General features: G+C 35.5%; 5 protein-coding genes across 7 annotated transcripts; all 5 read right to left on the reverse strand.

Moving 5' to 3' along the window:
* Positions 1 to 5,476: 5,476 nt before the first annotated feature.
* Positions 5,477 to 10,138, reverse strand: LOC107789475 (sucrose synthase 6). Its single transcript, XM_016611295.2, has 15 exons — positions 9,701 to 10,138; positions 9,457 to 9,589; positions 9,209 to 9,363; positions 8,936 to 9,128; positions 8,730 to 8,848; positions 8,412 to 8,628; positions 8,227 to 8,322; positions 7,953 to 8,126; positions 7,748 to 7,864; positions 7,492 to 7,658; positions 7,181 to 7,405; positions 6,514 to 7,080; positions 6,286 to 6,424; positions 6,069 to 6,196; positions 5,477 to 5,790 (listed from the first exon to the last, which is right to left on the reverse strand). The coding sequence occupies exons 1-15, from the start codon at positions 9,775 to 9,777 to the stop codon at positions 5,643 to 5,645; spliced, it is 2,655 nt and encodes an 884-aa protein (XP_016466781.1). The 5' UTR covers positions 9,778 to 10,138; the 3' UTR covers positions 5,477 to 5,642.
* Positions 10,139 to 10,716: 578 nt separating this feature from the next.
* On the reverse strand, positions 10,717 to 18,044 carry LOC107789474 (protein argonaute 1B-like). Its single transcript, XM_016611294.2, has 22 exons — positions 17,881 to 18,044; positions 16,549 to 17,360; positions 16,231 to 16,439; positions 16,003 to 16,152; positions 15,745 to 15,878; positions 15,515 to 15,624; positions 15,224 to 15,330; positions 14,912 to 15,050; positions 14,715 to 14,831; positions 13,771 to 13,878; positions 13,540 to 13,611; positions 13,168 to 13,290; positions 12,919 to 13,084; positions 12,577 to 12,836; positions 12,357 to 12,499; positions 12,111 to 12,173; positions 11,980 to 12,043; positions 11,714 to 11,849; positions 11,559 to 11,632; positions 11,381 to 11,475; positions 11,259 to 11,290; positions 10,717 to 11,122 (listed from the first exon to the last, which is right to left on the reverse strand). The coding sequence occupies exons 2-22, from the start codon at positions 17,026 to 17,028 to the stop codon at positions 10,896 to 10,898; spliced, it is 3,009 nt and encodes a 1,002-aa protein (XP_016466780.1). The 5' UTR covers positions 17,029 to 17,360; positions 17,881 to 18,044; the 3' UTR covers positions 10,717 to 10,895.
* A 15,209-nt stretch (positions 18,045 to 33,253) lies between these two features.
* Positions 33,254 to 36,044, reverse strand: LOC107789469 (transcription factor MYB54-like). 3 transcript variants are annotated; one of them, XM_016611288.2, is made up of 4 exons: positions 35,807 to 36,044; positions 35,292 to 35,556; positions 34,104 to 34,553; positions 33,254 to 33,689 (listed from the first exon to the last, which is right to left on the reverse strand). In XM_016611288.2, the coding sequence occupies exons 2-4, from the start codon at positions 35,404 to 35,406 to the stop codon at positions 33,499 to 33,501; spliced, it is 756 nt and encodes a 251-aa protein (XP_016466774.1). In that variant the 5' UTR covers positions 35,407 to 35,556; positions 35,807 to 36,044; the 3' UTR covers positions 33,254 to 33,498. The 3 variants fall into 3 exon arrangements, with proteins under 3 accessions (XP_016466774.1, XP_075107921.1, XP_075107920.1); XM_075251820.1 differs by having other exon boundaries at positions 35,292 to 35,578; XM_075251819.1 differs by lacking the exon at positions 35,807 to 36,044 and having other exon boundaries at positions 35,292 to 35,788.
* Positions 36,045 to 41,042: 4,998 nt separating this feature from the next.
* Positions 41,043 to 46,693, reverse strand: LOC107789473 (DNA polymerase epsilon subunit B). The gene is made up of 13 exons (XM_016611293.2): positions 46,353 to 46,693; positions 46,079 to 46,259; positions 44,652 to 44,805; positions 44,403 to 44,534; positions 43,809 to 43,886; positions 43,266 to 43,370; positions 43,082 to 43,162; positions 42,846 to 42,976; positions 42,659 to 42,753; positions 42,472 to 42,571; positions 42,085 to 42,199; positions 41,886 to 41,996; positions 41,043 to 41,471 (listed from the first exon to the last, which is right to left on the reverse strand). Exons 1-13 carry the CDS (start codon positions 46,516 to 46,518, stop codon positions 41,331 to 41,333), a joined length of 1,590 nt encoding a protein of 529 aa, XP_016466779.1. The 5' UTR covers positions 46,519 to 46,693; the 3' UTR covers positions 41,043 to 41,330.
* A 7,450-nt stretch (positions 46,694 to 54,143) lies between these two features.
* On the reverse strand, positions 54,144 to 57,606 carry LOC107789472 (glutamate decarboxylase). Its single transcript, XM_016611292.2, has 5 exons — positions 57,236 to 57,606; positions 56,226 to 56,426; positions 55,409 to 55,877; positions 55,228 to 55,280; positions 54,144 to 54,859 (listed from the first exon to the last, which is right to left on the reverse strand). Exons 1-5 carry the CDS (start codon positions 57,527 to 57,529, stop codon positions 54,368 to 54,370), a joined length of 1,509 nt encoding a protein of 502 aa, XP_016466778.1. The 5' UTR covers positions 57,530 to 57,606; the 3' UTR covers positions 54,144 to 54,367.
* Between the last annotated feature and the right edge of the window lie 14,261 nt (positions 57,607 to 71,867).

Consider the following 71,867-nt stretch of genomic DNA (forward strand, 5'->3'; position numbering starts at 1 on the left):
AGATGTTGATCTTGCAGGTGATAAGGAAGACAGAAAAAGCACCAGCGGAACATGTCAATTACTTGAAAAGGCACTGATATCTTGGAATAGTAAAAGGCAAGGATCAGTTGCACTATCCACAACTGAGGCTGAGTATATCGCCATTGGACAATGTTGTACACAATTACTATGGATGTCTCATCAATTGGGTGACTATGAACTATTCTTTAAACCCATTCCAATTTTCTGTGATAACTCTAGCGCTATATGTCTCTCAAAAAATCTTGTGCATCACTCTAGGGCAAAGCATATAGACATCAAGCATCATTTCATTAGAGATCATGTTCTTAAGGGAAATATAGAATTATCTTTTGTTGGAACTACTGATCAATTAGCAGATATTTTTACTAAACCTTTACTTGAAGACATATTTTGCTTTTTAAGAGAATTACTTAGTATTATTTCCATTGATCATTAATATTAGGACCTATGTGATAGTTTTATGTTTTGTATGCCTAATGTTTAAACTTTGTCTTTTCATAGTCATTAATAGCGCCTCCGAATTCCCTCTCTTTTCCTCTTTTTTCACATCAGTTACAGCGTTCAAGAAAGGAAAATCAATCATCATGCCTGTTCAACTGACATCATTTCCTTTCCTGTACCCAATCGTAATAAACCCCTTCTTTTAATCTCTGAAACCCTCTTCCAATCTCCATCGTTCCCATCGCCTAGAAACCCTCTCCGAAACTCTCTTCAACCAGTTTCTTCCATGGCTAAACACTCTAAAAATACCTCAGCCTCCACCAGGAAAAGTACTCGCTCCAGAGCATAACCTTCTTCCCAGCCTCCAGAACAAGTAGACCTAGGGTCCGACCACTCGGAAGGCTTAGCCTCATCTCAGAAAGAACTCTCAGATCATTCTCATCCTCTAGGAGAAAAAGCCCTACAAAAAAGACCTTTGGAAGAACTATTGAATCCTTTTCTCCAAAGAAATCGAAAATAGATCTCTCAAGTTCTTTAGAGTCTGACCTAAATTTCTGGGATTCTCCAAACAGGGATTTTTTTATTTCTCTGAAAGACAAGCCAATCGCTCATGGCAGAGTAGTCGACCTTGATGACATGGAAGCCCTAAACTGTAAGGTAAAAGATCTATTTGTTTATCAAGGCTGGTCAAAATTCTTTTTTGTTCCCCCTCCTAAAGTCTATGAACCCCTAGTAAGAATGTTTTATGCCAATCTTCGCTCTAGTAAGTTTGACAAGTTGGAATCCTTAGTGTTAGGAAAGTGCATCGTTCTTGATTGTGCCATGTTTGACTCAATTTTCCAGTGTAAGTAATCTAGTTTTTCCATGCTTTTCAAAAATTCTTGGCCTGATGATTTTGAAATCACCTTTGATCAAGCAAAACGTTGTATTGCTGAGTATTCATTTGAATCCCTCCCAAACCAGTCAGGTCCAAGTGATGTTAGCTTTGAAACTTGTGTTCTAGCCTATATTGTTGTAACTACTCTGCTCCCTCGTACTGGATCCTTCTCTATCTTCTCTCAAATAGATACCTTTCTTGTCTATTGCCTTGTGACCAAACTCAAGATCAAACTGTCCTCCTGGGTTATAACTTTTATGATTGAAAGTGTTGATGATCCCACCAGTCTGCCCTATGGCATGGCCATCACTCACATTCTAGAAGCTCATAATATCTCTATCTCTGAATATCCCTTCGTCTCTGTTTCAAAATCTTAAAATTCTAGAGTGTTTGCTAGTATGGGATATGTGTGTGTGAAGGGTTCCTGGGTTAAGAAACATGAAGGTGAGGTCAAGCATGTTCAACCTGATTCCAAGACCAAAGCCTTTGTTTCCCATCACAGTCTTAGTAATCCTGACCTTGATGAGAAACTGACTGTCATTGATAACTAGCTGATCACCATCAAAGATCTTCTTGCTGCCACTCAATCCACTGTTGGGGGACATTTATGCAATCTCCAAAGAGACAGGGTCTGATGTTTCAAAGATAAGGGTTGCAATTCTCACAGTTAGGGAAAACGCAGTCAAGGCATTCAAGGAAGTACACGACAGGCTTGAAGGAGTGGTTGTCTCAGCTAATGCTAGCTTTGATCAACTGAAGGAGGCAGTTTGCAACACTCTTACTTATTTCTTGCGACATTAGTGTGGAAGTTTCAGACAAATTTTTTTTGTTATGCTTTTTTGGACTGGATAACCAGTCATTGGATGATTTGTTTTTTAACTCTGCATGCACATCATGCTACAAATTCTGCTTTAGTATCTGGTGTATTGTTGTTTTTATCACCTCTTTGTTGATGTCAAAAAGGGGGAGAAGGCTATACATATATTCGTGCAGGTACATCCATTGCAGGGGGAGTCGACTATAGATACTACAGGAGAAATCGACTAAAAGAAGTAGTCCCAATGGCACCTATTGAGGGGGAATCAACTGCACTCATTGAGGGGGAGTAAAATACATGGAAGTTAACTGATGTTTACATATTTTATTTTTTTGTCATTATCAAAAAGGGAGAGATTGTTATGTTTTAGTTTTAATGATTAAAAAATAATATAATTGCTTTCGGTGTAGGGACTCAAGGAAATCAACCAAAATCGAAGTGCATAAAGAGAAGCAATCAAAGCTAAAGGAAGAAATCAATCAAAGATTGATTGAAGCATTCAAAAGGAAAAGAAGCACTGACGATCATGCGGGATAATCAATCCGAGATTGATTGAAGAGTTAAAAAGGAAAAGAAGCATTGAAGATCCGGCAAGATATCAATCAGTAGCTATTACTGGAAGGACCCAAAATTAAAGAGCAAATCTGGCGCTATCAAGACTTAAAAATGGAAAGCTGTCAAAGTCCACACATCAAGGAAGAGTAACGGGAATTAACCTTATTCTTGGAAAGAATCAATTTCTTTCCAAGAATCAAATCTCTTGGGTTGGCAAATCTCTTCAGTAACAGTCTCCTACAAAGTATTTTACGCAACCTTAAGTCTTAGAGAGACATACTTTGATCAAACCAATTACCCTCTCTTTGTTCTACTTCAAACAAATATTGTAGCTCTACTAGATCTGTTGTGTAACAAGTTAGAGAAAAGAGAGAGAAAAATATTGGTGAGGCATTGTATCAAGAAAAGACGAGTGACATAGAAACTGAGTTGTTGGTGTAAACTACACCATTCACTTTGTACTCAAGAAATTCGATCACTGAAAGAGAACTCCCTTGCAACCCAGGGGGACTGGACTAGGATTCACATTGAATCTGAACCAGTATAAAAACTCTTGTGTCTTTAATTCCTGCACTTTACTTCTACATTTTAATTCTACACTTCTTAATATCTCGTTATTACATCTAGTCGACTAATTAGAAACCAGTCAACTTATAATAATTAATTTTAAATGAAATGAGGTAGCATCCAAGTGAAAGGACATAAGGTGTCGCATTTTCGAACTGACCCTCTATATTTGTATTATGAGAATACTCTCTCCCGTCTAATTTAATTGATTTTTTGACCTTTTTTTATGGTCTATAATATTTGATTTTTCAGATATTAAGAAGGAATTAACTTCTTTTTCTAAAAGTTGTCATTGGAGCAAAGAGACTAGAGATATTTGTTATATTTTTAATGAGCAAATTAAGATTAATATGATTAATTTTATTATTAATTAATATTAACATACGAATTCATTAATATTTATTAAAATAACCAAAAAATCAGTAAAAGTTGTAGGGAGTATATCTCATACACGACACCCCACGTGCATTTAATTTTCTTCGACATGTCAGTACTCAGTAATACTTGTTGTCCTCATTATTGTTTTTGGATATCTTACAGTTGGATACGTGTTTTCTTTACCACTGTCGGTTTTCATTTTAAATAAGCGTAATAATTTAACTTTTTTCCAAATATGATAGTGTTTGAGTGGCTGCGAATTTTAAGAAAATAAAAAAGAAACATTGTTGACGTATCAATTTGATAATATATACTACTACAACATATAAAAGTACCTTTAAAATATTAGTATAATTTTAAACATGTCATGTCTTTCTTAATAAAAAGTGTCATTAAGATAATATGAAAATATCAAACTAAAAAGCTTTCAAAATTTATTTATTTTTGAAACCGACTAAAAAAATAATAATAATAATAATAAAATGGAGATGAAGAAGTAACTTCCTCTATTATGTGGGGGTGGGAATGTCTGGTTATACTAATTAGAGAAGGAGTGGTTGGATGTATAATGATACATCCCATGTTTTTTTTTGTTCATGAATAATTAGTAAAATTTGTTGGAGTATTAGTCCCCATGGCGGATCTAATCTATAGGTTATTTGCGTTTGAGCATTCGTTACTTTTAGAGCCAAACACTATTACTCTCTTCGTTCAAGTTTATTTGTCAATTGTACTAAAAATATATGTTCACTTTTACTTGTCCAGTTTAGAAAACCAATGAATAATTTACCATTTTATACCTATTTTACCTTTTCTTATTAAGTACTATTTATTTCCAATTCATTTTTCAATATATAATAAATAAGGGTGATATAGTAAAATTACCGTATTATTTATTATTTCTTAAAGGGTGTACAAAGCCAATAGTAGATAAAAAAAACTTAGACGGAAGGAGTACTTATATAAAAGAACTAATAATTCATATAAATACATTAACTGAGCACTCTATCTCAGTATAGCTATTTTCAGATTAAAAATAGTTGATCACCCACGATATGAAAATCCTGAATCCGTTTACTGTATTACCAAACCTTTAATCGCACTAAATTATGATTTTCTTTGGAAGAATTACTAATTCCATGTGGATCAACTACAAGAGAGAAAAGCGTGAATGAACTCATGAGTTTTATTCCTCGTCGACCTTCTCGTAGAGAGATTTTTCATTTATTTTTTGAATTCGATCTACTAGAGAAATTGATGTCATATTGGATTCATATGTTTGGTTTCTTTCCTTTATTCACTCGAAGGATTCATGTGATAGTGGTTTTTCACTAGAAAATTGATAGGTTTTCTGAAATTACGCAACAGAATTTAGTCTCACACTTTCATCTACATGTAAAGTGCATGCATAATATTTCTTCTTCTTTTTTTTTTCGTCACATGCAGAATCTTTTGGAATTTATGGTTTTTATCAGCTCATGGTAACTTCTCAAAATTATATATTGACCAACTTTGTAAGTTGCAATGGCCAGGAAAAAAAAACCCACAAAAAAGGAAAGGAAAAACCCTCTCACTTGATCCCCTTCTAATGTTGTTCAAAGTGTAAAGAGAGTTTAGTACTATCACGTCATATAAAAGATAATTACATGTAACCGTCGGTAAAAAAAATAGGATTAGTAACATAAAAATAAGGCATGTTAGCTGTTATGACGGGTTAAATACACCTGATTGTGTAAAATTATTTACACTATCAGTATATAAGTTAAACCCTAAACAAGTAGCCACTTAACCATCAGGAGTTAACTTGTCATAAAATGCAATTCAACCAAAACGCCTGGCAATTTTATTACTGTATGTAATTGGTCATCACTACAAGAATATTATTAACATTCAATTATTGAATGAGACATATGTTAGCATTTTGTCCCAGCTTTGATGATTTTCCTTTTATTTCAGTGTTCTTTCCTAACGTGTTAAGGTTCTGAATCATTCAACTAAACGGTACAATTTTACCAAAGCATAAACTATAACAGAAGCAGAAACACAAAGACAGAGCCAATGGCAAGCGTGTTGCGCGATCTCTGTTCTTGAGGTCTCAAGTTTCTTGTCTTCTTCTTTTTCCTGAGGTGCAATCCTGTTTTAAACCAAGAATCAAAATCATCACAAAAATAACTCCATTGTATTGAAATATATACACTCTAGGTGGAGAAGTAAAAAAGGCAGCCCGGTGCACTAAGCTCCTGTTATACGCGGGGTCCAGGGAAAGGCGGTCGGCCGGACCACAAGGGTCTATCGTACACAGTCTTACCCTGCATTTCTGCAAGAGGCTGTTTCCACGGCTCGTCTTCTGGTCACATGACAACCACTTTACCAGTCACTCTAGGTAGAGAAGTAATTAAGTTAAAAGCATGCCTTGGTAATGGCAGAACTTTAGCTACTGCCGCTGGAACTGGTAGTGGTAGTTTTGGTTCTTGGGATTGAATAGAGTCTGATGTTGCAAGTGGCAATGGCTCTTCATGTGGGATCGGCAGGTTATTGGCCTGTGAAATTACAAAAGTAGCATAGTCAATGTATATTTCTTGTTCATTTTGAGGATCTTAGTAAATTGTAATCAACATATATAACCTACCAATTTCCTGAAGAGAGGATTGTAAAACATCTCAAAGTATCTTTGCTTAGCCTGCTTTTGCCCCACATTGAATTGTCTCCAAAATCCATAGATTGATCCCATATTCAATAATTTGTTTGCATAAATCTTCCACGTATAACTGCATCGAAGCAGGATTTAGACCACGGAAAATATAATATGATAAGCATTTTTGCCTTCTTTTTTTAAAATTTGGAACTAGTTTTTTACCATTCTTCAATGCGCTTGAGACCTCCTCCACATATCTTGTTCCAATATTTAGAATCAACCTTACACTTCTCAAAGAAATCAGCTATTTTCTTGCTCGATTCATCCCCATTGTAAGGATCAATATGGAAGCCTGAAACCCCATCAACAATGATTTCTGCAGGTCCGCCTTGATTAGTAGCAAATGTAGGCAGTCCACAATTCATTGCTTCAATAACAGTTAGTCCAAAAGCTTCATATAAAGCCGGTTGGACGAAAGCTCCTTTAGTGTCAGCAATAGTTCGATATAGCTCACTGTTTTGATATTTATCAGTTTGAGCTGCTATCCATCTCATTTGTCCCTTGAGCTTGTATTTCTCAATCAATTCATGCATCTTCTTGATTTCAGCTGCTTCCTCCCGGTCTTTTGATTTTGATGGATCGAAGAATCCCCCAACGATAACGAGGTTAACCAAGTTCCGCAACTTCTTATTCTTCCCATACCACTCAGTCAAGCCTGACAAGTTCTTCACCGTATCAAATCTTGCCATTGAAAATATAATTGGTTTTTTACGGTCTGCAAGAAATCCACTGTTCCAATAAAAAATATCACTGATAAGTACCACATATCAAGTAAAAACAGAACATTTAAGCAATGGTTAGATTAGGAAAATGGGGCAATTAGACTTACATGTGCTCGTTGTTTTGCTCATTACTGTAAAGTAGTTCCTCAATAGCAGGACGAAACGCGCTGAATCGTTTCTGTTTCTCAGTGAAGGGGAAATAGGCAGACTGTTCAGCCCCAGGAGCAGCAATGTTGAACTTTGGATCAAATACATTGATGCCTGAAACAGCTCTATAAAGCCCCGGCATGGTAAATGCTGTGTGACTTTCATATTGTCCAGGCCTAGTTTCGCTGAAGGACGAGTAATAGCTTTTAGTGTTGGCCACAAGCAGTACATTCATTAAGTTGCCAAATATACTGAGAGAGTCAGTGCTAACCTTCCAGCGATTTCTTGATATGTGCTGGTAATGATAAAATCAGCAGCATTCATTGCCAATAAATCGGCAGTAAATTGGCAAGAAAAGTGGTACTTGGAATCAAACTGCTTCCACTTGACATCAGAATCTTCATACTTGGTTTTCTCTAATGCATGAGCAATGGTTCCCTAAAATGTTACAATCTCATAAGATTTCCGTTTAATTATCAAGAAAACAATGTAGAAAATCTGATCAGATAAATGATCAGCTGTAGAACCTGAGTAACTCCAAGTTTGTTGGCCAATAGAGATGCCACTAAATTTCCATCAGTGTAGTTCCCAATAATGAGGTCTGGTTTACCTTCCATGAGCTCAAGTATCTTAGCAGAAGCATCCTAATCACATACGTGACAAATGAGAATGATTAGCTCAAAAAACTGAATAAAGTGTATGAATAGGTGGTAATTTTGGTAGGAGACTTGCCTTGGCATAGTTCTCCAAGTAAGGATAGATATCAAACCGAGAAACCCATTGGCGAAGAACTCCTTTCTCTGTCCTGAATGGAATTCTCAGGATGTGAGAATGGGACGAGTTAAGTATAGGTTCCATCTCCTGATTGCATGTAGTCCCTCGAGCATCTGGAATGAGACGAGTGACCTGTACACATCAATGGAAGAAGGAAACAAATATCTCGATCATCTTAATCCCCTCTGAACAATTTCAAAACCTTGGCTACGCATATTTTTGCATAACTCACCACAAGAATCTTGGGCTTCACATTTAACCCTTGCTGCTTGATTCTTTGTAACATTTCCTCCTCTAAGGCTCTTACTTGATCCAGAATATAAACAACCTGTTAAATACAAATGTGATTTCAATAATGCAAGTGTCGCTAATAAGTAAATATGAGGCAAAAGGAGATAAATTGCTGTGTATGTAAACCTGGCCTCCAGTATCGGGCAAACCAAGGACATCTGCTTGGCCAAAGTAACCATGAATGGAGAAGATAACAATGTTGAATGTAGTAGGAAGCCTGCTGAAAAAGGACTCCATATTTATGGGATCTGGCGCTTGGATTATCTCGGAAAGCAGTCTCATTGTCTCTCTTACTCTTCCTGCATTGTGACCCCACCCTTTCTCAAAGCCCCATTCTTTGAGCCTAGTATTTTCATTATCAAGTCATAAACATAAACAACTTTTCAAAAGGCAACATATTCTTGGTATATTGCATATGATAACAGAAGCGTTTGAAAAGCTTACTTATGCTCAAAGTCTTTATAAGGTGTGTCTTTGGGAAAGGAAGATACAAAAACTTCAGCTACTATCAATGCTGCTTGAAGCTTAGAGACGCCATTCAGATTCTCATTGATCATTAGATTCTGCAAAGTGTCAATGTTTAAAAAGGATCTTTATAACATACATCATTATATAATTCCTTAAGAAAGGAAGGTAGTCCATTTCCATACCTCTCCTTGATGATTAAGAGCTAGTAAGTAATCAAGCAAAGGCTGGGCATCTTCTGCCTTTCCACCAAACTTTGAAGACAAAACTTTCGAGATGAAGTTTAGCCCATTTCCGACAGAAGAGGAAAGGGCTAACCGATGATTAGAGTAGTCAAAAGCACCAAAATCTACTTCGAGTGCATTTTCATCCTTTGCCCTGCTTGCACATTCAACCATCAAAACTAATCTTGAATATTAAAAAATTGTTTCTTTAAAATGATACAATCTTCCAGTTACCAATCTTCATCAAAGATCATCTCTTTGAATTTGAGATAGTCCCTGGCTGAAATAGCTTCCACAGAGAGAGTTTCAGCGTCAACTTTGACATAATCCCAGAAGCCAGGATTGTGCCTTACTGCAAAAGCAACATAAGGTGGGACAACAGCTGCCTCCTGAAAATTTCAAAGGAAATCGTTACGCCTTGCAATAACTCTTTTGCTTTTTTTTTTCTTCCTATTCAATTAAGTTGGTTAAATGGTGCTGACCTGTGTGGAACTCATAATTTTTCCAAGTGAACCCTCCAAAATCTTGGTTCTTTCTGCCTTGTCTTCAATAGTTTTTTCTATTTCTTCTGTTAAATGTTTCAGCTTCATCAACCTCCTTCCCATTGCAATGAACCTTTCACGTCCAATTTTGAAGTCAAAAAGAAAAAAAGTAGTTAGCATTATGCATTGAAATTTGACATAAATGGTAGAGGGAAAAAACAAAAAGAACAAGAAGGGTGTTCACCTAGCGAAGCATCTCTTCATATGATATCGGCTTTGTTTCAAAGCATCAGGCATGCTACCAGCAACAGTTGAGGCCATTGTAAATTTATAATTACAATGGGTTGAAACTTGCAGCGAGGACCCTTGGTGCTTGGTGACAAATGATGGTGCAATGCTTTATATAAGAAATGGTTGAATGAAAGGAGAAAGTAAGCACATGGAAAGAGAATTTAATGGCAGCCAATGAAGGAGTGTAGAAGCAAAGATAAAGACATTCCATGGTGCCTAGTTTGTGCTAAGGGGGCAACAAGGAAGAAGAAGAAAGATGGAGACAAAGTAAAGAATTCCCTTTTTGTGTACCATCAAATCTTGGTTTTGTGTTTTGCCATTCCCTCCAGACTTTTGAGTGCTGAGATTTATTCTTTTCTTCCTTAGTTTACCTACAAAACTTCAACTAACTGCTTTCACGCAGTGAATTGTGTATGCTATATATATCAAGTCCTACTAAAGGAAACAGTGCTGAAATTTAAATTTTTTAAATAAATCGTTAATCAGAGATGGCCGTTATTGTGTTGCAGTTAGGTTCGTCTCATTCTCCCTCTTCAGATATTAGATAAAACCATCAGAGAATTATCATGGAAAGAATAGATTCCTTTAAGCCAGAGAATGGCCAAAAACATCATCCAACTGATTTTCCGCCAGTGGTGAACATACTTAATTTCTGTAAGTTTACAACAATACTGAATCGGAAGTTGGTAGCATTGGTAACAGACACAAATCAGAGGACATAGCACGTCTGTAATGGCCTCACAGCACTTCTATTGGAAACATCTTAATGATATAGTATTCACTAATAGGAATTTGAAACAGCCAAGTGCTTTGATACATGCAAGATCCAAAATGGAACAATCCACTAAACAAGCACTGATGATTTCAACCTATTATACCATGGTGTTAGCACCTTGCAAAAAATTAGAACAAAAATTTAAAGATCCTCATGAGGAAGCTAGGAAGGAGAGCGCTTAAAACCACGTCACAAACGTTAAATAGTTTTCGGCATCAATAGTAAAAAATATTAGGGGAAGCCAAGCAGTTACATCTATGATTTATAGGAAAACACAAAACCAAACAGGCATGCTAAGCCATAATTAACAGAGTCCGGCTCCAAAGGATGCATGTCAGCTAAAGTCCAAAACTAAAGCTTGTTTGTTAAGACTCTAGCAATAGAACATAACCCTCTTCACATTATCCTTGAGCGCAGGAAGAGGTCTAACAGCAGCACCAACACCAGCACCTGGGGCTCGGGTGTTCCTTCCAGCAACCCCTGCACCACCCCCTCTGCCAGCAGCAGCCCCACTTGTTACTGAACCGCCGTCAGATGTCTCAGGCTCCATATAAAATCGAGCACGGAAAGCTGCCAAATGCGCATAATATGCAGGGGGAACTGCAAAAGCAAAAAAATTATGTTCAAAAACATACCATGATGAACAAGTTAATACTAAAATAAGTAAAGAGAAGGGAGTACTACAAAAGAACTGACTAAATAACAAACAAAGCCATAAACAAGTGTAGGGGCATACCGATGGAGACGGAACGTGTGCACCTTGCATATCTAAAAAGAGGAAGATTAAAGACCATCAGAATGACCAAGTACAGAAGGAAATTTCCAGAACAATCCTGATAAATTCAAAAGCGCACTCACGTATAGCAGAGGTTGTTGGTCAAAGACTGCAGCGCATCGGCTGTGAATTTGTTCTCGTCCCATAGAACATGGTAGTGAGCCGGACGGCTCGTACCCTACAGTATCACAACATTCATTAACATTACAATTCTGCCTCACTTTGACCACCATTATGGTTTACATTATAGCAATCATTCACCTGTATGCCAGCATGGCTACAAAGATAGAAATCAAACTCTGTCGGGTGGCATATCTTTGAATCCACAACAGTACCTGTACAGTTATGTTTTGAAAATAAGATTTTAGAATCACTTGTAAGATGTCCAAAGTACAAGAATTTAGATCCACACTTACCGGGTATAATGTTCCCGCTCCTGTCAACGGCATTTCTGTCACGGTGGTTATTGGCAAAAAGTCTTGTGTGATGTCGTTTCTGAACCACAACAAATGTAACTGGGGGCTGATAATTTGGCTCCAAAGACGCACATGCCTGAATTAGCTCAAGTCAGTTCAATACTTCTTAATAAATAAAAGTAGGAAAAGGAAATGAGCAGATTACACATAATCTATAATTAAGAATAAACAAGCAAGCATAAATAACAAAAAAGAAAGGAACATACTTTGCGGATCGCATCAAGTTCGAAAAGAAGCACTTGATAAAATTGTCCTTCACTGACGCCATCCCTGAAAGAGAGTATTTCATTTAAGAAAAAACGCATATTGCACTTGTAACAGCATTATTTCACCATACCTGTAGAAAATGATTCTCTGAGGCTTTTGTCCAGTAGCTCTTCGGAAGGATATAAGTAAGTCCCTGAATAATACATAGGAAAAGTTAGAATATCATAATAAGAAAAGTTCAATCCTCCATCAGAATCCAAAGGAAGAGACCAGCTGCTAAAAGCTTCCTATCAGAATCCAGAGAAACACTAACTGCTAAAAACTCAAGAAAGTACAGGAAGTACTAGAAGAAGAGGAAGCAATAAAGTTATCGTACTTAATCATGCCACCAGCCACTGTCCCCTTAACAGGATCTTGCCTAGTCGTGTACAGATCCTGAATAAGCTCTTGCCTATGGGCTTGAGCAGAAACTAGACCAGCATACTTTGTAATCTCAGGCCAATCTTGAGAAGCAACCACCTGCAAAGACAATTATTTCACACATTCAGAACCTCAAAGATAAAGATGTGGTCCACGAACTGAATAACAAAGTGTACCGCGGCAATGGATGGGCTAGAATCCTCCCCAGGGTGAGGGTGGGTGACATCCGCACCAAAAATGATGGTAGGCCGGTCGCTGACAAGGGGAATTCGCCTCGATATTGCATCAACAAGCACAGTGTTTCTCCCTCCCACCTTCACATTGATTTTCAGCGCTACATTGGCTAGATACTGTTTGCTCATCTTAAATACATGTTTTGTCAAACAGCACTGTGAGACAACTCCTAGTTCAGTCTCACAAATTCGCTTCAGATCACCTGGTCAAGAAATAAAAATATTAGCGACCACATATTCCAAACTTCTGCTAAAGAAGACAAGAAGTTTTATTTTCATTTATACCATAAAGAGATCCATTATTGTCTGGCAAGATGACAACTAGCAGATCAAGCTCTCTCCCATGCGGCTGCAACTTAGTCATAGCATCATGAAATCGAGTTTTCAAGGCTCTTTCGACCTGATCAGGGCGTGCACTCGAAGGTGGCAGAACAGGATTTGGATTGAAATTCTAAAAAGACAAGATAATAACGTCAATAGTGGGTTGAAAGACCAAAAATGACAAGAAAAGAAAACTGCAAACTGCTTATTTACCATGCCAGATATCTGGCACATTTGTGCAAGCTCAGAACAAAACCCATGAGCAACACTGTCTTGCACATTGCGAGAAAAGTTTATGCAGATCCAATTGTTAACTGTTCCTCCATTTACCATTTTCTGACAATAGTAAGAGATACAGTATTAGTCTTAGCTGAGCAAAGAACAACAGCCACACAGCAGTCTCACAAAAAAGCCAGGATGGTGTGTACTAGTGCACCTCCAATGTTTTCATTGAATCAAAATAATGAAAGGAAAATGCAACGCGGGCCTTCTACCAGTACACACCAGATAGTACGAATTAACTGGACATAAATAAAAAACAAACAGATGAGATGAAATTTAAACAGTGTCAACAGTACTAGTTACCTTATTCATCATATTCCATTGGCCAACTTGTGGCAGGCAGTCTTTTTCCCGACCGTTATCATGATATTTAAGCTGCAGAAATACATACTCATTACTGAAATCCTAACTAAAATAAACTCACTGCACAAATCAAAATTAAGCAAGAATGGTATACTCGGGTAGTAAGACAATACCCCCTCAACCATCAGAGGAATCATTTTTTTGATAAAGTTGTGAGGAGCCTTAACTTACCCGAGGTGGAGGCAAAATACGAGCCTCAACTTGTGCCAACTTGTCACTAATCTTAATACCAAACTCCTTGGCATATGGGTCATTAGCATAGGCGTTATGACGTACAGTCTGACATAGAAACGGAAATAAAATGGAAGTGAATAAGCAAATTATCACATCAAAAACAGTCATCTCATTGTAACTTTTGCTAATAAATATTGTGATGTATAGCACAGCAACCATGATATCTTTTCCAAGTCTCAACATGTCAAAAATGACTACCGTCTAGCCTTAAAAGAAATCTAGACAAAAAGGACTATCCAATGTCGGTGACCGTGGCAAATGCTTAGCCTTAAAGATCTCACATTATTTTCGAAATGTGTTAAAGATGGAATATGGACCATAACACGGGACTAAAACTAGCAAGCATTCACCAACATAGCCCGTGGCAAAGCAGGACAGACTCTCTCACCATAAAAGAATGAAAACAAAAGATCTTATTTACATTAATAATGTGCACAGGTGATGCAAATTTGTGAATCATCAAGTTTCTTACTTGTATCAAAATACCACTTCCAGCAAATTAAATTTCCAAACTAGATAACCACAGCCATGCAATTACAAATCACAAATATAAATAAGATTGCTCTCTCTCGCTCTCGCTCTCTCGCTCTCTCGCTCTCTCTCTTTTTTCAACCACAACCTTATCAAGTGAAACTCTGTGACCAACACATCACGCTGTGGCTCCTAATAATAGATAAATCTATATGAACAAAAAGTAATAACTGATATGAAGTGCAGCAACTTAGAAACAAAGTAACAGCACCAGTAACAATTAATTTAACGTTCATATGTCACTTTAAATCTACATTAAAAAATAAATCAACCGCCCAAGTAGCCAACTATGCCTTGATCGCAATGTATTCCAAATAAAGCATGTAAATAAATAAGGCAGAGCCCCAAACCTCAAGAATATCGCGCTCCCTCTCTTGGGGACGCTGACAGGTCACTTTCAGAAGTGCAGTGATCTGTCTCTCATTCAAGCGCTTTGAATACCTTTGTCCCTCCACAATCTTGCAGACCTGGACCAGATATATGTAAGCATAGAAAATTGATAAGATAAGCAGCGAAGACTAGTTTTCAGTGTGAAAGAGGCACTAACTTCCATTGGCAAGTAATTAGGTCTCTGCTGATTTCCAACTTGTAGACAAGGCCACTGGGTATGCTGAATTACAAACCCATATGTTTCTCGAAAATATTCAATTACAGATTTCACTGTACCATTTTCATCAACAGGGAAACTACCAAAAAACAAGGGGGAAACAAAAAGAAAGATCGAGGATCAGCACCAAGAAAGAATCAAGGAAGATATGACAGGAAACAGAAAGCCAGCATGTAGGAACACCACTATTTGCAGCTACACATGATATGACCTTATACAAAAGTTCTCTTATAACTAAATAAGCCTACATACGTTAACTCTCGTGTTGCTTGAGATGTTAAACCCGAAATGCGGTACTTCCTCCGCATATTTCCACGATGAGTAACCTCCACCTTCACCCCTCTCAGTGCTTTTTTGATCTGCAGCTCAAAAACCACCAATTACAGAGTGAGAGAAACAACATTCATAAAGAAGCAAGTTACTGAAGTAAGACAACATATCCAGAAAGTACAATCTGCTACACGCTAACCAGATAAAGGAGGACAAACATCTAAACAATGACTAGAAATTAAGAATAAGATTCTTAGAAAGTCAGAAGTTTACTTTTACACGGTCAGCATCAGACAGTGGTCTAGATGACACATCTCGATTCAGAAGCTGTGTCACAAAATCAATGACTGGCAGTGGCTCAAAGAAGGCAGTGGAAGACATATCTGTACATTGATGCACAAAATTGTACATCATAAAATTTTCTTGATTACTGTGGGAGTTTAAGTAAAACTTCAAAGAATATAGCAAAAACAACAGTTCCAAAATGTCAATACTACGCATACCGATGTTTAGTGATAAGCCCATTTGTGTAGGGCGAATGCTTTGATAGAACCCACGCCAACTCTCTAAACCGTCACCCAATGGTTGCCTTCGCCCTAAATCAGGGGAATAGAAAGAACGGCCCACAGGACAAAACCTGCCATCACCCACAAATTAAGAAAATATACAAAATGATATTCACAAATAATCAATTTTCATTGTGTACAATCATCACCATGTAAAGAAACTACAGTGATGTGCATTGCATCCAAAAACCATACCTAGATGTTGGCAACTCACGCAGAACAATATCCAGAACTTGAAGCGCCTCTTGAGGTGCATCGGCCTGCCTCCCTTCTAAAAACATTCCCAAGTGATGAAGATCAGCACGGCCAGCCAATTTGATCACAACTTTAAATTCCCTTTCCCTCCTGATTCAATAATAACAAAAAGAACTTTAGAATTGCTAGAAACTGAACCAACAACTATTTGAAACTTCAGGTATATACCTAGCACCACCAGGCCCATCCTCATCATCAATAAGAGTTATTTTAAAGTCTTTTTGAACAAATGGAAGGGGCCCTGCAGTGTATAGACTTTTCCTTCCATCATATGCTGGAAGTCTCTTCCCAAGATGAGATTCTCGGTACAGCTTCACCAGCTGTGCCATGACAGCACGGTTGACGCCACGTGACGGCACCTCTGGAGAAATTGTGACCTGAAATTCATTAAATATTGATTAACATAGATATGATAAACAATAGGGAAGAATATAAGAAACCAAAATAATAAAAACAAAAAAATTATTAGAGAGTTTGAGCACTCACATCATACTGGTGCAAGTCTTTGTCAGGCAGCTCTGCGAAGAAGTGATTGGCTTTGACAATGCATCTCATACCAGTGCTCCCCTTCCCTGGGCGCAGGGGAAACCTTAGTGATTTGCTTGATGCAGGTGGTACTGCTTGCGTTGGAGCAGCTTCTTGCTGCACAGCAAGTTGCTGGAACTGTTGTGTCACTTGTAGAGCTGCCTGCTCAGGTGGCTGAGATGAGGAACCAGCTTCCGAGGATGTTTCAGTTGGTCTTACATAAGGTATAGGCTGAGTAGTCATTGCAGCTTGATATGGAGTCTGGGAGGTAGCTTGGTGCAGCTCGGGTGCTGGTGGCCTAGAAGGCCCACCGGAAGGTGCCCCACGGCCACCTATGCCACCATGTTGCTGGGGTGGTCCTCCGCCTCGTTGATGCTGCTGAGTCCCCCTGCCCTGCTGATAGTATTCAGGTTGTCCGCCATATGACTGTTGAGGGACCATTCCACCATATGACTGTTGAGGGGCCACTCCACCATATGACTGTTGAGGGGCCACTCCGCCTCGTGGAGGTCCACCAGCACCACGGCCACCATATCCACCCTGCTGCGGCCTCCAGCCTCTTCATCCACCTTGGTAGCCGCCTTCTTGTTGTTGCTGCTGTGGACGCTGGCCGCGACCCTGTCCTCCAATTTCTTGAGCACCTTGGTAGCGGCCTTGTGGTTGCTGCACCTGCTGTGGATGCTGGCCACGACCCTGTCCTCCAGTTTCTTGAGACCCAGAGCTCTCACTAGAACCAGGTAACTCAGTTCTCCTCTTCCGCACCATTGTATCAACTAGAAAAAAACAAACAACAATTATCGAAAAAAGTCAGCCATGTTCAAACGGAGATCAGCAATGACCTCAGAACCGAAAAGTCGCAAACCAAAACCCAAAAAAGAAGTATCCGATGTACTATATATAGACAGAACAAGCCACTTATATTGTAGACATATGCAACACTTATTTCCAAAACTAAAAACAAAACACCAAAGAGGACAGGAAAGCAAAACAACAAAAACCCTAGCAACCTAAAGTACACTTTAGCACTGGCTTAAAATACATTTGTGAAAGCAAAAAAGTGATAACCTAAAAGATCTGATCATCAAGCGAATTCAACGAAAACAACAGCAACGGAAGAATCAGAGTAAAACTCACAAGCGAAACCACAGATCGACGAGAAACGAAAGCCAAAAACACAAAGCAAACAGATCTATCCAAAAACATCACAAGCTAAAATTAACACAAGTACAAAGAAACGAAATCTAACAACAGAAACGGCAAAAAAAAACCTAAAAACACTAATCCGATCGTTACCTCAAAAACCGCCGCCGCTGTAAAAGCCGATCACCGCACACTCCAAAAGATGGGAGCAGAGGAAAAAAAACCGGCACTAAAGGACTAGAGAGAGAAAAAGTAAGAAAGTGAGGGATTGAGGGAGGGGACTGTGATTTGTAGAGAGAGAAAATCGATAAAATGGAAGGGGATTAAGGAGACCCGGTGGCTTATAAAGCGAAGGTAGGTCGTCTAAAATGACAACTTAGCCCCTACATGGTTCCTTTTCTGTGTCGAGTCCAATCGGATGCTGATGTGGACATATCGTAGACGTTGACTGGGTTCTAATAAGCTGGCTGATGACGTGGAAAAGCTTACGCAGCATATTTTGTTTTTTTAATTTTCTATGAACTATTTACTCCTACTAATGTTTGTTAGATAGTAGTATAAATAATAGGTGTAGTTTGATCTATCATATCAACTTAGTTATATTAATTTTATTATGTTACCAAAAGATGCTTATAATAAGAGATTTACCTTCAATGTTAGTGGTAGTGAAAGGAGAGAGAAAAAGAGTAATTAATGGAATAAGAATCACATAAGTTGTACGGGAGACTCCATTAATAAAATGAACTATAAGTCTTAGTAAGTTACATTAACTTATTACTTTATCACTAATCTAATTGTATAAATATGCTTGAACATAAAACTTAAATTTTGTGCACCTGTCAATAATGAATTGCTTTATTCTCCACATTTATCATTTATATATATTTTTAGAGTATTGCAGTTTTCCGTAAGAAAAGTTGAATTTCTTTTTTAATTGGTTTTTGTTCACGATTTTTTTGTAAATATCTTAAACATTATTAAAGTACACACGTTGTAGGCAATTTATTTATTAATTTAATCAATGTGAAAGTCAAAATTGTTTTAGAGTTTTAGCAATATTTTTCAACAAACAAACAAACAAAAGACGTACAGTTAGATAATACAAAGTCTAAAACCAATTATTCCAAAAATAAATCCAAACACACGTTACACATAAAACCAGAACAAAATTATTAGTAGAAACATTTGTTGTCATTAATTTTTGATTGACTTGTTATTCATTTCGTATACTTTATATTGGTGGGTTTATTAGAGTGCGTGGAGTTGTATTAGTGGAGTTTAGTGGAGTAGTGATGTAATCAGTGGTCTGGTGGACTGATACTTTTACTTTCTAGACTAGTTAAAGCTTCAGAATATTGAGTTACTTTCATCCACTTGCTTTCTTTCGTTTAATTTTTTTATATATATAGTATAGTAGTATATAATATAATATACAATAATAATAATAATAACATATATAGTATTATCCCACATCGTGGGGTAGGAGTGTTTATAAAAACATGAAAAAATGAATCAAACAGAAAACCGAACCAAACCGACCAAAAAATGATACTTTTTAGGTTTTGTTTGGTTTGGTTTTGAATTTTAAAAACCGATCAAATTTGGTTTGGGTTTTAATCAAAAAATAACCGAAAAAATCAATACAAAACGACTATAAAAGTAGTTATTTAAATTTATTATTATACCTAGATATATGTATATTTTTATATAAAGTTTCTAAAATTTTATGGTACATACTAGTCGTTAATATGCTTAGTCTAGTTTTTTGCTATTATAATAATCTAATTCTTTGTCTTTACATTCTAGTTTGATTGGTAGTTTTCTTTTGCTAAGTACAATAATTTATTTCATGTTAAAAATAATTAATTTTTAATTAAGTACTTAAATTATTCATCACTAGTTGATCCAATTATCATCAATATATTTTGGTAAATGATAGATTTCTCAAACATCAATTGGTTTGATAGTGTTACGTTGACAATGTAGTCTCTGAAATATGTGTTTGGTAGTGTATGTCTCGTATTTAAGAAAAAACTGATAAATAACCGAAAAAATGAAAAACCAAACAAAACCGACAAAAACCAAACCGATAAAAAATCGATTTAATTGGTTTGGTTTGGTTTCAATATTTGAATAACCAACTTACTGGGTTTGGTTTCTTTTTAGGGAAAAACTGATCCAAACCGAACCATGAACACCCCTACCGTGGTGTTTGGGAAGGGTAATGTGTACGCATATCTTACCCTAACCTTGTAAGGATAAAGAGGTTATTTCCAATAGGCCATCGGCTCATGAAAGTATAAGCACCACATTAATGAAAAAATAGATACGAAGGGACAGTACCAAAAGGCCATATAAAAACAGAATAAAAACAACAAATAGTAAGGTGATCAACAATAAAAGAACAACAGTTAGTCATAAAAATCTAGTACCAACAGGAAGCGAGATTGCATGCCAGTACTACTGTTATGAACACTCTAAACTACCTACTATACTACCCTAATCTTCGACCTACATACCTTCCTACCAAGGGTCATGTCCTCGGTCAGCTGAAGTTGCGCCATGTCTTACCTAATCACCTATCCCCACCTCTTATTTGGCCCGCCCCTACCTCTCTGTAGCCCCTCCAATATCAACCTCTCACACCTTCTCACTGGGGCGTCTATGCTCCTCCCCTTCTCATGCCCAAACCACCTAAGCCGCGCTTCCGGCATCTTATCCTCAATAAGGGAGTCACACCCACCTTGTCGCGAATAACCTTATTTCCGATCCTAACTAACCCGGTGTGCCACACATCCATCGCAACATCCTCATTTTTGCTACCTTCATATTCTGCACATGAGCGATCTTGACTTGCCAATACTCCACCTCATACAACATAGTTGATATGACCACCAATTTGTAGAACTCATCCTTAAGTTTTGGTGGCACCTTCTTGTCACACAAAATACCGAAAAGCGAGTCTCTATTTTATCCATCCCGCTCCAATACGATGTGTGACATCTTTATCAATCTCCCCATCCCCTGAATAATAGACCTAAGGCACTTAAAACTCCCTCTCTTAAGGATATCCTACGAGTCTAGCCTCACCTCTCCTTCCCCTCCTCGAGTCTCACCACTGAACTTATACTCCGAGTATTCTGTCCTGGTTCCAGGGTCTGCCTCCATACCTCTAATTGCACGTTCACACTGTCTCGTATCTCGTCAATCAATACAGTATCATCTGCAAATAGCATGCATCACGGTACCTCCCCTTGGATGTGGCGCGTCAGTACGTCCATCACCAGAGCAAACAAAAAAGGGCTGAGTGTCGACCCCTGATGCAACCTCATCATAACCGAAAAATGGTATGAGTCCCCACCCACCGTCCTCACTTAGGTCTTTACTCTATCGTACATGTCCTTAATCAACATAACTTAGACAACATGTACACCTCTAGCCTCCAAAAATCTCCACAAAATATCCCTTGGAATTTTATCGTACGCCTTTTCTAAGTCGATGAACATCTTATGCAAATCCTTCTTTCTCTCCATATATTGCTCCATCAATCTCCTAACAAGGTGGATGGCTTATGTAGTCGAACGCCCCGGCATAAACCCAAACTGGTTCTCGAAAATAGATACACTCCTCCTCACCCTTATCTCTACCACTCTCTAACTTCCATAGTATGGCTAAGCAGCTTGATACCCCGATGGTTATTACAATTTTGGATATCACCCTTGTTCTTGTATACAGGAACCATCGTGCTCTGCCTCGACTCTCCGGACATCTTCTTCGTTCAAAAATGATATTAAATAACTTAATGAGCCACTCCAAGACTGCCTTGCCCGCACTCTTATAAAATTTTACCGGAATTTCATCCGGCCCAGTCACTTTGTCCTGCTCATATTACGCATAGCCCCCTCAACCAATAATCCAAGTATGCAACCAAGTGATGTTTGTTTTGAAAAGAAAATCGAGCCGCTATCTGATAAGAAAGCATGTACAACTATTATCTTGTCAAAATTATTTTTTAATAGATTTTTATTCAGTAAGAACTTTCATTCTTAGAAAAAATCAAATAGTCCTGAAATATAACCTAAGTAATCGGCTTTAGCCCTTCATCTACCAATGACAAAAAGCTTATCAACTAGACCAAAGTCATTCTGGTATTTGGGGTATTTGTCGGTCGGTACGATACGTTATTTAGATATTTCGGTTTGATATTTTTGGTATTCGGTTTCGTAAAATGCTATAACAATACCGTAACTAATTAAATTCGGTATGATTCGTTTTTTCTCCTTTCAGTTTCGGTATATTTGGTTCGGTAACTTTGGCTTATTCAGTTTGAATACTAACTAGTGCATAGAGTTATAGACGGTAATATTCTTAATTAAAGTACTCAAAAGTACAAAACTAAAAATGTTTGTTGACAAAATTTTTGTCCAAAACCAGCAAATATCAACCTAGAGAGAGAAAACTTAGAGAAATATCGTGTTACTTGCTTAGAGTTAATTGATAAACTTAGAGAATAAAGGAAAATAAAATTTTAGATTTCTTATATTTATCTATATTATATTCAAAGCACGAAAGCCCTTAGTGAAATATCGTTCTCCTTTTTTACCCTTTAAAAACAGATTTTATACTGGACAAAATAGTAATTTAAGTTATTTTCCTAATATTTTGGACTTTAAAGTTAGCTAAAATTTTGGTAATCAAAATCCTTCCTTATTTAAATTATGTAAAAATCCTAATAGTTAGAAATTTAAACTCAAATCAAAGTTTACTTATATAGACTACTAACGAAAGCTAGGATGACAAAGAGAACAAACATTACGCGTTGGAACAAGTACAATCTTATTCTACAATTACTGTAAAAATTAAAAATTATACATATGCAGCCATTGTTACGGTAACTACTTTAATGCTTATTAGTGAAAACTTTATGAAATGCTAGATACCAAAGGAAGGATTCAATTAACAAAATCTTATGGATGCTCTAATAAAATGTCGTATCATTATATATTTTTTGGGTCAAATGTAGTAATTATATGGGAATTGCTGACCAATATTTAGGCGTTCTATCTTTAGCCAATAGCTTCTTAATCCTTGCATATTAGAATTATTTAACATAATTATAATATATTTCATATTAATTATTTTAATATTTAGGATCTGAAAATTAACTAAGATTTTTTTTATTTGAACTATGTAGAAATATTTATTCACTACTTTAAATAAATTAAATTTTAATTGCCTTATATAATTATTTTCTTATTTGAACGACGTAACATAATTATAATCTCTTTTAAGTTATAATTAAATATTTAAAATTGGAATAAACAAAAAATAAATTAGTTAATGTTAAAACCAAATAATTAAGTATAAAAATCCAATTCAATTATTTATCAAATTATATACATACATACATACATATATATATATATATATATATATATATATATATATATATATATATATATATATATATATATATATATTAAGGAGTATACAATAATTTTGATTTTATAATAAAAATATGTGCAAAGCGCGTACCATAAGACTAAAGAAGTAGTACTTAAAAAATATGCTTCATATTGGACAAAACAGTAATTTAGTTATTTTCCTAATTTTTAGGACTTCAAAATTAGTTAAAATTTTGGTTATTAAATTTTTCCTCATTTGACATTTGTATCTCTTTGTATAACGATATTAAATACACTAAATCCCCTTTTATAAATAAACTACAACTAATATTTATGGGTTGAGATCATTAATGAATTTACTACTTCTATTCTTGAACAAATAAAGTTCAATGTAAAATCTATATGAATGGAAATTTTTTAAAGCCTACGAACATTAAGGCTTCCAAAAATCCTACCAAATCTGGTGGTTATTCACCTAATATATAAAAGTTCACCAAAGGAAGTTTTTCTTTTTTCATTGATACAATAAATGACTTGATGTATTTTTTCATATATTAAGTTATTTATATTAGTTGATAAAACTTTGAGAAATTGTGATAAAAGCATATGAATTAACAAATATCCATACTTTTAGGATTTAATATTTGGCCACACAAATAGTAGTATTTTTCAAAAGATATATTCAAAGGATATTCTTTGAAAATTCACGTGAATCGATAGATCAAACCCTTATGTAGTTATGTAAAGTTGAATGACCTTTTAACCTTAAAAATAAGCACTTATTTTATACCATTTATGTACAAAAAATAAATACATATTATCAAATTCCTTAAAATACTTAATTAATAAAAGGACACTTAACAATTGTACATCAAGTTCAAATGATATAGTATCTAACTTTAGGGGAGATAAATATATTATTATTATTACATTCTTATCATTTAATTTATGTGTATCAATTGTATTCTATTAAATAATTCCAAAATAAATAAGAAACGGATAACTCTAATAACTTAATCGGAGGCACCAAAAGCGGAAGTTCAAAATCATCACCATTTAGTTTTGAACTTTATTAGAATAATAATTAAAACTATAAATTGCGCGTTAATAAGTAATTATACACTCATTATCATCATTTGCCCAAAACTATCATTTAAGTTTTCCCTAATATTTTGAAGTTTTTAATCAATCAAACTTTGTGCATTTAATCCTTACTTATTTGAATTGTATATAAATTCTTAATGTTAAATACACTATATAAATTTTTTTCTTATTTGAATTATGTAAACTTTTATTTTATAACTTAAACATAATTTTAATATAATACTTATCTAATTGTTTTAAACATATCATCAAGATGGGTACACGTGCAAAATGCATATCATAAGACTGGTGTTATAATAAATAAAATATGTATTGTATAATATAATATATATTTCGGTACAATATCGGCATTTCGGTATTTTATTTTTAAATACCAAATACCATACCTAATACTAATTTATTTTTAAACTTAAACCAAATACCATACCGAATACCAAAATATCGGATACCGAATATCAAAATTTTCGATTTCGGTATGGTAATTCAGTATTTACCAAATTATGCACAACCCTACTCGCACTTATTAAGGGTGTCATCTAGTGGTTAATAAATAATTTAAAATTATGAAAAACTAATATTATTGTTCAAATTCTATTAAAAAAAAAAACCATGAGCAAAGATTAATTTTAACCCGCGATCGAAGCTATTTACATCTGTTTGTTACAAAAGTATATCAAATTTATATATTTTTATATATAACATACTAGAAGGGTATATACGTACAATAAGATTATTCTGCAGTTATACATTGTCATTTTCTCAAAAATTAATGCTAGGTGATTTACTTCAAACTTGTATAAGTTTGATGCAAATTTATCCGGTACCTATATTGATGTAAAATAACATGTGCGTATTAGAACAATCAAATTGTAAAAAGGGAAATAAATAGCTATCACTCAAAAACTATTGTACTTATTTCTTTCTTGGACTAATCTATTTGGAACCGTTGTACCAAAGGATTGAAAATTGAAATCCTTATGTCTAAAGTTGTTACATAATCCTAATTGGTGTCTATTCAATTCAAAGATTTGTAGTTGGGAATTTTGGAGAAACCAATTTGGCAAAATAGAAAGGATATCAAACTATCAATGGCTTCTTTCAAGTTTTCTCCTTACACATATGATCACGTGATCTTCATGTGACCATTCTGCCATTTTAGGAAAGAGATAAACATTAGTGGGTGGATCATTTTAGTCACAAGCTATTTACATAAAAAACTATTTGGTTCATGAACAGTTTATAAGGACAAAAGTACGTGTCTTTTGGCTGTTAGAGAATATTCTATATAGACAAATTCAGTTATTACTCAAAATTTATGCAAAATGCCGAAATAAGAACTATATTCAATCTAAGTAATTCTGAATATTTTTTTTTGTTAGTGCAGTAGTGTTTGCCGTAAAGGATTAAGTATAATTAATTATTAACATCCTTTTGTTGGAACTGGAAATGTCAGTTGGATGTGGGTGTCTTTGAAAGCAATAAGATTCTCAACTAATACAGATAAGGTGTTTATTAAATTGTTTTAGTGGGTCCATTTTCCAATTAGCACAAATTAGAGGTTTGATGTTTTACCAGGAGTTTCTTAATGCAGCTAGGGACCAAATTAGCTTTTGGGGGAAAATGCTTATGCACACTGATTTATACATAGTTAAGTGAATGTGATAAATTGAGGGTACACATATATATCCTCTGTTAAATGTTAACTTGGTTTTTTTGAGCCGAGTATTTATCGAAAACAGTTTTTCTACTTTCACAAGGTAGGAGTAAGGTCTACTACGTACATACTATCCTCCCAAAACCTCACTTAAGAGATTAAACTGAGTATATTATTATAATTAAATATTAAATTGTATGTATAGCTATACATCATGTATTCGTCCACGTGTAGATAAATTTCTTAAGTACTACTACATACGCTAGGAAGTACCTCATTTGTTCAAATAAGGGGAGGACAAAATTACCCGGTGAAATTAGTTGAAATCCGATTATTAAAAAATACACTAGGAAGTATGATGTGACAGGGGCTGAAGCAAGTGGTGAGTGAAGGACCATTCTTGGTCGTCCTTTATTTGGTGACATGATTGTTATGTTACTGTATCATCCATGTTTGGTATGTAGATATTTCACCTTTGGATGAACTAAAGATGTTTGGCTATAGATGAAGTAGTATACATTAATAAGTTCCAAAAGTTCTAGGGAAGTGTAAAAGAGTTTTTATTTATTTATGATTCCAAGACTTCTCATCTTAATTTTGAGACTCTTAAAGCCATTTACACGTTACTTGCCTACTTATAAATTACCCATTAAAATTAATGAACGAACTTACATGACCTACCTCAAGTTCTCATCGATTATTGTAGTATTGCGTATACCTACTTATTAGCCGTTATCATTCTTCTTGTGATTTCTATTGTCCACTAATTCTTATTTATTTTATGAATGACTATAAGAATTTATGAAAAAAATAATTGCATGTGAAGAAAGAAAGCACTTGAAAATAGAGAGTTTTAGTTAAAGGTGTCAAGGTGCCGGGCCGGTCAGGGGTTTAGGAAAAGGGAACCAGCCGGTTTCATTATCGGGCCGGTTCCGGTTATTTTTTATCCGGTTTATCGGTTCTGGGCTTCCTCGGTACAAAATTTAACCGGAACGGTTGCGGGTCTAATGGGCCAGCCCTGACTTTTTTTTGTTGCTATTTTGTATAACAATCGTAATTTATATTAAGATAAAGTAAAAATATAAAACATTAAAAACTAACGTATAAAAATAATGTTTGAATAAATTTGAATGGCTTTAAAAGCCTTATATTTGAAAAATTCATTACGAATTTAAGATAATACAATGAACATGAAAAAAATATTATTTATAGTATAAGTTTTATACTGGACACTGGAGTGTTAATAACTTATATGTAAGGATCAAATTTCAAACTTCAAAGGACACTGGAGTGTTAATAACTTATATGTAAGGATCAAACTTCAAACTTCAAAGGCTTTCATAATTTCATTTCAAATTTTCATTACATAATAATACTTTAAATTAATCTAACAAACTAAAACATTAAATTTAAATAAGTCTAATAATTTTAAAATAACACAAATTGTCTTAAATCAACTTAAATACGAATTTTTGGAGGACGCTCAAGACAACTTTTCATATGCCTCCTTAAACAATATGTGCCCTCCCACTTTCGACGAAAATTTAAGACTCAGCCATAGTTCTTGCACTTTACTTTGTGAACTTCTTTATTTTCTTCTACCGCCTCAAAGTGTTCCCAAACATATGAGCGCACTCTAGAAGCACATGGCATGATTTAACTTAAATTGAGAATTTGGGTTTGAGAATTGAGAGATGAGTGAAAAATAAAGAAGAATGAGGGCCTATTTATAGTTTTTCAAAAGGCTAAATTAGTAAATAATAAAAGTATTATTTTTGAAAAAAATGCCCAAAAAGCTATTTTTGCAAATTAGCCGTTGGGCAACAGTCAAAATGGCAGCTGACCGTTGCCAAACGGTCAACTTTGTAAAATTATAAATCAAGAAATAGCCATTGAACCGGTCATGTTAACCGGTACCAAAAAATTACCCGGTACGGTCTGGTCTATGGGTGTTTAACGGGCGGGCTGTACACAAAAAAATCAGCCCGTCCGTTTAACTTTCCGGGCTATTAGCGGGTTGAATTAGGGGGCTGTACTTTTTCGAATTTTTTTTTGTCCGTCTGGGTTCGGGCTTAGTGGGTTGGTCCGGGCCGTGCTATATATTTTTTTAAGTAAATTTTATTTTTCTTATTCAATATTATTGATACTTAAGTGTTTGCAAATTTTTAAGGCTTAGAATTAAACTTTGAAGTTTAAAGTTTTAAATTTGAAATTTGAATTTTATAATTTTAAAATTGAAATTTGAAAGTAAGTGGCTACAAAAAATTATTTAATGAGACCAACAAGCAATATGTAAGGATCAAGCTCCGAAAACTTTCATTTGATATTTTTATTGAATAATATATAATACTTCAAATTAAGTTGCAAGTTTTTTTTTGATTTTGTTATTTTTGAACTTGTAAAATAAAAGTTTACAACAATTATAAAAAAAAAATAGTACATCACATGCTTTGCATCATTTTGTAAGTTCATCCATGTCAACATGAGGTTCTTGATTTCCGGCATTGGTTGAATCAGAACCATAAACCATTATATCTCCAATTTCTTGGTTCTCCGCTTCATCTACCTCGCCACACCCTTTATTTCGTCATTCTGATCTTATCCAATTTCTGAAGCATACTAGAATTTCCAAAGCGTTGCTGCCCAATGAATGACGGGTATCTCCTAGTTGATACTTTGCTTGGCTAAATACGCTCTCTGATGCGACTGTTGAAATCATCACACATTTAGCACGTCTCAAGCCAAGGCCGAAAAGAACATGAAATTGATTTGAGTTGCTCCTCCACCAACCCAATGATAGAAATTCTTTTGTGCGGGGCTCTGCTGACTTTTGCAAGTAGAATTGAAGTTCGTCAATATTCCTGCTACTGGTTTGTTGATACTCCCCTAGTGTAGACCAAATCAAATAATCTTCAACACCATCATTATCATCCAAAGCACTAGTCCCAGATGTTGAAACTGAACTTGAAGGAATATTTGCATCTACAACAGAAGAAGCATCAACAATTTTAGCATAATAATTATATAATATTTCTAAAATATTTGTGCAGATCAGAAATACAAGTGTCAATATCAGGAGTTTCAGTTGGTCCAATATCCATATAAGAATATAAAGCACTGATTAATTGACGATAAGTAGCCATTTTGATAGAAAGGTTTAAAATAGCACCAATTAGGTAAATAGGGGGAATTTGGTAGAAATATTTTTTAAACTTATCTAGCATAGATTCAACAATAGAAGTATATCCTTCTTTCTTCTTCAAATTATGTAGTAAAAGAGAAATTTCAGCAATATGAACTAAACCATTTGTAATAGTAGGATAATAAGCTTCAGAAAACTCAAGTGTAGCCACATAAATTTTTTGTAAAAACTTTATAACATCTTCAATGACATCCCAAGTTCTAGATGTTAACAAACGGCTAGGATCGATACAATGAGAATTAGCGACTTCAGTTATAGGTATTCTATATTTATCACAACATTTAGAATAAATAAGTATAATTTCATCTAGTAACTATTTTTTCAGGCATGAGTCTTGGTTGTAGTCCATAGTGTACACATTTTTCTTTAAATGCATTTAATTTAGCACTTCTATTATTTTCTTGAATTATACCAACAACTATTTTAACTAAAATGATATCATCTCTAAATAATTCAAGGTCACTCTTCACAATCAAATTATAAATATGATATGCATATTTAACATGAAATATTTCAGGAAGTGGTGGGTGTAGATACAATTTTAATATTGTAATAGCAGTATTGTTGTTATAAGCATTATCAAATGACACACATAAAACTTTTTCTGCAAGATTATAAAATATAGCAACTTCATGGATAGTATGACTTTGATCTTCATCATATTTAAAAACAATAATACGTTTTTGCATAAAAATTTTCAGGTGAACTTTCAGAAATATGTGTAAAGCTACTAGAAGAACAAGTACCACCTCTTGATCTTTTGAAAGTTTTCTTACTACCGCCTCTACTAGTGCACGCTTTTTTGGCTGCTCTAAATATATCCATTATGTAAATTAAATTAATAATTTTAAATAATAAAATAAGTGTACCAAAGAAGAGAAAGATATGGAACAAGTGTACCGGCATTCCGGATGCCGCACTAAATTTGATATCAAAAATCAAACTTCAATTGATAGATCGATACTTGATAGTTGATACTTGATAGTTGATACTACACTTCACTTGAATACTTGATATTTGATAATAATAATTTTGTAATGGCTAAACTAAATATTTGATGAAACTTGAAATAATAAGTAATTGAGAATTTAAGAACAATAATCAATAATATCAAGAGAGAATTGAGAGAGAATTAGAATAGTAAGAGAGTGAATTGTGAGGAAAAATAAAGAAGAAGGGGGGCTATTTATAGTTTTTAAAAGGTTAAAATTATAATTTATCAAATATTAGGGGTGTGTGGTCTATTTTCTTAAGGGGTAGGCCGAAATGGCCATTTCTGCAAAAAAGGGCGTTGGCCAACGGTCATATTTGAATTTGGCCGTTGGCAACGGTCCAGGAAAAAAAATTTAAAAAAAAGAAATTATAACGGATACCGGGTTGAACCGGGCTGTAGCCCGTTAAAAACCCGTTAACGGGTTAACGGGCTTAGCGGGTTCCGGTGTACCAGTATAAAAAAACTGTTCGTTTGAAACCTGCTCCCCGCCCAATCCGTCTCAGCCCGCCCCTACGCTACAGTACCGGACGGAACCGGGTTGCAAACGGGTCAGCGTGACCCGATTAACATGTATACTTGCCGGCCCCCCTAACTACCGGGCCAGCCCGGCCCGTTTGACAGCCATAGTTTTAGTACTCCACTTCTTTCCTTCGTTTTTTAATAGATTTTTTTTTTCTATTTATTTAGGGGGTCTAGGGATGGGGTATGGGTGAAATTGATGGCGTAGAAGCGTTTAATGATATCATTAGACTGTAAACGTATGTTGTGAGAGTCTGACGTGTTAAATGAAGATTTTTGCGGTAGAACTTTGTATTCAATAATTCTAAAAATTATTAAAGATCCTTAAACATGTCAATAGTTATTTTATTGTAATTTTCAATCATACCTCGTAGTTTTTGCATACATAAACATATATGACATAACATAAATCAAATCATACATGTCAAATTTTTATTATGATAATAGTATAGAAAGATATTACGGAAGACCTACCTAATTCAAAAGACATTATTGTAGAAGATTTACAAGCTTTGTAGTATGGGAAAAGAAAATAAAGCTTTCTACTAAAAATTATTTTTCTCCCCTTGTCGTAACTTATGTTACCACACTTTCAATGATGGAAAAACGTACACAATAAGGTAATGCTTGGGTAGAGAAATGATCAATTTATAGAATTTTAACTTAATCTAATACGTTCATCTAAGAACTAAATTAACGGTGGATTTGTTCATTATCAAGTATTCAAGTTATGGGTTTAACCTTATTGGGCTACACATAATAAAGAAATGAGTATTATCACTTTTAGCTCGCATCAGAAACTATTTACATATCCGAATTTCTCCAAGTGATATGGCTAGTACATTTAGGGCTATTTACTGTAAATTAACTTTTCCGGCCATCAACTGTTGTAAACTCTAATGGGCTGGCCATTTGTGTTTTTTTTTCCTATTCAAGAAGTCATGGATAATACCAATAAGAAGTTTTTGGCTTAGCATTGTTTATATGACTGATGAATAATCTCTTTACAAATTTAGTGATAATAGTATTGTTATAATTACTTAGTTACGTCTCTTTTTGATGCCAAAAGGAAAAACAGACGAAAAAGCTTTTTATTTATTTATTATTATTAAGTAGATACTTATTGAGGTTATCAACTTAGATTGTGTCAACTAAAATATATTGATGAACCTTGACCTATTGGTTAACAAACAAAGTGGAGCTGTTGAGCAAAATAAGCAGTATAAGAATAAGAGGGTATTATTTATTTATTTTCCCACTTTTTACATGATCTGATGAAACCTTGTCATAGTGGTTAATCAAGGTGAAACTGTTGAGATCAAGAAGTGAAGTGGTAGTTTTCTTGCCATTAAATGTTATGTGCATTTACTAAAATATACTCAGTTATACTAGATTTCTGCAAATGATTTCATTACAAAACTGGTAAGTTTCTGTGGAATTAAAAAATGTCTTATACAATTTTGTTAAATAGGATATCTTCAAAGTCTATAAATAATTTCTTTGATTTTTAGAAGCTTAATTAGATTTATATAGCGTATGCACCCCATTATATTTTTTTCCATATAAGGAAATATGAAGAAGCCAATAGGTGGTACTACTTGTCAGTAACTATTTTGATAGCATACCCCAAAGTAATAATTTAAAGACAGAATGGTTAAAAACCAAAAGTACAATGTACTACATTTTTGCGATAGTAAAAACAGAAGCTTACAAATGTTAGGGAATAGGGATCATGAGTTCGTTCAACAAATTATAGGCTGACTCCTGTTTGTTTTCAAATCCTTTACAGCTTCTTACACTATGTTTAGATTCGTTTTATAGTGTATTGTACTGTAATTTATTATATTGTACTATATCATTTTATGGATACAATGTCTAATTAGATTGTATCGTTTGCTACTGTTAAATAACAATTTTGTTGTTTGGTTTGACTATATCGTACTGTATTATAATTAATAAATTTACTAAAATACCCTCAATTGTTTTAAATAAAATTTATCAAGAATTACGTATAAAAATAATTTAAGAAAATTTCTTTCTACTAATTTATCACCAATTATGTAGCATGAAAACAAGAGCAAAACCTTGAAGGAAAAAATTAACTATCATTAGCAACAAAAAAAAATAATCTAAAATGATGGAAAGAGGTAAAGAAACAAACAGAGATTTGGATAAAAATAACGACACGGACCAACCCTGGAAAAGATGACGTAGACAAAGTATGTTTGGAGATTTGAAGTTAAAATAAAAAAAAGAAGAAGATAACGGATAAAATAGAATTATGAAGTAATAAGCAAGGGCATAATTGAAAAAGAAAATAGGAAATAATCTCACCACACCAAATCGTTGTTTCAGAAAATGGGGCTTTTGGTTATTCCGGAACAATGGATTTACAATACGATACAATCAATTTTAAATAAATAATCAAAACAAACATTGTTTTGGAATAATAATACAATACAATACAATACTAACAATCATCCAAACAAGCTGTTAAAGTCCTAAATCAACTCGGGCGCAATAGGAACCCCAGAAAGCTAAATTCTTCTCATATAATGCATTTAATAAAAAAGCCAGTGGTGGCATGGATCAGAAAATTCCCCTCTGGAAAATATGTAAAAGCTAATGAATTAAGGGTTTGACACCCGTTAGAGCTTTTGACTTTCTCCCATTTTATTTCATTTCCAGAGACAACTCATAGTGATAAGATTACATATAATAATATTCATACAATAGACCTTATGCATGCAGAAAACTTGATTTTATGCGTGCAGAAAACTTAATTTTACAGGGTTCCAGGTTAGAGGTCCTAAATTGTGTGAAACATATAAATATATCATTTCACTAAATCTATAGTGAAGATTTTCCTCATAAATCAAAAAGAGTGAAGAAATTACGATGAGTCTCCAACTGAGAGGAAATCTATAAAGCGCACTGGAGCCTTGCTTTGTAGGGAATTATCCCCAGCTTCTTGTTCCACTTCCTCATCACCCCTTCTTGTAATATTATCCTCTACCACTTCACTTTTATTTGAGCCTGTATTCACTCGTAGAAAGTCATAGCATTGCATTGCTTCATTCTTGCCTGCAATTTCCACACCTAATAGTTAGTTTTATCGAGAATAAAAACTTTCGTCAAATCGAAGATAATTAAGTAAACAAAAGTATGCTCTACCTCTAACATGCATATTAAGCTTTTCTAAGAGATGGTCACACTAGTGGTTGATATAACATATAATCAACAAGTTCAACGGAACATAGCATTTTTAATATAGAATATAAATATATACTATATGAAAAATAATCACTAAAATTCACAATTTTGAGATTTCAAAACTGTAACGAGTTCAATGATAAGAACTTAGAGATTGAACCTATTAACTTTAAATTATGAAATCGTCTTGTAGTCACACAGTATAACAAGTCACATGACAACACTGGAAAAATATCAAAAATATCGAATCAAAAAACTAAGAGCAAATTAACCATGAATGTATACCTTCATCCATCTTCAAATGATGAGCTGGAAGGTGGTTGAAATGAAGTTCTTTTGGATAAAGGGAATTATTATTAGTGATGAAAGGATAATAATTAAATCTTCCTAATAATTGCTGATGATCAATAGAATTATTGGAACTTGTTTTTCTCATGATATCGTGGCTCGGCGAAGTTGTTAATATGTCTTGTTGGCTTGTTGATTTAGGGGCAGCAGCAATATTCCTCATGGAATAAATCTTAGATCTTTCTCTGCATCTTCTGGACATGATAACGTGCCAATGATTTTTCACAGCATTATCAGTACGACCTGGAAAAAGCCTAGCAATTATAGCCCATCTATTCCCATGAATTCTGTGAGAGGCAAGTAGTCTTTCTTCTTCCTCTTCTGTAAATGGGCTTCTGTTAATTCTTGGATCCAACTGATTGTACCATCTCAACCTACAACTCTTCCCTGAACAAAATAAGGATAACATCAATATTAATAGAGAGCTTCACTTTGATAGACAGTATAAACGATTTGCATAATATATGATCATTTAAATGATAATTATATATAGGAACGTACTGTCCATAAAAATAAAATAAAAAAGATTAGAAAACAAGAACATAAGTCACGATAACAGCTACAAAATGTTAGAATATAATAATAGGGTAAAAACTCATTACATTGTCGATCTATATATAAGCTAAATCTCCTAATATGAATAACCTTAACATAATAGTTGTGTGTACGTACCCTAATCAGTTGCACCTCATGATAATTGTACCCCTTAAATTAGCCTACTTTTTTCTCGTTTTCCCTTCATTTTCTTTAAGACAAAAAGAAGAGGAAGACAAATGATACTTGAATGAGGCCAATAGAACTAATAACGTAACTAATTAGTAGACATAAATCATGTAATAAAGAAGACCTTAAGGTAGAAGATGATACCTAGTTGACAATTTAAAGGAAAAAGTAACTAAAGATGAATGTAAGTCTTTTTTTTTCTTGGAGATATAAGACGTGCATGGGTTGCTATAAATTTCCTATTTCCAGTCATTCCTAGCATATGAATTTGATGTTCAACCCTGGGTGATATATGGCTGCGCGCCCTATAGCATCGCGAAGCCTATATGGAATACAAATACATAAAAAAGAACATGGAAAATTAAAGAATACATACTACTATTAGTCGTAGATGTTCAGTACCTGATCTGCCTTGCAAGTTTTCAGCAATAGCATTCCAATTATGAGGTCCATATTTAGCGACTAACTCTCGGAGTTTCTCATCTTCATGAGGCCTCCAATGCCCTCTGCTACACATTATATTATCGATCAATTAATCTCAAATCTCTAAACCAATATAGAGAGTACTGTTTAGAAACCCTATATATATATATATCCTCAGATTAACTGATCTCAACTATATACAGGTGCCCTTTTCTTCTTCTTTATCGTCTTTCCTATCCAACTTCTGCAAGTAGTGTAGGGTGCACCTAATTAGAGAAACAAGATACAGCAGTACACCAGGAAAACAGTACATCAAATTAAGAGTAAATTTTAACCTAGAAAGGAGAAAAATAGAAAGTTATGTTAGCAGAGAAGAAACCAGATGTACACAATATAATCTGACGATATATAATAGAAGATCGAAGATATTTGAGAAGCGGTTTCCGTTAGGAAGTCGAAGGGTTTGGAGTCTAATTTGGACAGAATTGGTATACCTGCGATTGATGCCAACGTTTAGGCTAACAAACAAACGACCTGATCTTTTAACATATTAAAGCTTTAGTACTTTTGCATCAACTCAGTGGATATATCAAAGAGAGAGAAGCTAAGGATATATGGTTGCGTAGGTGGGTGAGTTTTGTTCTGCTTTCAACGTCCTTACAAGTTTTTCTAACCTACATGACGCCTGCTCATAACCCACCTACGGTAATCCACCTTTTAATTCCCCTCCTCTAACTACAACATAACTCCCATAAAACAATATAATAATATCCATCCGCATGAGCGGAGCCAGCCCGGGTTCGGCCGGTCCACACTCTATATTTGTTTTAAAAAATTCATTAAATGTGCTTAAATTATTAATTTAGAACCTAGTAACTTAAAAAAACTAAAATTCTGAATCCAAAAATTTCAAATCCTGGCTCCGCCTCTGCAACCATAAGTACCATACATAATCACAAGTCATCTATTATGTATGGATTAATGCCAAAACTAAATGAAATTTAAAGATTCTTTTATATTCTAACTATTTTAATTTACACGATATATAGTTTAAAAGAATTTACATTCAGGAAAATAGGTAAATTACCTATCTTATCTACAAAATATTAAATCTCATTTTAATGGAAAAATATATGCACATATCTTTTGGTTGACATAGTGATGGAAAAATATATGCATATATATATATATATATATATATATATATATATATATATATATATATATATATATATATATATAGTGCAAAGAAGTTTTACACGATTGTATAATTAAACATGTTGTAGTTATTGGGTATAATAAGAGCAGATTAGTGACCTGCAGGTAACCATGGTAAATGACCAGAAACATTGTCTTGATCGAATTTTTCATCCTTCTGTAATTAGTTTTAGTATTGTTATTGAAAAATCAATTCAACGACTATTTCTTAGCCATGTTAACGAACATATAGAAAACATGTTAGTTTAATTAGGAAATGTTACATTCACACATGACATCCGCATTCCATTAACTTAACATGAAAAACAAAAAAGAAATTAAAGGGAGTCATATTGCTGATATGGGCATTTACCCTCTTAGTCATGGGTCATCTAACAACAATGATGCTGCTAATTGACTAAACAAAGAACTAATGCTGCTTTTTCTCGTACTCGTTAATAATATTAGAGTTCCAGTCTCCGGTTGTCAAGTTCATCTCAACAAAATAGTTCCTATTCCAGCAGTATTAGGGCGGCTATCTTATTTTAATCTATTAAAAAAGAACAAATTTAAAAAGTTCAATACATTTAAATAAATAAATAAATAAAAGACATATATAGGGATTAATTACGTCGTATTCAGAAATTAATTGGTAACCGATGTTGAAATTAAAACCATCTTGTTAAAATTTCAGAATAACGAAAAACTTTTGTTGACTTGTCATACCTACATAAGAGTCCTTTCAGATTGTTGGCCTAACATTGGTCTATTAATATTTTATTTATGAGAAACTGGTTTGTTAGGAAAGGAAGTCTCCTTCTTAATTCATCTCTCAACCTACATCTGTAAGCAAAACTGATCAGCTTCTATGTCATATCCACTTAGTCCTTCTCATTTTCCTACCCAACAAACAGTTTAAAAACAGTGTCTTCACAGAAGTCGACATTAAAGTTATGCCAAAGGTTCAGATAAAAGTTTATGATTTTTATTGAATATTCACTGTAATTAAGTTTGAAACACAGTGTAACTATCGGTAAGTTCATGCTAATACAACCGAGTGATTGCTGATTAATTAGGGTCGATAGGCATTCACAAATGATATCTTTTTTTATCCATGTGACTATGAGGTCGGAGTCAGTTCGCGCGCCCTATAGCATTTTTTATATAGTTACCGAGTAATAATTTCGTCCACCAAAGCTAGACAAATAAAAAAAAATTACCTAGTATTTTTTTCTTCGTTGGAATTTGAACTTTCAGAAAAGGATTTCTGCGGCATGATAAATCGACGTACGTCAGTACATGGCAAAAGCCTAATTAGCTTCATAAAAAAATGAAATTCATTTATGCATATATGTGTTATTCATGATATTATTGGACTTGTTCTCGTCTCTTTACCAGTTTTACCTACTTTTTCTTCACGCGCTGCTCTTCCTTGATCTCTTAGCGGAGTCAAGATTTAAAGTTTGTGATTCAGAATTTTAGTTTTTTTATTTATTGAATCCTAAATTAATAATTTATACATGTTAAATAAATATCTTAAGAAAAATATAAAATTTGAACTAAAACTATTGAATTTTACCGAACCCGCTTTCGACACTCTACCTTCACCCATTATTACTGTATTCATTTTCCTTTTTGATGATTCATGCATGGAAACTATCAAATTATCAATACCACCCATGGCGTCTGATCATTATGATGCAGGGATCTATACGTCTAAAGCTTCATACCTGAAAGTGTTCTTCTATGTAATAATATATTGTATTTGTCCTTTTACTTAAAAGGAAATTCTGTGTCTTTTCTCCTGAAAGAACAGACAAAAAATGAGAGAATAAGCCAAATTTCCCAGATCATCAAAATTTTAAGTACAAAATGATCGACTAATAGTCATCTAAGTGGGCGTTTGGACATAAGAGTTGTAAAATTTAGGGAAAAAAGTGAAAAAAATTTTCCAAGTGAAAATGGTATTTGAAAACTAAAGTTGTGTTTGAATATGAATATAATTTTGGGTTGTTTTTGAATTTGTGAGTGATCTGAAGTGAAAATTTTGGAAAACAGTTTCTTGAGTTTTTTAAATTTCGAAAAATTTCAAAATTCATCTTCAAGTAAAAATTGAAAATTTTAGGACCAAATAATGATTTCGGAAAAAAGTGAACAGTATTTGGAAAAAGTGAAAAAAAATTCATGACCAAACGGGCCCTAAGTGAGTTGTAGCTACCTTTATCCACACCAGGCATTTTATGTTGTTTTCCTATGAGATTATAGATGATTAAAGTGCACTATCAGGAGCAGAGCAGCGGTACAGGTTCAGACGAATCAAATAATTTTTACTTAAAGCCTGTATTTATATTAGATTTGTTAAATATATATAAATAAGATAGCTGAGAATGACAAATTTAAAATTTATAAACTTCAAATACCATCAACCACACGGCAATTTTAGGAATTTCCGGTTTCGAAGTTTACTCGTACCTACAAAGATTCATTCCATTACTTTACAGAAACTAGTTCGCACACGTGCGCACGTTGCACATGAGCAATGAAAAAATGAGGAAATAATTTTCTAATTACTTTTAGAAAAAACTGAATGAAAACTATAGAAAATTTACCACACAGGATTAAAAATATGACAGTTAATGCTATTTTGCGAAAAAAAAACAAAAAAACATATAAATTTAATTCTTATTTGTTGTGGTGTAATCTAGGGAATAGCGTGTGTAATGTGTATGTTCACCTAAGTAATATGTTAGCTTGTCTGTCCATCAGATCGTTGTCTACACATTCTTCACCTGAATTAAAATATCGAGTTTGAAGCTATTTAAGCTTCTCAACTGCAAATTGCTAACTGAAAACTAACAGCTTAACCATTTGCAAGTTAAAGTTTATTCTTGGCATTAAATTAGGTGTACACCTACCTGACCTAATTAATTATCTATTCTCATTAGGAAATACTCCTCTCTTGAAGTCACGACAATAATTTGTTATTCAATCATCATCTTCATCAAATTCCAAGATTAGATTTTCTGTTATCTGATTTCTTCGTGAGAACACTCATATGAAAAAATTAAACGCGGATAGTAGACAAAGTTGTGGTCTTTCGAGTATAAGTTATTGGTTTTTAGCTTATGACTGTTAGGTAGATGGATATTGTTATGAAAATAATGTGAGCTTAGTACGAAAAAGTTGAAAACTATGCTGTATAGTACTTCCCGTATGTGAGACAAAAAATACAAGGGATTACATCATTTATTTAGGAATTTATTTCTGACACTCAAGTTGCTTAAAAAGTCTGATTAAAGTGTACGTTTCGAGTAAAATTTTGAAAAATAATGTGGTCACCTACTCGAGTCTGAAGCTACTTTAGTAAATATTATTTGTATTATCAGTCGATACAAACCAAAATCTTAAATATTTTGAACAATATTTGGTTGAAGTTGTAGAGAAAGTATTTGAAGTTTACTATTCTTGAAGGTGAAGTTGAATTTGAAAAAGAGTGTTTGTAGATATTGAATTTCAGTATTTGCAAATAAGACGAGCCTACCAGTTTGGATATACCTATTACACCAATATTTTAACTATTCAGAAGGTGGTACAGTTGAAGTATATTTGAAATCGGAAATAACATAGAGAGAGGAAGCTTAAGTCAAACAAAAGTTTCTCACTTTAAGAGATGAACGTCAGAATATGTTCAACGATATGACAATTTGTACCCTAGACGAATTAGAATCTTAATCACAATATCATTCTAAAATGTATGATAGTACAGATAAGAATTAAGATGCTGAAATTAGGGACTTCTATTATTAGCAAGTGGAAGTAGTCATTTTTATCACCACCATATTGACAACTGCACCAACTACCTTCTCTTTCGGCTTAATTAAGTGTGGATTAGTGCAAAAATCCAATTAATCCACAATGATAACAACATTTTGTTGTGTCCAAATTTAATTGATGGAGCGCATTTTATCCTAATAAGAATCGACCCCAAGAGAGAGATGTGGAGAAAGTCGTCCTGACTACTGAAAATATACTGAGAAAATAGGCAACGGGAAGAAAATTGTGCCATCTTGCACAAATATGATGGGGATTTGATGTTGTCCAGTTCCATATACCACAATATATTTAATTCAAACCACAAACAAAAAGGTAGAGTACATTCCACAACCTAACACGTGGAAAAAAAGAAAAAGGATAAAAGGACAAAAATTATAGCAAGAAAGTTTACTTATTGAGATATGAGGACACAAATAAACTTTTATTACTCAATCATGATGAAATATACATTTTTCACCTCATTTTTGTTTGAGTTTTAAGTAATAAACAGTGTAAAGTTTTTTTACACTGTCAGATTACCCAAAAATTATCTACATGTAAGCTTACTTAAAAATTATCTACAGACTACACTGTGTACCTGATCTGATAGTACACATATGACTTGGTACGAGCCTACAAACTGTAACGTTTTCAATATAAAAATCGCCTTCACTAATCTGTTTCTGCAAATTTACAATTCATATGGAGATATCCACTGCCTTTTAACTTGGAAGGTTAGAAGAAGAATCGATTAAAATAACTTCAACTAAAAATGTTCATCCAAAGAAGACTATTTGTCACTTTGATAACCAACTGATAGTAAATTGGCTTACATGTGGTATAACCTGTAAGAATGAGTGTCCTATGGGCTTAACAGACAATAAATTAGTATACAGAAAAAACATCCTATAGACAGAAAAGATAATGAAAGATCCAAAAGACAATTGAGACGAATTTAGCCACCAAACAGTTAATCACTAAGCTAAGGTGCCAGCTTGAAGTTGATGCTTACAATGCAGATAGTTCTACTTCCTGATTGCACGGCCGATATGCCACAAATGTGCCATCATTTGAGAAGGAACCAGGATTAAAGCATGTAACTCCTGTGTACCTGAAAGCCTTCTGCTCACTTTTGTCCCCCAACACTATCTGTTTGGAAACATCAGATTTTCAGGTCATAATAGAATGAAGTTCTCAACTTGAGACAACCTATTAAACTATTTAACCATGTGTATCATTGTGAAACAAGATCACAACTTCAGTCAAAATTCTGCAATCAGATATGTTCTAGTATTATACTTTAGCCCCCAAAAGGAAGAAGCAGTCGGCTTTACAGCAATTAGGAAAACCTCTGAGGTGTCAAAAGTAAAACCAAATCTTGAAACTTCAATTGCTAGTGCAATCTAGTTTCTCAAGTTCAGAGTAGATATAGGTGATTTAGCATTACAGCTTAAATAGGAACATATATGTGCCTATCATAAAACATCGGCTGATGGAGGAAAATAAATTTTAAAGAAACAGCGGTTTTTACAAATTCTATATACACAAGAAAGAGGAAAGTACCGTATGCGGGGTTGGATAAAGGTGTAGACTGTGATCATAATTCCAGATAATGGGTTGACCTGTCAAAGGAAGGGGGCAGAGATGGCTCTGATGTATTATCGTCGCAACAAGCTGCAAGAAATAAAATGAGCACCCTCAATTTCAGTGATCTATGATGCCAAAAGAAATCCAAAATTAAGAATATGAAGACAGATCTTACATGCTCAAATGGATCACTGGTTTCTTCTGTTGAGGGAGGTATCAAACATGACCTTCGCATTCTATAAAGCAAATCTTGGCGGAATAGTACAATTTCTTGGGTATAAAACTTGATTCTGTTTCAACATGAAAAAGTTAGGAACACATCACTTCATCTATAATATGATACACTAACATTTCAGCAGAAGATGCAATTCTTTGTGGCACAAAAGCACCCAGAATGCATACAACATTAACATGACAGATTGTATGACTTCTTGAAGATTTTGATTATGCTCATTTTGATTGGGCAAATGAGGGAAGATCTTGTTAACAGAATTGAAAAATGGCTAAAAGTTTAAGCTCTTGCTGTTTAATCAAAACTCAGTTTGCACCAAGCAAAGGATACCTGCATGGGTTACTGGAGAATATTGCATTGGGAACATATTTCTGAAGTTCTTCAGTTAGGTATTTGGGCAAAGGACATCTGGGTAAGACTGTTGAAGGACCTGGAGAAGCAAGAGAAAAACTTAGCATTTTTTTACTAAGTTGGTAAAGAAGCTTAAATGACAAATGGAGATGATTTATCAACACACCTACATCATCAGGACCAGGGATAAACAGAAATCGACTATGCTCTTTTAGTCGTTGGTGCGAGGCAATCATTTGCCCAAGCTTTCCAAACTGAACCCTGAGAATATTATGTTTATTTGTCACTTCCTTTACCAACAAATAAGTAATAACCATAGTAGTAATACGGCTAAATTTTAAGTTTGCACTTGCCTGAGACTTGAGATTGACTTGAAGGAAAGATTAAATGGCTGAGAGCAGAAATTCCCCATGAGGACAAATAAAGAAGGAACCACCTCTACATTTTCATAACCATTGAGGATAGTCTCCAGATTTCCCAAAGTCTTCTCTAAGGATAGGCGAGAATCATGGATCAGGCAACCATAACCAGTCCAACGTATTAAAACAAGAAAGAGAGGGTTACAAGAGCCAAAAAGAAGCATATATACCTCCTCATTGTCCAGCCAGATATCAGATAGTATAACAAACATGTCATTCACAGCTTTTTTCTCCAGCTCTGCAAGTCTAAGCTGTTGCAGAAGTTAGGGAAGCTTCATATCCATTTTTAGCTACAATGAATAGTTTTGCTATGGTATTTTCATTTTTCTATTATTGAACCAAGTCAAAGGATACAGTTTCCTCTTTGGTAAGAATACCACCACCAAAGAAGTCTAGTCCTGAAAAAAATGCCATGGACTTTTCTCTGTCCTCTAATGGAGGAAATCCACATGTCCTGACCTGCACGATACTTTTAGAAAATTAGCTACAGTATAATTAAACCACCTTCATATTAACATATCCAAAACTCAGCCCAAAATTTTGGCACTAAATCTTATGCGTGGCTTATATCACTTTTGGTAAAATAATTGCCTAAAGTTGCTAACCATCAAAAATATTAAAGCATGTCAGCTTAAGCAAGCTTCATTGATCTTATTCTTCACTTGTATGAATAGGAATATAAATTGGTTCTAAATGAGCGGATCTCACTTCTCATGCAGTTAGTTCATCATATGATGATAAGAAACTAAAAGAGCAGACTAATGAAACTCCCTCAGAGCCTAGCACCACAAGGTATGAAAATTGAGAATGCTACTAAATATTTATAGGCTTCTTCTCAATGTACTTATCTAGTTTCAAACTTGTATTTCAAAGAAGAGATTCGGTACAAGAATGGACCTGAAAGACACCATCCAACTGCATTTCACCTTCTGCCAGGACGATTGTATTTTCCGCAAAGAAACCTGTGGTTATCTTGTACTGCAGGTTATGGATGAACAGCATGTTATTGCAAATACTGTTAACTCTAAGAGACAACTTTTAAGCATTGTTATCTACAAAGAGGGAACGGATTCATTGAGCTTTCCTTCTATTATAAGATGGACCACATCAAAAGGCATAATCCATACATAACGGAGAAGTGAAATTATAAACGCTAAAACTAATTACAGGAGCAATTTCTAAAAAGCAAAATTGCAACCAAGGGTTTTAGGAAAAGAAGCATATATGGTCTGCGTACACACTACCCATAATATTGGGTGTGTTGTTGTTGTAAGCATATATGGCATAAACAAATGGATTAGTTCTTAAGACCACTAAAGAGCTAAAGAGAAATAAACAATCATGGGTAGCGATTCAACATCAGAAGAGAAAAACTAGTGAAGGTTAACTATTCAGATTCAAGTATATTGTATTCTACTTCATTGCAGTAGCACAGTTCTTGTATCAACTATTACGAGCAGTGAAATGAGATAAAACGTCTGAAAAGGATATTGCACTAGATAAATTAACTTCAACAGCTGCAGTAAGGTCTTCCAAGTAGAAATGATCATCCTCCAACTGAGATATTACACCCATTATCCATCTTCTCCCTACCCGCCCAACAAGAGATTGAATGGGAGATATCTGCAAACAAACATTTTCCTACTGTGAGCATCATTTTGCACAGAAACTTGAGAAACACAGGCCTGCAGTCCATCTAGAGAGACGTGAATTTAAACTAGGATCATGATTGCTACTCACCTCACAGCTGCCATACTCTGAAGTAGGGGCATCAAAAGCAAGGGTTGAAAACCGTGGATCACGAGATAACCTCTGGAATAATAAGAGGAATCTATCCTTATATAAGGTGGCTTTTGCAGAGGCATCACCGTGAATGGAAAGCCGCCCTGTGTGCCTACACATAGAAAAGGAATTCTGGTTTTAACTTGAATTATAAGGCACAGGAGCTCTAACTAGCTAAGTAAAACATGCAACTTGAAAGAAAACAGTGCTACAAACTTTTGTATCCAGTTATTTTGGTACTGAAAATCTTGTTTTTGACCAAGATTTGAACTAATTACTGTAATATAATAAAAATATAATATAAGGTTTTGGTTTCCTCAACTTTTATACCAGTTCAAAAAGAGAACTAACTTTTCAGTACATCAATTCCTAAAAAAACATCAACTTAAACAAGTGGAAAAGGTGTCTCAGACTCTAATTAACTTCCAATGAGACAGCTCCAGTTACAATTAAATTCTGATGGAACAGTTAAAGTTCTTTAAAGTCAGACAGTAAACATTTTATAGTTTATGCTTACTTCACTAATATTGGGTAAACAAAAATTCTCGAATTTATTTGGAATGCAGTAGCTCAACCAAACATAGGATCATCATGTGGCTAGCTACACAAGGTAGACTGCTCACTAAGGAGAGGCTAACTAAACTTCACATACAAGTGGATGATGACAAATGTAGTTTGTGTGCTGATCAAGTAGTGGAAACAAGCCAACATCCGTTTGTGGACTGTCCATGGTCCAAATTAATTTGAGACCCCCTAATGCATTGGGCAGGACTTAAAATACAACCAGGTGAAATAAAAGGAGTTTTGTACAAAATAAAAAGGAAGAAATGGCAGCAGGTAAAGAAGGAAGTCATAGCTGCAATCTGGGCAGCAATAGTATACCACATTTGGAGGACTAGGAACTGGAAAATTTTCAGAAGTGTAAATGTAAATGCTGAGAGTATTGTCACACAGATGAAAAAAGAGATAGTAGATAAAGTTGACCTGTTTAAACAGTCTAGGAAAGGGCAGAGGTGCAATGTTTTGTTTCAGAGATTGTTGTGTAACTAGTGGTTACTCTGAGGCCTGATCCAAATCTCTCCTCCTAGAGAAAGTTTTGTGTTCTAGGTGCTTTATAGGTGTGTATACTTATTGTTTGTTATCAATGGTAATTCACAGTGTTACCAAAAAACAAAAAAAAAACTTCAAATCTTAGTCCTTTTCTTTCAGTTTTGCAAGAGGCTGTTAGAGGTGTTACCTATGTCTAAGCTATAAATAATGCAGTAGAGTTCTCAGTTAATCAAGTAACTTTCATGAGTTAATGTGAGAAAACAAACATTTATAGAATAAAGATTACTGCTTACTCAACAGAGGAAAAAAATGGATAAAAGAGTAGGGTAGCATACTCGTGAAAGAACTTCTTAACAGGATCGTATCGGAATTTAGGAACAATAAAAGCATCAGTAATACGAAGGGCAGAAGCAGATGATGAACTGGAGCTAGGGTTCTCCTCAACGGCGGCTTCTGCCTCCAATAAAAGACTCGCCACTTTATGAACCGGCTCTCTGTCCAGAATCGCTGATTTCACTGCCCGAAATCAAACAAAATTGAACAATAATAAGTAGAACAAACAAAAAATTAAGAAGGAAAACAAAAGGGGGTAAATTTTGATGTACGGACAAGAGAGATGGTGCAGCTCATCGAGAAGGAGTTCAAGAGCGTCGTCGAGGGCATCGGAAGGAAAATGGGAAAGGAAAGAGAGGACTTCGGAAAGAGCGTCAACTTTGAGAGAGTAACCCCTCATCTTGAACTTCCTCTGTACTTTGTTCCTTACAACTCCGCTCATCTTTTGCAGATTTTGGTTCTCAATTCACTCTCTGTTTCTGGACCTGTAGATTTTCGTTTGCAATTCTCTCTCGCTGTTTCTGGATCTGATATCAGTTGGTGTGGGCGGGAGACGGCACTGGCTTTTAGGTATTTGTCTGCGCAATTTTGGCGGGAAATCCATCATTGTAAGATTACTTTATATCGTTTCCAGTTTTCTTTCTTTTGACGGGTATGGTATGCTCCGACACAAATATGATTTTTATTTCAGAAATTATATTGGAGGAATAATTGCCAGTACACTAGTACTATATTTTAAAAGGAAAGAGAGGAGTAGATTGCATTTTTGGAATATATTTTTTTTACCAGACTTATAAGGAAGAGTTTAAGTTTATATGCTGATAGGGTAATAGTTTTTTTACACAATTACATTATATAAAGTAAACTTTGATAACTAGTGAAATTATTAATTTGAAAAATAAAATAAGTAACCATTATAAATTAAATTGCACTAATAATATAGTATATTTTTTATTATGATGTAAGTGAATATAATTAAGCCCAAAAGAGTTACTACTAAGAATATTAAGCTAAAAATAGAGCTATCAAACGGGCGGGGCTAGCCCGGTTCCGGATCGGCCCAGACCGATTTTAGTCCGGACCGGACCAATCCGGTAGTAAGGGGCCGGGCAAGGCTGGGTTGGGACAGGGACCGGACTGTGCCGGGTAGTTTTTTGGTACCGGTTAACCGGACCGGTACGATCCGTTATGGTCAAGTCACATTCAATGGCTATTTTTTGATTTATTTTTTTAAATTTTATCAAGTTGACGATTGTTATACAAAATACAAAAAAAAAAAACGGCCCGACCTATTAGACCCGGAACCGTTCCGATTAAATTTTATATGATCCGAAACCCGGTAAAAAATAACCGGAACCGGCCCGGTAATGAAACCAGCCGGTTCCCTTTTCCTCAACCCGTGGTCGGCCCGGCCCGACCCCTTGACACCTATAGCTGAAAATAATGCCTATTAGAAACTAAAATATGAGTATGTACTATCAAATTAAAATGCAACCGTGTAATATTCCCTCAGATAAAGAGATGTATATTTTGCTCAACAGAATATTGCATAATAAATGTTCACAATACAAAATGCAATTAATGGGATTTATTTTTATTTCTCACATGCGCCTTCCAAGAAGGAATTTGAAACCCCAACAACTCTTTATTATCAATTTGAAAGAAAGAATAAGAAATGAAGTCCTCGTGCATGCATACTTACAATTTTATTTTAAAAAGGGCATCCTGATACATAAAGCATACCACGTTCATACAGGGTTCGAGAAAGGGACGCACCCCGATAAGTGTGATACAACCAGCATATCCTGATGCAAGCATCAATACTGATTCCACAACATTTAACGACACTACCAATTTAAGATGTATAAATTGTTATTCAAGTTAGTATATGAGGCGATCACCAAGCAATTAGGTTTGATTAGTTAACACTCGTTAGTCCTAGTGATTGAATGGTAATAAGATGTAAAAAATTAGCAAAGAACTTTGACCTTAACTCGGCCAGGTAGTGATCATACAAGAGATCTTGTATCATGTACCAATCCCGACTTGTATCCTAATAATGATCATGGACACTTCAAAGAACCGATAAGGGGAATATGTTCATGGAATTTTAATTAAGCACATACATCATGTTCATGGAATTTTAGTTAAGCACATACATCCGAACACTCTGAGATTTGAATAGTCACCTCTTTGAAATAGAGTAAAACACCCAAAGATATCATGTGAAGGAGATCACTTAGCATAATAGAAGCCATCCTCTTCTTGCACAGATAAGCAACCATCATTAAATTGGGGATCCTACCATAGGGAACTTGTTAGAAATCTGTATTCGAAAATATATTCAAAACCAGTAGCAATGAAAAAAATCAGAAATGTAGAAGAAAAGAAAATAAATCCGAGCCCACTGAATTCACAGTGTTTTCTTATGGAACTTAATTCCCTCCTAGTACCCGAGGTTTAAGATTATTTTCTCCCATGATAGAACGGATAACCCCACTGGTGTAGCGGTACTTCAAACCCCAGTGATCAACGAACTCAAAGATCATTAGTAAGTCACACTTACTGCTTTCTTTTCTGTTAAAACAATGCAGAAAGAATAAGGAGAAATCATAATTTTCGTAAGAAAAATCTGAGGGAGAGTTCATGTATTTATAGCCAAAAAACGTTGGGTTATACTGAAGAGTTACAACTCTTCAAGTAAGGTTGCAACTCAAAATGGTTGTTTTATAAAACGACCATTTATGCAAACCGCCAAATTCAAATTATAACGGAGGAAAATTGAATTACCATTACAGTAACGGTCTAATTTGAATTAATTAATATTGCGTTAATATTAACAAATAAATTTGGTCCAAAAAATTAATCAATCAATCGATCATTTGACCAAATCCGAATATGAATCCGAAGCCGAAGTCGAAGTTAGAAATCTGTATTCGAAAATATATTCAAAACCAGTAGCAATGGAAAAAATCAGAAATGTAGAAGAACAAAAAAAGAATCTGAGCCCATTGAATTCACAGTGTTTCCTTAAGGAACTTAATCCCCTCCTAGTACCCGAGGTTTAAGATTATTTCCTCCCAGGATAGAACGGATAACCTCACTGGTGTAGCGGTACTTCAAATCCCAGTGATCAACGAACTCAAAGAGCAGTAGTAAATCACACTTACTGCTTTCTTTTCTATTAAAACAATGCAGAAAGAACGGATAAGGGTCAAAAATGCCCTTGAACTATTTGAAATAACTCAAAAATGCCCTCCGTTTGTTTTTGGTATAAAAAATATCCCTGCCGTTTATGTTTTGGACCACAAATGCCCTTAAACCGTTAGTCTTGCTATTGAAGGTGACATGACAGTCCAACTGTGTTAGATTTGCTTACATGACCATCCACCCAAGCAATCATGTATGGCAAAATTATTTTTTCGAAAAAATAATTTAAAAAAAAATACAAAATAAACACTTATTCCGAAAAAAATAAAAAATTTCCGGAAAAATAATTTTTTTAAAATTTTTTATTAAAATACAAAATCAACACTTATTCCGAAAAAAGTAAAAAATCTACGAAAAAATTATTTATTTCGGAAATTTTTATTAAAATACAAAATCAACACTTATTCCAAAAAAAGTAAAAATTTCCGAAAAAATAACCCCCAAATATTTATTTTTCCGGATTTTTTTTACTTTTTTCAGAATAAGTGTTGATTTTGTATTTTAATAAAAATTTCCGAAATAAATAATTTTTCCGGAAAGTTTTTACTTTTTTCGGAATAAGTATTTATTTTGTATTTTAATAATAATTTCCGAAAAAAATATTTTTCCGGAAAGTTTTTACTTTTTTCGGAATAAGTGTTGATTTTGTATTTTTTTTTAAAATCCGAAAAAAAAAATCCGAAAAAATAATTTTGCCATGCTAGATTTCTTAAGTGGATGGTCATGTTAGTAAATCTAACCCATTTAGACTGCCATGTCACCTTCAATGGCAAGACTAACTGCTTAAGGGTATTTGTGGTCCAAAACATAGACGATAAGGATATTTTTGGTACCAAAAACAAACAGAGGGTATTTTTGAACTATTTTAAATAGTTCAAGGGCATTTTTTGCCCTTTTCTGCAAAAAGAATAAGGAGAAATCAGAATTTTCGTAAGAAAAAACTGAGGGAGAGTTCATGTATTTATAACCGAAAATCGCTGGGTTATACTGAAGAGTTACAACTCTTTAGGTAAGGTTGCAACTCAAAATGGCTGTTTTATAAAATGGCCATTTATGCAAACCGCCAAATTCAAATTATAACGGAAAAATTAAAACAGAGGAAAATTGAATTACCGTTACAGTAACGGTCTAATTTGGATTAATTAAATTGCGTTAATATTAACAAATAAATTTGGTCCAAAAAATTAATCATTCAATCGATCATTTGACCAAATCCGAATCTGAATCCGAAGTCGAAGCCGAAGTTAGAAATCTGTATTCGAAAATATATTCAAAACAGTAGCAATGGAAAAAATCAGAAATGTAGAAGAACAAAAATGAATCTGAGCCCACTGAATTCAGAGTGTTTCCTTAAGGAACTTAATCCCTCCTAGTATCCGAGGTTTAGGATTATTTCCTCCCAGGATAGAACAGATAACCTCACCGGTGTAGTGGTACTTCAAACTCCAGTGATCAACGAACTCAAAGAGCAATAGTAAATCACACTTACTGTTTTCTTTTCTGTTAAAACAATGCAGAAATAATAAGGAGAAATCAGAATTTTCGTAAGAAAAATCTGAGGGAGAGTTCATGTATTTATAGCCAAAAATCGCCGGGGTATACTGAAGAGTTACAACTCTTCAGGTAAGGTTGCAACTCAAAATGATTGTTATATAAAACGGCCATTTATGCAAACCGCCAAATTCAAATTACAACGGAAAAATTAAAACGGAGGAAATTGAATTATCGTTACAGTAACGGTCTAATTTGGATTAATTAATATTGCGTTAATATTAACAAATAAATTTGGTCCAAAAAATTAATCAATCAATCGATCATTTGACCGAATCCGAATCCGAGCCAAGCGAGCGAGGACGACGACGACGCGAGGTTTGCCTTCTTCTCAACTCTTTAAGATCTAGAAGAAGAGCAATTGTATATATATACCCATCAAAAGTCTTTTCCTCCTCCAATATGGGACAATGTCCCTTTGTCAAGAAGGAAAAATCAAATTTTATTTTTCCTCAATTTCCCATTCACCCTCTTTTAAGCTCTAAGAGGCTTAAACCCAAAAATTCCCCACATGAATGGGGAATGGCTATATCACGAAAATATTCATGAAAAACTGTGTAATTTACAAGCAGGGATTAATCGCATCTGGATAAATAGGTTTCCCTTTGAACTTTTCATAGTGAACTTATGTCGGATATACTCAATCAATCGGTAGATTTGATATTTTTGAACCGTCAAACTTTGGTGTATATCTAGACAACTATAAGTCACACAATCAACCCTTAACCGTCTTTGGTTCTCATTGTTGTGTTCGTTTCAGCAATGAACACCGCCTGGTTTCATAAGTGCGTAGAAAACTAACCTTACAAAGTTCTCCTTAAAGCGGCTAACACTTCATACTTATATAGGTGATTCCTAAACGTGTCATCTAGTAGATACACTATTTGATATACCCCGTATCAATTTAGAAACCATTAAAAAACTTTAATATTTTATCCTTGGTACTGAACATTGTCTCATCAAGAGAATGGACCAAAATTTTTAGTTGACAATGTTGAACTGTCATTAATGACTTTGTTTGATCTCCTTGAACCTAGATCTTGGGATCTCCAGTCTTCTAGGTAGAGTTACCGCCACAATGACTTGTCCTCGACCATAGTCCCATTCCCCTCGATGATTTCTCAACTACCTCTCTAGTTAGACATTTCGTAAGTGGATCCAACACATTGTCGCTTGACTTTACGTAGTCAATTGTGCTGATCCCCCTAGAGAGTAACTGCCTAATAGGTTTATGTCTTCATCGTATATGACGAGATTTACTCTTATACATAACGCTCCCAGCCCTTCCAATTGCCGCTTGACTATCGCAATATATGCATATTGGTGCCAACGGTTTGGGCCAAAATGGAATATCTTCCAAGAAATTTCGGATCCATTCAACTTCTTCACCAGCTTTATCTAAGGCTATGAATTCAGCCTCCATCGTAGAGCGGACAATACAAGTTTGTTTGGACGACTTCCAAGATACCGCTCCTCCACCAATAATGAATACATATCCACTTATGGACCTAGAATCAGTTGAACCGGTGAACCAATTTGCATCATAGTATCCCTCAATCACCGCAGGATAATTACTGTAGTGCAAAGCAAAGTCTGGGTATATTTTAAATATCCCAAAATTCGTTTTATCCCCATCCAATGGGATTGACTTGGATTACTCGTGTATCGACTCAATTTACTTATAGCACAAGCTATATCTGGTCGAGTACAATTCATAATATGCATTAAACATCCCAGCACACGAGCATAATCCAATTGTGATATGCTTTGGCCTTTGTTCTTTGCAAGTGCAAGATTCACATCAATCGGAGTCTTTGCAACTTTAAAATCTAAGTACTTGAAGGTTGGCTCTATGAGCAATGTTGCTTCTTCCAGTCGTTCTGTGTCACCACCGGCTCCGGCAGAAAAGCCCGATTTTTTTTTTTTTGGGATTGACTTTAAACGGTGGCAACAAAAGATGTTCTTCTATTTGACTACTTCGAGTCTACAGAAGTTCATCAAAGAGGACTTTCCAGTTCTATCGGAATCAACTCATGAGAATGAACAATTTATGGTGACTGAGGCATGGAAGCACTCAGATTTCTTATGCAAGAATTACATTTTAGCGGAGTGGAGGGTGATCTTTACAACATCTATAGTAATGTGAAAACTTCGAAAGAACTATGGGAGGCGTTGGAAAAGAAGTATAAAATCGAGGATGTCGGTTTGAAGAAGTTCACCGCAGCAAAGTTTTCGGACTATAAGATGGTAGACAACAAGCTTGTCATTACCCAAGTTCAAGAGCTGCAAGTTATCATTCATGATCTCCTTGCTGAAGGTATAATCCGAATTAATGCTTGTGTTGAAAGTATTAATTCTGTTACTAATTATGAATTTTTTCTTGAAGGTTTGGTTATCAATGAGGCGTTTCAAGTTGCAGCAATGATTGAGAAGTTGCCTCCTTTATGGAGAGACTTTAAGAATTACTTGAAATATAAGCGCAAGGAGATGAAACTCGAAGATCTCATCGTTCGATTGGGGATCGAAGAGGACAATAAAGTTGCAGAAAAGAAGACACGCGGGAACTCAATAATGATGTGAGCAAATATTGTTGAAACTGCTCCAACTAATTCGAAGAAGCGGAAGAAGCCTTCCAGACCAAACAACTATCCCAGCAAGAAGAAATTCAAGGGGAATTGCCACAACTGTGAAAAAGTTGGACACAAAGCTGCAGAATGCCGTGCTCCAAAGAAAGAGAAGAAAAATGGTCAAGCAAATATGGTTCAAACAAATGATGATATCGATGACTTGTGCGCTATGTTGTGTGAATGCAACTTAGTGGGAAATCCTAAGGAGTGGTGGATTGATTCTGGTGCCACCCGCCATGTTTGTGCCGTTAGAGAAGCATTTGCTTCATATGCTCCCGTTGGACCCGACAAGACTATTTTTATGGGAAATTCCGCAACGGCCAAAATTGAAGGTTATGAAAAGATATTCCTAAAGATGACCTCTGGCAAGGTGGTGATTCTGAACACGTTTGTCATGTTCCTGAAATACGGAAGAACTTAATTTATTTTTCTATATTCATCTTATATTCTGTTTGTGGGAGACTAAATCTTAGCGATTTTTACTCTGAGTTTGGAGACTAAAATCTTCAAATTTTCTACTCCTTTTGTATTCGGTTTGAAGAAATAAAATCTTCAGCATTGTATGTAATCTGTTTCTATTAACGTTATTCGGTTTGAAAATTTTAAATACTTCACCGTTAGTTAATTTTGTTTCTGATTTTTTGGTGCTGGTTTTAAATATATTTTCGAATACAGATTTCTAACAGAACTTTCATTCCTAGTACAGCAAGCTGTAAAACAGTTATTACTAACATATATAGAAAGATCACGAAAGCACTTATAGCACCAAAAACTACATAGGTGCATGGAAGCTACCACGATAGACATATTACAGGATGGAATAATCGAAGAAGTGCCCAAAAAACCAATGAGTGACTAGAGGTGCAGCTAGGAACATCTCAAAAGCAATCTCTGTTAACTGAACTAACAGACTCCGCTGGTCTTCTTCCCTGCTATTTTCCTCCAATGCTTGACTATGTCTTTCTGAGTCTCTACAATATCTGTGTGAAACTGATGAAGCCCATCACCCTTATCATTATGCACTTTCTCCGCAGTGACACGGGCAGCCTTTGTGGGTAAGCGAGGTGGATGCGTATCTAACTCTTTCAGAACATTCTCAATGTCGGCTACAAGTCTCTCTGCTAGGCTGTGGCTGAAATCCTCTCTGATTACAACACGCAGAACAGCAACGTGTTCAGCATCTGGTGGCATGGTGTATGCTGGGACAATCCATCCGAATCTTCTGAGATGCTCAGACACTTCAAACACTGTATATTTGCTGCTGTCCCTCAGAGAAAATGCTACTACAGGCACGCCTACATCCTTAGAGACGATATCGAACCGCCCCATTTTTGTGATTCCATCCGTTAGTACTTTTGCATTTGCCATGCAATTCTCCATGATGCTCTTATAACCCTTGAAGATCAGAACCAAAAGTGTAAAAAATTTCATCTCGGTTAAGCAACAGTCGTGAAGCAAAAGTTTCACGGTGAACGATGTGATTGATGGCAGGTTATATATCTTTTGGTTCACAAATATCAGTTTGAAAACTAAAAAACTTCCACTGGTTTCTTCCATTTAACTATTCCTGAGTAAAATTTATTTGCTAAATTCACAGATATTCTGCAGTGGTGATGGAATTTTAATTTTACTGGACTAAACTTAAAGGAAAACACAATAAGATTAAAAATTTGCTTTCAAAAAGAACTCAGCTTTAACTTATAATAAATACAATCCAGGTAATTATTTACAGGCTTAGAAAAACAGAGGATCTCAGTAATTACCTGAAAGCCAAGTCTTATTAACTGATAATACTGGGCAATTATTTGATAGGAACCTGAAATTGGAAGATAAAGCATTAAAGCTTAATATCAACATGATCTCGAGTAGGAACGTCAAAAACTGCTGGAAATGGCAAAGCATTACTTATCTAATCACATTGCATAAGAAGAACATTTGATATACCTTTAGAGAAGTTGAGAGTAAAAGTAGGCTGATCAGATCCGAGGTAATTTATATGAAACACGAGCTCCTCGGGCAAATCTTCCTTGCTCCGCCATATTACCCAACCAACACCAGCATATACAAGGCCATACTTGTGACCACTGACATTTATACTTTTCACCAGAGGCAAGCGGAAATCCCATTCAAGATCTGGCCACAGGAAAGGAGCAATAAATCCTCCACTGGCGGCATCAACATGGATCGGTGTATCCCATCCAGTTTCCTTGTTCTTTTTAGAGAGGAGCTCGTTAAGGAGCTTCACATCCTCAAATTCCCCAGTCAGGGTGGAACCAAGAATTGCAGCTACACATATTGTATTCTCATCTACCATCTCAACTGCTTTAGCAGGGTCCATTACATAGTATCCTTCTTTTAATTTCACCTCCTTCAATTCAACCTCAAAGTACCTTGCAAATTTTTCCCAGCAGACCTATAAACCATAAATTCAGACAGAAATTTTTCAGCAGAATTGAAGACAACAAATAACAGCAAAACTCAACTTTAGTAATCATGCAGTTCTACAGGACTAATGGGGTTTCAGTAGTTAAGCTTGTACTCAACGGGTGATCAAGGGACCAGTATTGACAATTGACACAAAATATTTGTTTAAATGAAGCTACTTCCATCTGATCACATTTAGTCCAAAAAGTACATCTACATGAACAAAGAGAGAACTCCAATTGGAGTTACAGAAATTAACAAGTCGTCCTAAAAGCACAAGCAAGAGAGTTATGAGTTGTGACTACGCAAAGGAAGTTTGACTAAAAGTCTGAATCACCTGCACATTAGCTCCAGTCACTATATTAGGCTTATCGAAAGGTTTGCCTTCTGCTTTTCTTCTAGCCTGCCATTTGCGTTTGAAAGCAAGGCCAGCAAGCATGATTGCCTCTGATGAACCCACTGTACCAACTCCTATTGCGGTTTCATCGTCACCAACTGGAGCATGGAAAAGATGTGCTAACATGTTAACACACCGATTCTGCAAGGAAACAAAAATTGAAGCATTCTGCATGTCAAATTATTGACTTGAAAATATAACAAATAAAAAGGTATGCATCAAGAAGAAAAAGTACTACTCTCCTTTCATTGCAATTTATACACTCTCTTTATGTGGTCGTTCAATATATTTAACACAATTCCCTTACTATATACTCCCTTTATTCCAGTATTTTGTGCCATTATTTCCATATTGCATGTTTAGAAAAATGATACATTTATATATTTGAAAATAATTTATTACTTAACTTTAAACTACTCCCTCCGTTCAAGTTTACTTGTCCACTATTTATCCCTTAGTAAGTAACAAATAATATGATGATTTTACTATATCACCCCTATTTATTATATGTTGGAAAGTGAATTGGAAATAAGCTGTACTTAATAAGAAGGATAAAACAGGTATAAAATGGTAAATTATCCATTGATTTTCTAAGTTTCTAAACTGGACAAGTAAAAGTGGCATGCTTTTATGAAATCTCGCTACACATTTAAAATCACAAGTTCCAAAAGTTGATTTATTTTATTAAATTCCATGCCTGTCAACTACCTGCCACATAAATTGAAAATGAAATGGAGGGACTATTAACTTTCAGAGTTCAAATACCTAAAAGTATCTAAATTTTAACTTTGATATGATTTTACTTATCAAACTAACTTTTCAACTAATACAACACTATCGTTAATATAATATATATAAGTTTAATTATCCGTTTCCGGTCAAACATCACCATATAAAATGGGACTAAGAAGTAACAGAGAGTGCAGAAAGAAAAGGAATAAATTACTAACCTGAAGTTCAGTGGTAACAGGGTACTCATCCATGTCAACATAGTTCTTATTAATGGAAGACATGATAAGCTTATCGCACTCGGGCTCCATCCACGTGCTAACAAAGGAGGCTAAATTCAATCTTGGGTTACCGTCCAACATAAGCTCGTCGTTAACAATCTGAAAAGCGGCTTCCTTAGGCATGGACCTGTCTGGGATCTTGAACTTAGGTAAAGATTCTTGTACATATCTTGACGCAAATGTACAGTGCAAGTTCTCGTTTGAGTCACTAATCGACGTTGTTGTTACCACCATTTTTTCCTCTCTGTTTTCTGCAATTTTGCTCTGTAAGGTAATTGGGGAAAAGTATAGAGTGCTGATTGATCGGAGAAAATGGGTAATAAATAAGAGTGATTAGTGGATGGGTAAATATGGGAGTGACACGTAGTGCGCAGTGGCGGTTGGAAATAGGGAAGAGTTCCCCACCTGCTGCTTTTAATATTGGAGTATACTGTACAACAGAACTGACGTGAAGGATTTGCCGACGCTTGTTTTCCTAATCTAAATTATTTTTTGTTGTACGTGGCGATCAGTAAACTGCGGACGGTCAGCCTCATATATTTGAATATACGTTAATCTAAATATTAATCTAAATTTGAATATACACCTAGACGTTGTATTAATATTTAAATATCTAATAATTCAGATTGTTTATTTTCTCTACATCTAAATAATAAAATATATCTACGATATATTAAAAACAGGTAATAGCTCTTAAGTTAAAAATCAAATTATGAAATTATCCTTGCCTTACTAAATTTAATTTAATGATAAAATAAAACCCTACAAATACACGCCTTGTTGTGGGGACATACGTCTATTGGGAGAAAACTTACCTTGTAACGATCATCTTCCCAAAGACCGAAGAGTTGCACCATTTAATTTTCTTGTGTTTAAAAATCGGAATCCCATGGCAATGTCTCGCTCTTTTCTGTTAAAGCAACGGGTTTGACATTTAAACTTTCCTTCACCAAATTCTCTTTTCCGTTACGCTTTCTTCCATATTTTGCTGTGCTTTTAGTTTCGTTTCAGAATTTCATTAGTTTGTTTCACTTTGTCTATGGAATATGTGGTATTGGCTTTTTTTTTTTGTGACTTTTTTCTTCTTTCTTTATTTATCAATCTATTTATATGTTAGTTTTTATGTTCTTTTGCGCTAATTTGTTGGCTATTTTTGTACAATAAATGGAGAAGTGAACAAGTTTAATCGTTTTATAGAGTGTTACGGGGAAGTGAACAAGTTGTTGACGCCATAGATGGCAGTCCAAATAATTTATCAAGATTTAGAATTTTGGTACTTCGGCGCCGTAGTAGATAAACTGATCAAACACTGTTTGGTCATATTTTTTTATAACGAATCGAGTTTTTTTGAGTGTTATGTTTTGTGAAAATGCGTTCTCTCATGTGTTATTCAATCTCTTCTCTACGTTTCTGTGGATTTCACATGAAACAAAGATAATGGAATTGGTTTATGCAATGCGAGTATATGAGTCAGGATTGAAGATATCCAATGAGAGTATATGAGTCAGGATTAAAGATATGGACTCCTTAATCCTTACTTATCAAGAAACTCTTCTTTCATTAATGGTGTCAATTTCTGCTGTGGCTTGAAGTACAACACTTTGACAAGTCATTTTTTTAGGAAAGAACTTTAGCATACAATTATTTAGCCCTCCCATAAATGCCATTATCAAGTAAGAACTACCCTTAACCAACATTTATGAAAAGTCATTTATTTACCAAACCAAAAAAACGATTACAATTATGAAAGGTAAGATATTTCGTCATGGATTGCGTAGATTAAGTTACTGAGGACTCAGTTCATTAGAAAGGCAATATTCTTCATCAATCTCGAAATATGTTGAATGTAATTTATAGTCTGCAGTGAGTATGGTACCTCTTATTGAGGGAGCAAAGGTATGTCAACTGAAATTAACTTAGTTCCAGTTATTGGTTCTATCTACTGTCTCATGGAAATAGGGAGTAATTTGGTAAGATGATTAAGCATGTATGTGGAGCCATAACTTGCTAGGAATGCTCTTCAACATGCATTTGATTTATCTTCATCGATGTCATCAATAAAGAATTATTATACAAATTAAAGTTTAGTATTTATAGGTATGCCATAATAATTAAAACCATAGGAAAGAAAAATGTTACTGGTGTAAACATCAAACTGGGTTGTATTTAGTTATGATTGTTTTTGTTAAATTCAAATTCACATCCATTTAAAGAAAATTTTGAACTGGTCTGGTCCTGTTTGCTATATCCCTATACTCAATAGATGCTCAAGTGATGACCCTTAAATTAAGTTATATAATTACTAGAATTTCACTTTTCCTTACAAGTTTACAACACCACAATTTTAGTCTTAATAAGTTACGTAAATTTTAAGCTAGATTAATAGGAACTACCAAGGTCATGTTTTATCACAATATTTCTAATATTTATGGTATATGTTGCATAATATATCCTTTAGAATAAGAAGTTTTACATCAATTACCAACGTTACTTGCATAAGATTGCCACTGGTAGTCAGATTTAAGGAGAGGCGGATCATGATGTTTTGATCGACTAAACATCAACATCACTGGATTGAGCTAAAAGAAAGAGGATATCCCAAATTCATCGAAATGCATTGCTTGGTTGATTAGTTCTTGCTTCTGATTAGAGAATCTGGGAAGAATAAAAGCAACCAACATATATGATTTTGCAGAAGTTGACTGATAGTTGCATGGTGTGTGATTCTTGCTAGTTTTTTTTTTGTTGGTATTATGTGATTAATAATTGTTGTCTTTAGACTTATCATAAGTTCCATTCACTGCGCGCGGCAATCATATAAGACTAAATCATTTGTGACTTAATATTAATAGTCTAATATAGTAGTGAAATTTGGAACTATACCTATTTCTGTGAAGATACAGATTCAAAATAAGTTATATTTGAACAGTGGTGCAATTTATATTTGTAAAAAGAAAAGGAATTATATAATTATGTCCTTTCGTCATTTCAGGAGTGTTTCTACCTTTTTTGGTTCTTTAATTTATTAACCTTATTTCCAAAATAGACTCTTTTAAAATAGTATCGAAAACTTTTACAAAATCATTGTACTACATAACTTGTGATACACGCATGTGTCAAGAGACTAGTCTTTAACTAAAGGGAAGAGAGCTTAAAATACTCCTATTGTATATTAAATTGTTTATAACCCCTCCCCCCTCCCTCCCCCGCCCATCTATCCGTCTGAAAATATATAGGATGTTAATTCTATTCTCAAAAGTGCCCATGGGACTAACGACAGCACATGTCGGCCTTTCATTAAATGATGTGGCAACCTTTCATTTGACCACGTGGCTTTGTAGGGTTGAAAATGCATTTGGGTAAATTTCGACCCATTTAACCGATCCGACCCACTCTTCTTACCTTATACCCATATATTTTACTTATCTTCTTCCCCAATTTAATTCCTAGGTCATCAGGTTGCTCATAAAATCTTCTTCCCCAAAATTTGTCTTTTTCAACTAATTAATTCTTACCTTTTTCCTTCGAATCTTGTGGTTGGCTGTAAAGTTGAGCCTTTATTGATTAACAAAAAATTCAAGATGTCTCAAAATTTTGTCTCTTCTGGTTTGTCGCGTCGTTGTGGTTTAATTGCAAATCATTTTGTGGCTAAGACTCATTTGAACGGCGATCGCCGATTCTACAAATGCCCTCTGACGTGTGGCTATAATTCCATAGTTTCGTATATTATGTGCCTTGTATTTTACATGCTTTAATAATAAATTATATTTTATTTGCGCATAATGGAGTCTATTTTATGTGTAGGTGAATTGGAGATGAAAGTAGAGCAAAAGGGATATTTAAACGTTGAAAGTGTGCTCGAGAACAGTGAAAAGGAGAGACCTGGCGAGGCCAGCCAAAAGCTAGGCTGAACCAGGCTTTAGCCTGGCGAGGCCAGTCAAAAGCCAGGCTGAACCAGGCGTTATGCTGGCGACGCCAGGCCTGGGGCCAGGTCCAATCCGAGTTTTGAAGGCTTATTTCATCTCCTGGTTTGACTAGGACTTGACCTACACGTTTAGGTCTTTTCCTACACATATAAATAGACCTAAAAATGCCACTTTGGGGTGGAGACCGAGATTGGACAGAGAGACCAACATTAGACCGGGGATTCGACCTAAGGAAGAAAGAACACACTAGGAGTAAGGCGGAGAATTATTCTAAGAGTTTTTCACTTCCTTCTTCCTATTTTCATTATTGGTTATGAATTCTAGTATTGTAGTTATGCATACTATTATAATTTGTTATCTAGGGTTTTGATAGGACCTATTGGAGGATGATTTTCTTGTTACGTTAATATAAATTTGTCGTAGTATTTTCTCTATTTGTTCAACTATATTATTCTTGTGGTTGATTGAAGGGCCCTCAATTAGCTGTGTCTATTTAGTATGTATTACTCGGGAGAGAGTGCATATTTAGGTAGTTGTTGAACAACATCACTCCTAAATATATATGAGGGATCAATATGGAGGTTTAAAGGTGGGATTAGGGATAACGAAACCTTGGTGCGATCTGAGTGAGCTGTACTTAATGCCAGCTAGCGTAATTCGGGAGAATATGTCTAGTAAATTATGGTAATTACTCGGGAGAGAGTTACGACAGTTAGAGTGCTCATGATCGGTAGAGAAGACTTAGGCAAATTTATAGGAAACGTAGCGGAAAGGATTCCGACAATTGGGGAAATCATAACTCTAGACCTCCTTAATCTTGTCTCCAATCCTTATCCTTGTTAATTGATAGTTTTACTGCTTTCAAGTATTTGTTATTTAATTAGGTAAAAAAATAAATATTATAATCTTTATAATTAGAAAATTATTTGGACTTGTGTTTCTTAGCGATATTGAACAACTGCAGCTAAGCCTTAGTTCTCTGTGGGATTCGACTTCGGACTTGTAAATCATATTATATTTGCAATGACTGCTTAGTCCTTTTATAAGGCATAGTTGGGCGTGATCACCCTCATTTTGTTGAGGAAGCTTCATGTGATTTGTGGGAATGGAAGGATTAAGAGGTGCCACCACATGTGATGATGTTAATCAATAACTTGAATACTTCACTGAAGTCAGTGGAAGTTGAAAGAAATTATCTGAAGAAGATGATGGCTAACTTGGAAGATGTTGTTTCTGCTGAAAGACTGAAAATTGAGAAAATAATGGAAGAGATGGAGGAAATTAATTCGGAAAACTTAGAGAATGTCGCTAGGATGGAGGATAACTACAAATCATGAAGTGGTTTATTTTATTTTCTTGGGTTGTCTTTGTGTTGGTTCTAGTTTTCAAGATGATGTGGTGTAGTTAGGTTATTTTATAATTATGCAGATGTTGTAATTTTGCAGATGTTTATCGATTTGGTTCAGATGTTGTAATTCTGCAGATGTTGTAATGCTGCAGTTGTAATGGTTCTTTGTTGGTATGAAATGAATTTTTTGTTTATCCTTCACTCTCATACAACTTTTTGTATACATGAAAAATCACTAAGTCAAATAGAATTATCTCCAATAGATAGACAAGAAGAACATTGCCATTAATCGAGTAGCAAACATAAATTGTTTCAAGATTTAAGCCCAACAAAATATTGCTATTAGACAAGTAAATGTGTGATCCAAAAACATGTATCACTGTCACAACATCTACTTGTCTAAAAATGTAGAACATAAACAAACATCATGTAGTCAAACAGTCATGCAAAAAAGGATTTAAATGTATATTACATCCATCATTACTTGCTACAATACTCCCTCTTGACCTTCCCCTTGCCTCTTATAATTTTAAGTTTACCAATATTATTCTCTTTCAAAACCAATAGTTGAGCTGTTGTCATTGCCTCATTTTCCTTCCAGGTAGTTCTCTTTGGGAAGTATGACAGTTTTGTTAGTTGTTAGCTACCGGTGTGATCCTCTGTGAATTGTATCTTCCTAGTCCCAGAATTTTGTTGATTCTTATGCTGAAGTCTAGTATTAATATCAGAGACAACCTTAGGCCTCAAAACTGGGTCAACTTCTGCAGCAAAGTTTGCTTGAATAAACCTTCCTCTGGTCTGAATATTCTGACATGGCATCTGAGTTGCCTGGGTGTACTGACTGGAGTGCTGACTTGGCATCTGAGTGTACTAACATGATTGTTGACTTGGCATCTGAGTGTATTAACTGGAGTGCTGACTGGACAACTAACTTGGTTGGCTAGCCTGACTTGGCATTTGTTGGTCTTGTACTTTAAAACCAAGATTAGGGACCATGAAAAATTCTGATTCTTGGTCTTGAGTTGTTTGAGTGTGGTCTTGCACATTCTTGGACTGTAAGTATAAAAAGCAGATTGTAAGTATACCTTATTGGTTAATGGATAGCTTCTTTTATTATGGTTTGGCTTGCCACAAAAACCACAAGTCATTTGAAGACCCTTCGTAGAAGTTGACCATTCTCCTTGCTTTTTTCTAGCTTCATCCTTCTCTCTTGACCTTTTCACTTTAGGTTTACCAACTATCTTTGCTAATGGTGGTGGTTCTATGGCTTGGTGTGGCTCAACTTTCCAAAAATTTTCACCTCTAACAGGTTGCAGTTTGAGCTGATACACCAACTGCCAAACTTGTTTGGAATACCACCAGTGAATCCCAAGTGTTGGGTCCAGCTTCTTATAGTTGAATGACTTGATAACATGAGCACATGGGATTCGAAACAAGTCCCAAATCCTGCATGTGCACCTTTCTTGCTCCAGAATCACTGTGTGCTTGTCTTCACCTTCACTTATTTCAAAACCCCTATCTCTATTGAAATTTTCGTTGCACTTTGAAGTCATCTCTCTATAATCATTGTACAGATCTATTGCATATGGGTTGTATTCACCTCTCCAACTGCTAACTTCATCTTCTCTATCCTTTAATTGATTCATCACCTTCAATTACCAACCAGTAAACAAGCAGTTAGTTAATAGTAGACTATTTAACAAGCAGTTGTTAATCCTTCACTCTTATATCGGTTAGATAAATTAACAAGCAGTTAGTTAACAATAGACAAGTTAACAAATAGTAGACAAATTAACAAGCATTTAGTCAATAGTAGACTTCACCTTCACTCTTATATCCTCAAGCATCTTCACAATTGGCTTATGTCTAGCTTTAAGAATCCAAGAGTTGAAAGACTCTGTAAGTTGTTGTCCACCATTGGGTTCTTACATTGTGTATCAAAGTAAGTTCTACACCAGCTTACTAGAGGATATTTCAGAAAGTCCCTGACATCATCCTCAGACACTTCACCTAACTGTTTCAACATATCCTTAAATTCTTCCTCATATGTGCTCCAGGAACACCACAACATTAATTTTTTTTATCTCATCAGTCTTCCAATCTTTGCTCCAGTTTGCTTCAATATGCCTTGCACAATATCTGTGATATGATTGTGGGCATACATTACATACAACATCTAATAGACCCTACACATGAAGAAACATTACATTAACAAACTAAATAACATAATTTTGAAGAAAATAATTCTGAGCATATGGTAACATACCTTATACATATCTGACATGAATGTATACCCTTCACCATCTTTCCAATCCAAAGAAGCCTTCAATTTCTCCATGAACCACTGTCATGTTCTTTTTGTTTTCTTATTCACCACAACCCAAGCTAGTGGATACACATTGTCACGATCCAAAACCAACCCGTCGTGATGGCATATATCATAGTACTAGGAAAGCTGACTACTCAGAAATTTCCAACACTTTAAATCTTTGAAAGATATGAAAATAGCGTAATTAAAGAAAAATCCTTTTAAAAGCAGGATAAGAAGTCATAATTCAATACATAATCTCTCCCAAAATCGGGGTGTCACCGAGTACATGAGCATCTACATAAAGATTTAGTCTGGTACACCGTCTAGAATATAAAATTAAAATAAATAAAATAAAAGATAAGGGAGGAGAGTCAAGGTATACGAACGCCCAACAGCTACCTCGATGATCTCCGAATGTCCAGACTCCACAACTCAACAACCGCCGTGACCATAAGCACTTGGATCTGCACACGAGGTGCATGGTGTAGCGTAAGTATAACCAATTCAATAAGTAACAAATCTAACATGTGGTCTGAAGATAGTGACGAGCTCAAACAATACAGTAAAGATATAGAGATTAATAATATAGAAAAGTAGGCATGCTTCTAGGTTCAATAGTTAAGTTTAGCACAGATGAAATACGCTAAGTGTGACTGATAAGTAGAGTATGACGTCTCTATAGCTACATGCCAATGTGAGAGCTGTATGTGATGCAACATAGAGAAATCTCAAGTATGCACACTCTCAAAGCACTCAATCTGCCTGTCTCAATTCTCGCTCGCCATACTCAGTCACTCAGTATTGTATGATACCTACTCCGGCGTGCAACCCGATCCACATATAGCCGTAAGGCCCGTTGCGACACGCAACCTGATCCACATATATATAGCCATAAGGCTTGTTGCGGCGTGCATCCCGATCCACATATATATAACCCGACACTCAAGCCCCAACTCAGTCACCAATCTCTCCAGTCTCTCGGGCTCATAACACTCATGCTAAGCAACCCTAATCAATGATACGAGATGTGACAATATACGACAACAAAGACTGACATATGACACGTAATGATGAATCTGACGACTGCAATTAAACAAATATCTCAACAACAAAGAAAGACCACTATGGGTCCCATAGGTATCATCATATAGCCTAAACATGATTTCTAGCATGGATCTCAGCTCAAGTGCTATAACACATAGAGTACAATAAAATATTCAGATAAAATAACTATATAGTTCCAGGGAATCGACTAAATCATAATTTCTACGGTGCACCCCCACACGTCCGTTACCTAGCATGCGCGTCACCTCAACATAAATCACATAGCACAAAATTTGGGGTTTCATACCCTTAGAACCAAGCTTAAAAGTGTTACTTACCTCAAACCGTGCAAATCTCTACTCCAACACGCCCTTGCATCGCGAAACAGCCTCTGAATGCCTCAAATCTAGCCACAAATAGTTTGATACAATCAACACGAGCTAAAGGAATCAATTCCATAAGAAAATACTAAGTTCTCAATCAAATTCAAAAAGTCGGCTAAAAACCGCCCCCGCCTCTGGGCCCACGTCTCAAAATCTAATAAAAGTCACAAAATCTGAACACACATTCAACCACGAGTCTAATTATACAAATTTACCAAAATTCAACATCAAATCGCCACTCAAATTCCCAAATTAAACTTTCTAAATCCCTAACCGCCAATTCCCAAATTCCACCTCAAAAACACACAAACTAGGTGGAAAATTCAATGGGAAAATATAATTATTGAATAAATTAAACCACAAGTGACTTACCTCAAGAATACCTTCGAAATCCCTCTCAAAAATTGTCAAATCCCGAGCTTGAAATGTTTAAAATGGTGAAAAATCACGGAACCCACGTTTTAATAGACTGCCCAGGCCTTCTCGCAATTCCGACAACTTATCTGCTTCTGCGGTGTTGCGGAAGTGATCCTTCTCCCGCTTCTACGGTTCCCTCTACTGCTGCAGACCATAACACTGCACTTGCAGACTCGCTCCTGCGAGCCACATTTCCACTTTTGTGGTCCTAGCCCCCATCTCCATTTCCTTTTCTACACTTAAGACTTCGTACCTGCGACCTCACACGTGCGGGCAAGCTCTTCGCACCTGCGATCACTGCCCAACTCCACTTCTGGTCACTTTTGCGATGGCTGGTGCGCACATGCGGCGTCGCACCTGCGATCAAAACCCTCGCAGGTGCGATTGCACCAGACCTGGTATTTTACCAATCCTTTAAACTCCCATTTCGATCTGTTAACCAACCGAAGTCCACCCGAGGCCCCCGGGACCTTAACCAAATATACCAACAAGTCATAAAACATAATACGAACTTAGTCGAGCCTTTAAATCATATCAAACAATACTAAAACCACGAATCGCGCATCGATTCAAGCCTAATAAACTTTGAACTTCTAATTTTCACATTCGATGCTGAAACCTATCAAATCACGTCTGATTGATCTCAACAAAGTCCACTCTCAGTCAAACTCCTAAATTTCCAACTTTTGCCATTTCAAGCCCAATTCAACTATAGACCTCCCAATCACAATCCGAACATGCTCCTTAGTCCAAAATCATCCAACGGAGCTAACGGGACCATCAAAACTCCATTCCAGAGTCATTTACACATAAGTCAACATCCGGTTAACCTTTTCAACTTAAGCTTGCAACCTTGAGACTATGTGTCTCAATTCATTCTGAAACCTCACCGGACCCGAACCAACTATCTCCGAAAAGTCACATAGCAGCTATAAAGCATAAAATGAGCAGTAAATAGGGGAACGGGTCTACATCTCTTAAAATGACCGACCGAGTCGTTACACACATGCTTGCAAGAATCTTGAGCAACAATAACTAACAACATGCCTTGGCATTTGCCTTTTAAAAAGGTTCTATCTAGACTTATAAAAGGTCTCAAACCTACTTTGAATCCACTCTTGAGGGCATGGAAGCAGACATACATCATCAAAAATCTTCTCTTACCTTCCTCAATTGCATCCTTGGATATCTCTACTAACACATCATTCCCAAGGTTGGTTTCTCTCAACTCTTGAGCATGTGCCTCCAACTTGTTGTACTCATCCAAGCAAGTGCCCTCCAATTTCTCTAAAACCATTCTCTTCACCCTTTTTAACTTTGAATCACTCACATTCAAACTAAATCATCCTCTAAATCAACCTTCATCTCTTTAACCTTAAACTTAGGATTATTTGAATCTTTCTCTTAAAATAATGTGCTAAAGCAGCAAGAGTAGCTCTTCTGTTCTCAAAAACTTCACCATAATCATGTTCATCCCTCTAAGTTTTTATCTTTACCCCTTGATCTCTGCCATCTTTAGAAATAAGACATTTAAAGGGACACCCAATATGGCACTTGTATCTAAGTCTTCTCCTATCACTCTTATCTACCTTAAGGCCCCTCTTATTAGAAACAACATAAAAACTAATAAACTCCTTAACTTCAACAAGATCCATAAAAGTCATATCTTCTTCCAATGTTTTATACCTATCAAGTTGGTCAGTTATCTCAAACTTCTTTTGCCTCTCAAATAAACCTAGGGCATCACTATCATAATCACTATCAACACTTTCAATATTTGTATCATATTCACTACTATCACAGTCAGTAGCTACAACAACAGGTACATTATTTGTATCAGTTTGCTGGGTAAATACAGGAACATTAAGAGTATCATCTAGAAGGTCAACACCAAATAAATGTACATAAGTGAAACCATCATTAATTAGGTATTGAAACTTCCTAGTCCCTTCATCCCCATTGTCACGACCCAAAATCTAACCATCGTGATGGCGCCTATCGTGGAACTAGGTAAGCCACAACTCAACATCTCAACACAAAAAAAGAAATTTTGAACATAAAGACGGAAGCAATTTAATAATTTAGGAAAGCCTTTCTGAAAACATAAATATCCAAAATACGATACAATCCATCCCAAAATTGGAGTGTCACTAAGTACATGAGCGTCTAAATCAGAATACAGTCCACTACAGTGTCTAGAGAAATAAATTAAAAATATAACTAGTGATATAGAAGGGGAGTCAAGGCCTGCGAACGCCGTGCAACTACCTTGGTAGTCTCCAAATTCTGAAGTCTCAATCAGCAACTGTCGCCGTGACCAAAAATACCTGGATCTGCACACGAGATGCAGGGAGTAATGTGAGTACATCCAACTCAATAAGTAACAATTCCAAACTTTGGACTGAAAGGTAGTGACGAACTCAACCGGTACAGATAAAATAGAAATAACTGTACAGAAATATAGGCATGCTTTCAAATTAAATAGGCAACTCAAAACAATAAAGTGAAGCAGATCCGAACAATGTAAAGAATATAACTCTGCTATCTCTATATGCCAATGCACATGTTGTATGTGATGCACCATGATGTCAGCCTCATGTGCTCACACTCTCGAATGCTCAACCACTCGGTACTATATATGGTCCATACGGCCCAGGGAAGATCCATCCCGGAATATATACATCAGTGACTATAAGTCACCCAGTACCGAGGAAGGCCAATCCAGCCCTGTGGAGAAGATCCATCTCCAGGTATCAAGTACTTCGGACAAGATTCATGTCCAGGGAAGATCCATCCCTCAATAATATCAACCGCGTTCACCGAGAGTGTGTTACAGACTCCGGAGGGGCTCCTACAACCCAAGCGCAATCATAAAATCAGTATAACCGCTACGGCGTGCAGCCCGATTCCATAATTGTCACTCATAATTAGGCTCTCAGGCTCACTCAGTCATCAATCTCTCCAGTCTCACTCACGAGCTCACAATATCATGAAAACTAGCCCGAAACAATGATATGATGTATCAATAAATAACCATTGAGATGGAGATATGATATGAAATGCATGAACATTATTGAGTACATAATATCAATGAAATTAGCGAGATGACAGTAAGAAACGACCAGTATGGGTCCCAACAGTACTGACATAAAGCCTAAACATGATATCTAACATGATTAACAGCTCAATTACTTTATCACAAGATGAAAACATGGATATCAACAAAATAGAGTCACTATACAGTGCCATGGAATCAACCAGGCCACAATTCCCACGGTGCACACTCGTACGCCCATCATTTGGTATGTGTGTCACCTCAATACCAATCGTATAGCACATAGTTCAGGGTTTCAAACCCTTAGAACCAAGTTTGAAAGCGTTACTTATCTCAAACCGAGCAAATCCTACTCCAAAATGGCTTTGACCCTCCAATCAGTCTCCAAACGCCCCGAATCTAGCCACAAGCAGTACAGTATAATTAATATAGGCTAAAGGAATCAATTCCACAAGAAAAACATGAAATTAAAAGCCAAAATCCGAAATAGACTCGACAGGGGCCGAGCCCACGCCTCGAAATCCGACAAAAGTGACAAAACCAGAAAGCCCATTCACTCACGAGTCTAACCATACCAAATTTATCAAAATCTGACACCATTTGGTCATCCAAATCCCCAAAATCCACTCTCCAATTCTTAGGCCCTAAACCCCCAAATTTCACTTCAAAATCTCACTAATTAGGTGGGAAAATCAGTGGGGAAACAATTTTTATGATCCAAAATGAGTACAAGAAGCTTACCTCACTAATCACCTCGAAAATCTTCTCCCAAATCGCCTAAGTCCGAGACTAAAATGTTGAAATAAGACTAAAATCGCGAACCCTTGCTTTTAAACCTTCTGCCCAGACTTTTCTCATCTGCGGACCTATTGTCGCACCTACGATGCCGCATCTGCGGTGAAAATTTCGCTTTTGCGGAAGTCACTTACACCTCCAGGGCCCGCACCTGCGCTCCAGGTTCTGCACCTGCGAACACGCATCTGCGGCCCTGACCTCGCTTCTGCAGAGTCACTCTCTCCCAGCTGCCCTCGCACATGCGCCCACTTGTCCGCATCTGCGCTACCGCATGTGCGGGAAATGCTTCGCACCTGCGACCCCTGTCCTTCATGGACTTTCCCGCATCTGCGATTCATGCCACGCTTCTGCGTGCTCGCACCTGCGGTGCCCATTCCGCAGGTGCGATTACACCAGTAGCAGCAGCTCTTCAGCTGCTTCATCAACTCAAAAATCAAGTCCGTTAACCACTCGAAATCTACCCGAGGCCCCCGGGACCTCAACCAAACATGCCAACAAGTAATATAACCCAGTACGAACTTAGTCAAACCTTCGAATCGCTCAAAAAAACTCGAAAACACCGATTACACCCGAATTCATGCCTAAAGAACTTCTAAACTTTCGAATTCTACAAACGATGTCGAATCATAAGAAACCACGCCCGATTAACCTAACATTATGCAAACAAGTCATATTCAACATTACGGACCTACTCCAACTTCCGAAATCGGAATCCGACTCCGATATCAAAAAGTCAATCCCTCGGTCAAACTTTCAAAAATTCGACTTTCGCTATTTCAAGCCTAAATCAGCTACAGACCTCAAATTCACAGTCTGGACACGCTCCTAAGTCCAAAATCATCCAACAGAGCTAACGAAACCGACGAAACTCCATTCCGGAGTCGTCTTCACACCATTCCGAGTACGATCAAAATCCTAAGACTTAAGCTTCCGTTTTAGGGACTAAGTATCCCAAAACACTCCAAAACCAAAACAAGACCTCCCGGCAAGTCACATAAGTAGAAACATATACGGGAAATGCAGTAAATAGGAGATCGGGGCTAATACGCTCAAAATGACCGACCAGGTCGTTACATCCTCCCCCACTTAAACATACGTTCGTCCTCGAACGTGCCAAGAGTTGTTTCCAAGCCACCAAATCACTATTCCATCATACCATGGCCAGATGATGCACCACGGTGAACCGGGCGAGTCGTATGAGCATGTCTAAAAGGACGACCCCTACCGTGATAGAACTGACCCCCAGAAGGAACACCGCTAAATCCACCCTATCCACGAGGCCTCTTGGCCTCC

Source organism: Nicotiana tabacum, chromosome 4 (assembly GCF_000715075.1).
Source record: "Nicotiana tabacum cultivar K326 chromosome 4, ASM71507v2, whole genome shotgun sequence".
Taxonomy (NCBI): domain Eukaryota; kingdom Viridiplantae; phylum Streptophyta; class Magnoliopsida; order Solanales; family Solanaceae; genus Nicotiana; species Nicotiana tabacum.

Excerpts from the sequence above, each read along its gene's own strand:
- LOC107789474 (XM_016611294.2), bottom strand. The coding sequence starts at position 17,028 with ATGGTCCCTCAACAGTCATATGGCGGACAACCTGAATACTATCAGCAG. Across the intron at positions 16,153-16,230 it reads GATGGGCCTGGTGGTGCTAG|GAGGGAAAGGGAATTTAAAG; the intron begins GTATATACCTGA and ends TTATTGAATCAG. Across the intron at positions 15,331-15,514 it reads CTGATGCTGACCGTGTAAAA|ATCAAAAAAGCACTGAGAGG; the intron begins GTAAACTTCTGA and ends TTTGAGCTGCAG.
- LOC107789475 (XM_016611295.2), bottom strand. The coding sequence starts at position 9,777 with ATGGCCTCAACTGTTGCTGGTAGCATGCCTGATGCTTTGAAACAAAGC. Across the intron at positions 7,865-7,952 it reads ACTTGGAGAACTATGCCAAG|GATGCTTCTGCTAAGATACT; the intron begins GCAAGTCTCCTA and ends GTATGTGATTAG. Across the intron at positions 7,406-7,491 it reads TATCAAGAAATCGCTGGAAG|CGAAACTAGGCCTGGACAAT; the intron begins GTTAGCACTGAC and ends CTCGTCCTTCAG.
- LOC107789472 (XM_016611292.2), bottom strand. The coding sequence starts at position 57,529 with ATGGTGGTAACAACAACGTCGATTAGTGACTCAAACGAGAACTTGCAC. Across the intron at positions 56,427-57,235 it reads CTGTTACCACTGAACTTCAG|AATCGGTGTGTTAACATGTT; the intron begins GTTAGTAATTTA and ends GTTTCCTTGCAG. Across the intron at positions 54,860-55,227 it reads TAATAAGACTTGGCTTTCAG|GGTTATAAGAGCATCATGGA; the intron begins GTAATTACTGAG and ends CTGATCTTCAAG.
- LOC107789469 (XM_016611288.2), bottom strand. The coding sequence starts at position 35,406 with ATGTGTAGCAGAGGGCATTGGAGGCCTCATGAAGATGAGAAACTCCGA. Across the intron at positions 34,554-35,291 it reads AAACTTGCAAGGCAGATCAG|GGAAGAGTTGTAGGTTGAGA; the intron begins GTACTGAACATC and ends TATTTTGTTCAG. Across the intron at positions 33,690-34,103 it reads TCATTTGAAGATGGATGAAG|GCAAGAATGAAGCAATGCAA; the intron begins GTATACATTCAT and ends TGGAAATTGCAG.
- LOC107789473 (XM_016611293.2), bottom strand. The coding sequence starts at position 46,518 with ATGAGCGGAGTTGTAAGGAACAAAGTACAGAGGAAGTTCAAGATGAGG. Across the intron at positions 43,371-43,808 it reads AGTTGGATGGTGTCTTTCAG|GTCAGGACATGTGGATTTCC; the intron begins GTCCATTCTTGT and ends AGTATCGTGCAG. Across the intron at positions 43,163-43,265 it reads TTCTTACCAAAGAGGAAACT|CTTAGACTTGCAGAGCTGGA; the intron begins GTATCCTTTGAC and ends CTTCTGCAACAG.